Source organism: Phacochoerus africanus, chromosome 4, assembly GCF_016906955.1.
Source record: "Phacochoerus africanus isolate WHEZ1 chromosome 4, ROS_Pafr_v1, whole genome shotgun sequence".
Classification (NCBI taxonomy): Eukaryota; Metazoa; Chordata; class Mammalia; order Artiodactyla; family Suidae; genus Phacochoerus; species Phacochoerus africanus.
In genome coordinates this window covers 2,996,165-3,057,112 of record NC_062547.1, presented here as the reverse complement: position 1 = coordinate 3,057,112, position 60,948 = coordinate 2,996,165, and the positions used below count along the sequence as shown (strand labels likewise).

General features: G+C 60.9%; 2 protein-coding genes across 15 annotated transcripts in view; one reads left to right on the top strand and one right to left on the bottom strand.

The window, feature by feature from the left end:
* The first annotated feature begins 413 nt into the window (after positions 1-413).
* CTTN (cortactin) lies at positions 414-30,435 on the top strand. 8 transcript variants are annotated; one of them, XM_047775014.1, is made up of 18 exons: positions 414-510; positions 5,134-5,224; positions 7,115-7,201; positions 7,325-7,398; positions 10,155-10,284; positions 13,250-13,360; positions 14,157-14,211; positions 16,257-16,367; positions 18,404-18,514; positions 18,989-19,099; positions 19,411-19,521; positions 20,729-20,784; positions 22,145-22,214; positions 24,164-24,312; positions 26,534-26,623; positions 27,213-27,369; positions 28,094-28,165; positions 29,298-30,435. In XM_047775014.1, exons 3-18 carry the CDS (start codon positions 7,115-7,117, stop codon positions 29,432-29,434), a joined length of 1,632 nt encoding a protein of 543 aa, XP_047630970.1. In that variant the 5' UTR covers positions 414-510; positions 5,134-5,224; the 3' UTR covers positions 29,435-30,435. The 8 variants fall into 8 exon arrangements, with proteins under 8 accessions (XP_047630970.1, XP_047630969.1, XP_047630972.1 ...); XM_047775013.1 differs by having other exon boundaries at positions 5,130-5,224; XM_047775015.1 differs by lacking the exon at positions 414-510 and adding an exon at positions 584-696 and having other exon boundaries at positions 5,130-5,224.
* A 13,441-nt stretch (positions 30,436-43,876) lies between these two features.
* SHANK2 (SH3 and multiple ankyrin repeat domains 2) overlaps positions 43,877-60,948 on the bottom strand; it is a 517,908-nt gene continuing 500,836 nt past the window's right edge. For 5 of the 7 annotated variants that reach the window (XM_047775007.1, XM_047775005.1, XM_047775008.1 and 2 more), the window contains 3 exons: positions 60,670-60,781; positions 56,134-58,528; positions 43,877-48,123 (listed from right to left, as the gene is read on the bottom strand). In XM_047775007.1, coding sequence (XP_047630963.1) covers positions 47,553-48,123; positions 56,134-58,528; positions 60,670-60,781 — 3,078 coding nt within the window. In that variant the 3' untranslated portion in view covers positions 43,877-47,552. Of the gene's footprint in view, positions 48,124-49,769; positions 49,852-56,133; positions 58,529-60,669; positions 60,782-60,948 lie in introns of all 7 variants that reach the window. The other 2 variants (XM_047775012.1, XM_047775011.1) reach the window with 2 other exon arrangements.

The window sequence follows — 60,948 nt, the reverse complement described above, 5'->3', positions numbered from 1 at the left end:
GGAGGAGGAGGAGGCTGGTCCTTCAGGCGACTGGCTGTCACAGTTAGCTCCTGAGTCCTCAGAGCTCAGAGTACTTGGCATTGTCCTCCTGCCTGGCTCCTTTTCTCTTTCTCACCTTGGGCAGTGCTATAAATCCAGGAATACCACCCCGGATTGTCTGCCTCTGAGCAGCCTGGTCCGCACACGGTGGGCGCTCCGTGATTTACTCCGCAGAGTCATTTCCCTGTTCGGCACGCTCTGCTGGCTTGAACCCGGGCGGAGCTCGCGCCTGTTCTAGCGCTGGGCGCCGCGGGCGCCACGTGGACCAGGGAGACGCCAGAGAGCGGGGAGGCTGCGGTGAGGGCCGGGCCGGGGCCCCCACCTCGCCTCGGCAGGGCGGGGGCGGGGCCTCGCGGGACCCGGATGCGGCCCCGCCCCCGCGGAACCGGAAGTGGAGCGGGGCGCCTGGGAGCGGCGGGCGCGGCGGAGCCGGGACCGAGCCGGGCTGGATTGGGCCGGCCGCAGGCGGCGGTGAGCGAGCGAGCGAGCGAGGCTTCCGCCGGGCGGGGAGGGCCGGCTCCTCGGTTGAGGTCCCGGGGCGCCTCCAGGTCTCAAAACGGGAAGGAAGCGGTGGCCGCGGCGGTCTCGCCGCACTTCCGCTCGCGGTTTCGGGCGCGGGGGGAGCGCGGACGAGGCTTCCCCGTGCCGGGGACTGAGGTTTGAGAGAAGGGGCTGGGCTGGCTGGGGCCAGCGGGAGGGGGCTGGGTCCCGGAGAAGGGGGCGGGTTGGGGGGAAGGAAGGGGCCGGGCCCGAGGGGGAAGGGCGCGCGGTTCCAAGGGGTCTGCGGGAGGGAGGGGGAGGGGCCCGGGACTGCGGGCGGCAAGCGGGAGGAGAGGGGCCGGCCGCGGAGGGGTCCCGGCTCGAAGCGGAGTGTGCCCGGGCTCCTAGGAGGAAGAAGCCGGAGGGCCGAGGTGGTCTAGGGTAGGAGAGGGGCCCTCTTGGGAGGAGTCCAGGACCCAGGGGGTCGGGGGACGGGGGCGGAGGGCCGAGGGGGAGGGGCCTGGACGCAGGGGTTTAGGGGACGCGGGCAGAGAGGGCTTAGGGTTCGGGGTGGGAAAGGAGCCCTACGGGAGGGGGGTCCAGGACCCAGGGGGTCAGGGGACGAGGACGGAGGGCCGAGGGGCAGGGGCTGGGGTCTCCCCGCAGCCGGGCGGGGCCGTCGCTGCCGGGCTCCTGCGCCCGCACCTACCGGGAGGTGTTGCAATCAGGTCAGTGGAAATGCAGCGACTCGCGCAGCTGCGGAGCCGAGAGGCTCTAAATCGGGAACGATCCCTCCTCTGGGTGTGGTGGCAGTCACCTGGTAGGTGCTTTGGGTAGTATTCCGACTGGAGCCGGATGCCCCGCCGGAGGGTCTGGGGTGTGGAGGGGCATCCCCGCCCCTCACCACCCCCTCTGGAATCTGGCGCGTCGGGCCTCCGGGGGAGGAATTCCACTTTCTGCTGCTCGCAGCTCCCGAGGCGTCCCAAGCAAGTGCTCCTTGCCTGGGCTCCGTCGACCAGGCCTCGCGGGACTTTGTCGGGGCTTAACTCAGCGGGTCGGACCGCGTGATTCAGCCTGGCGGGCCGCAGGCCTGGGCTGGGCAGGGCCTGGGTCGGAGGGCCCTGCCCGCCCCGCCCCCGTCCCCCGTCCAGGGTCTGACTGCTGGGTGAATCACCGGCTGCAAGCCCGAGGCAGGCCCGCTCCTCTCCTGGACAGAAAGTAGGGGCTGGGAGGGGTCCTCAGATGCAGGGTTGTCTTTGATGCCGTGGAAGTTTACCCTCTACTACACTTCACTTTTAGTTGAAGCATTTTGAAGGACTTAGCTGTAAAACACTTTTATTTTTTTTTTTAAGGGCTGCACCAGCGGCGGAGGCATATGGAGGTTCCCAGGCTAGCGGTGGAATTGGAGCTGTAGCTGCCTGCCCACTCCACAGCCACAGGAACGCCAGATCCAGGCCTTCTCTGCAACCTACATCGCAGCTTGTGGCCTCACCGACCGGATCCTTAATCCACTGAGCAAGGCCAGGGATTGAACCTGTGTCCTCATGGATACTAGTTGGTTCCTCACTGCTGAGCCAGGATGATGGGAACTCCTTATCTGTAGAACACTTGTAAATCACATGAACCTCATTGGTGATTCAGAGCTTGGATGCGGGCCCCAGATGGTGCTGTGAGGCACATGGCCGAGTGAGAGTTGTGAGCCCTGGGCACTGCCCCACCTCGGCCCTGGGGCAGCCGGGAGCTGGGGCTGGGCTCCACCAGGGGTCTTGGGTGTCCCTGTGCAGGCAGGTGCTCTGGGTCACCGTGTGGAGACAGACCTGGCATGGGAATCCTGGGAGGGGGCGGGGTCGAGTGGGTCTTATGGTCCCAGCTCTGGCTGCTCAGATGCCTTTTGTTCTCTGGTTTTCTGTCATGCTGGAGAGGGCCGGGTTACTGGAAAGCTAGTTCTGCTTGGGTGGCTTCATCGTTTTTCATCCCGCACAAAGAAAGCTGCCCCCCCCCCCAGGCGACCTGTAGCCTCCTGTTTGTCCCTAGGTTGGCAGATCCGGCCATTGACATAAATAAGTGGGACTGTGTACTATAGGCCTTTTGCAGCTGGCGTCTTTCATCTGGCAGACTGCTTTCAGGAGTCACCCGTGTCGTAGCCTGTGTCAGCTCTTCACTCCTTTTATTGCCAAATAATATTCCGTGGTGCAGATAGAGTACGTGGTGTGTGTATTGGTTACACAACACGGACGTGGGTTATTTTCACCTCGGGGCTCTTGGGAATAGTGCCGCCAGAGTTCCCATTGTTGCTCAGCAGAAATGAATCTGACCAGCATCCATAAGGACGCAGGTTCAATCCCTGGCCTCACTCAGGGGGTTAAGGATCCGGCATTGCCATGAGCTGTGTGGGTCGCAGACTCGGCTCGGATCCCGAGTTGCTGTGGCTGTGGTGTAGCCGGCAGCTACAGCTCCGATTTGAGCCCTAGCCTGGGAACCTCCATGCGTCATGAGTGCGACACTAAAAAGATGAAATAAAATGTGCTGCTGTGAAGCTTCCTGTTCAGGTTTTGTGGGAAGGGTTCCTCTCTCTCGGGTGCACCCCTAGGAGTGCAATTGCTGGGTCACGTGACACCTCTGTATGTAACTTTTTGAGCAACTGCCGGATCTTTTCATTTTCTGTTCCCACCAGCAATATGAGAGGGCTCTGATTTTTCCACACCCACACCAAACTTGTTATTGTCTGTTTTGCTTTTTTTTTTTAGTTGTCGCCACACCCACGGCATGTGGAAGTTCCCCTTCCAGGGATTGACTCCAAGCCGCAGCAGCTGTGACTTAGGCCATAGTTGTTGCAGTGCTGGATGGATCTTAACCCACTGCGCCCCAGGAGGGGCTCCGGTGTGTGGTTTTGACTTGCATTTCCTTGGTGGCTAATGATCCTGTCTCTTGAGGGGCTTATTATCCTTTCGTGTACCTTTGGAGAAATGTTTGTTCAGATCCTTTCCCCATTTAAAAATGTAGTTAATTGTCTTTAGTTATTACATTGTAAGCGCTTCTCTTATATTCTGGGTGTATGATCTGAAACAGTTTCTCTCATTCTGTGAATTATTTTCACTTTTTTTTTGTCTTTTGTCTTTTGTCTTTTGTTGTTGTTGTTGTTGCTATTTCTTGGGCCGCTCCCGCGGCATATGGAGGTTCCCAGGCTAGGGGTTGAATCAGAGCTGTAGCTGCCAGCCTACGCCAGAGCCACAGCAACGCAGGATCCGAGCCGCGTCTGCAACCTACACCACAGCTCAGGGCAACGCCGGATCGTTAACCCACTGAGCAAGGGCAGGGACCGAACCCGCAACCTCATGGTTCCTAGTCAGATTCGTTAACCACTGCGCCACGACGGGAACTCCCTATTTTCACTTTTTTGATGTGTTCTTTGAGGCGCAAAGTTTTATATTTTGTCCAATTTATTTTTTTCTCTTTTCACTTGTGCTTTCGGTGTCGTGGCTAAGAGCATGGCCACATTCAAGGTCACGAAAATCTATGCTCATGATTTTTTCTAACAGTTTAATTTTTGTTGTTGTTGTTGTTGTGCCCACAGCACATGCATGTTCCAGGGACAGGGATCAAACCTATGCCACAGCAACCTGAGCCATAGCAGTGATGACACTGGATCCTTAACCACTAGGCCACCAGGGAACTCCAGAGGCATTATGTTTGGATAACAGCCAGGCTTTTGGTTTTTCAAAGAGTTGTTTTCAAGAGTTTTTAAAAATTGTAAACATTTGAGAGGGTAAGAAATTGTTGTAGCTTCGAGCTCTCACTGCCCTGGGGTGGATTTTTATAGATGCAGGCTGATTACAGTAATAATGCACTCAGCCACCTGCAGAAGTTAGGATTTCCAATGGGGAAGTTGAGGAAGGCCAACAGGGCACCGGCCCCAGGTTCCTAATTCGTCCTGAGCTGCTTGCTGTACGATTGGTTTGTGCTGGTGGCTGGGGAACGAGGGGGTTTTATTCATCTGTAATGTGCAGCAGTGTGGGGTCCAGTCAAAGCTGCTGTCTGGCCTTAGGGAAGAGATGGTGAGCTGGTGGCTTGGGGAACTGGATTCTAGATCCTGTGCAGTAACCGTATCTCTCTACAAATGCACCCTGCTTCCCATATGCTCCCTGAGTCACCCCTCTGCACTTTCCAACAGCAGCCACTGAGCTGGGTTTTATCCCAGCCACGTCGTGATCCCATCAGGAAGTGCCTTTCTTATATTATTTTTTAAAACCAAGAGTAGTAGAACTATATTATTTTTAGCAGCATCAGAAATTAAAATGAATCCAAAGTGGAAACCTATCAGGATTATAGCAAACAGAAAGTGTATGCTAGCAGTTGAGGCAATAACTTCTGTTGGCGTTAGGAAGAAACTTCATACAGTTCTAAATCTCACTGTGGCTGAAAAATGGGCGGAGTTTCCTTGGCTCGTAAAATGCAAATCTTCCACCTTCCTCTCGGATTTCGCTGCAGCATCTTGTTGCGTCGGGAGAATTTCAGAGGCCTCTTCCGCCAGCCTGTCTGCGCCTTCGGATCTGCCCAGAGTGCCTCTCAGCAGCCAGCCTTCTGAGCTTCTTACCCTTAATCTTTTACAGACAGAATCATTCCCAAATGCCGGGGAAGCCTCGTTGGATCACTGTGTTTTAAGCAGAGCTCTGTGAACAGCTTCCACCTTCCCCTGGAAGAGAAGGTGTGTGCGCCGTGAACGCTCTGGCAGTCTCTCCCCTGGGCGGTCGAGGGTAAACCCCTTTGAGGAGACAGGGCGAGACAGGGCGGCATGTCCTCTTGCAGGCTTGGCAGAGATCGGGCCAGTATTTTTCTGGGAGGGAATTCCTTGTTTGGGGAAAAAAGTCACTTTCCAGTATTGCCTGTGGTCCAGAGAGGGGCAGGGGTCCCACCGGATGCTGAGTGGACGGCCTGGGACCTCCTCTCCGGGAGCCTCCACCTGGCCCTTCTGCCGCTTCCCTGGGTGGGAGCAGCCTGGGGGCAAGTTATCCCCCTGGCGAAGCTGGCTTCCAGAACGATGGGGAAGGCTGGGCGCTGTTGGCGTTCTCCCGATGCATCTGGGGGTGCGTCTGGGACGGTCGCAGGCCAAGGCATCTGCTTCCACCTTGGCTTGAGGGGGGACCTGAGCCTCGCTGTCGCCGCCCCCCCCCCGCTGTGCGACTGGTCCCTAAGCAGCTGGAACTACAGGCTGCTGAAGTCCTGCAGGTGGGCAGCCCCTTCCCTGGGGCCGAGAGGGGCCCGGGGCAGACTTGGTTCGGAGAGGCCGAGGCGGGGGCAGAGCATCGACTGTCCGGGCAGCCGCCCTCTGTCTGGAAGCGGCCCTGCCGGGCGAGGGTGTCCAGCCTTCCTGTTGGGGCTGAGCGGTCTGGTGGCTCTGGAAAATCGTGTCGAAAGGGCCCCCATCTGGGAAATTCTTGCCGAGCTTTGGCCAACCAAGTCAGAGGGAACAAGGCTGGAGGTGGCCGTGCCTGGGCGTTGACGTCCTGCCTGGTGGCACACGACTCCCTGCCCAGGTGACGTGACAGGAGTTGTGTCTGGATGTTGGAGAGCCCTGTGCTTGCTTTGAACGGGCCACCCGCCGGGGCTGGGCTGATGCGCCCAGATCGGGGGCTCAGGCTTGTCCCGTCTGGTCTGCACGGAAGGCAGTGTGGTGACACAGGAGGCGAGACCTGGGCGTCCTCAGTGTGGACGTGGCGTGGTCAGTTGAGTGGAGATAAGCTCTCTCTTGAAGTGTTAGGAGTCCCTTTTGCAGGGAATGAGTTGGTTCTCACGGGTAGTTTTCTCTTGAAACCCCTAAAGGCAGCTCCTGCCTTTGGAGTTACGAAAAGGTCGCGCGCGCTCCGATGAAGCCGCGTGAGTGTTCCGACCACAGATAAAACCTGGAGAATTCCAGGCCCTGCCAAGGGAGGGAGGACGAGGCCGACTTCAGGGTTTGCTAGCACAGGAAGCTGGCTTGGCATCCCCTGGGTTCCCCAAGCAGAAGGCAGAGCCACCCTCGCGATAGACGCGTCCGAGGCCGCGTTAAGAGCATCATTGCTGGGTGTCCCGTCACCCGAAGTCGGAACGGGTGCTTTTTAAGGACCCCCAGTTGGGATGGTGCCCTCCGGCAGGATTTTTAAGGACCCCCAGTTGGGATGGCGCCCCTCCAGCAGGATTTTTAAGGACCCCCAGTTGGGTAGCGCCCCTCCAGCAGGATTTACCGTCGGTGCTATTGAGCACATTCATGGCCGGGCAGCGCTGTCCTCGAGTCCCCAGGGGACGGAAGGTCTAACGGAGGGAGGACGTGCACGCGTGGCTTTTTAATCTCGGTTCATCTTCTGGGCACTTGCTCCCCTGCGAGGAGGCCAGGAGGGCGTCTCGGGGCTTCCGGTGCCGTTTGACGGCAGTGTCAGGGCGTCCCCACGTCTCTTTGCTCCTTGTGCTGTCACGCAGGCATGGGGGGACGCGGGGCGGCCGGACCATGTGGCTCCCCCCGCCCCTGTGCCGTCTGGGGCTCTGGGGCCTCCGCGGCGTGGGCCACTGGCCTCCGAGGACGGCTGCCCCGGGCCTCTGTGACGCCGAGCTGCCCTTTCAGATGTGGAAGGCTTCGGCGGGCCACACCGTGTCCATCGCCCAGGACGACGGGGGAGCTGACGACTGGGAGACCGACCCCGACTTCGTGGTACGAGGCTCCAGCCAGCCGGCCTGCGCCTCTCCCCGAGCTGCCTTTCCCAGGCTTCTGTTGGGGCGGGGGGCTGGTGGCTGGTCGGTTTTACAGGGCGAGCTGGTTTGTTGTTCTTTTCAGAATGACGTGAGTGAGAAAGAGCAGAGATGGGGGGCCAAGACCGTGCAAGGGTCCGGGCACCAGGAGCACATCAAGTAAGAGACTTTGGTTTGTTTGTTTTTTGTCTTTTTAGGGCCACACCCGTGGCATATGGAGGTTCCCAGGCTAGGGGTCTCATCGGAGCTGTAGCCGCCGGCCTACACCACAGCCACAGCAAGGAGGGATCCGAGCCGCGTCTGCAACCTGCACCACAGCTCATGGCAACGCCGGATCCGTGACCCCCTGAGCGAGGCCAGGGATCAAACCTGCGTCCTCATGGATGCTAGTCGGGTTTGTTAACCACTGCGCCACAGCGGGAACTCCACACAAGAGAGTTTGTGTGAAATGACGTCCTGACCGACGGCGCGAGGCCGCAGGGAGCGGCCTCTTCCCTGATTCTCACATTGGGCGCCGCGAGCGTGACGATGAGCGTGAGGCGTGGCGTGTGTCTGGATGGAAGTGTGCGTGTGCACGGGCGTGCTCCGTGCCTTAAGACCTCGTGTGCAAATGACCTCTCTGCGGGTCGTTCTAGAGCCTCTTCTCAGCGTGTGAGTTTCATCAGGAACACGGGTCCCAGCCCCACTTTGTGCTGACGGGACGTTTGCTAAAACAGGCCTCTCTCCGTGTCTCTGAACACCTTAGACCCCAGCCACCCCCCTGGATTTTTATTACTTTGTCTCTTTCTATTAGTTTCTCCCTGTCTGTTGAATTCTCAGCAGTGTATTCTCATAAAGCCCAAGACAGGAGGCCGAGTGAAGCCTGTCATTGTTCCTGCCTTGGCACCATCTCAACGTGCCACCTCGGGCAGCTTGTCTTCTCGTCAGGAAGTGTAGCTAAAGGGACTTCCAGAATGTGCCCAGATTTGTTTCAGGCTGTGCTGGCCGTGAGGCTGTCAGCACGGACCAGTGACCTACTTCGGTCATTTGCAAAAGTTTGTCTTCCTTGGTCCTCGTAGCTTCTTTTTTGTGGCTGTACCTGTGGCATGTGGGCGTTCCGGGGCCGGGGAACAGATCCGAGCCGTAGCTGCCCCTGTGCTGCAGCTGCAGCATCACTGGATCCTTTAACCCACTGCTGTGGGCCGGGGGTCTAACCTACGCTTCTTCCGCCACCCGCACTGCCGTGCTTGGATCCTTAACCCACTGTGCCACAGCGGGAACTCCACCGGCCCTTGTATCTTTGCCATAAATTGGAGGTGTTCTCGGCTGATAAAGGTTCTGTAAATTGTCCGGAAGGGAGGTGAGTCTGCAGCGCGGGCGTTTTGGACATAGGTTTTCCTCCCGCCCTGACTGGCCACACCCACGCCCTCCACGCAGACCCCTTAAGAAGGGCCTGGGGGGTTCCCGTTGTGGTTCAGTGGATTAGGAACCTGACTAGTGTCTGTGACGATGCAGGTTCGATCCCTGGCCTTGCTCAGTGGGTTAAGGATCTGGTGGTGTTGCAAGCTGTGGCATAGATTGCAGAGGTGGCGCCCATCCTCAGCGGCTGCGCCTGTGCTGTAGGCTGGCAGCTACAGCTCTGATTGAACCCCCTACCCTGGGAACCTCCTTAGGCCACGGGTGCAGCCCTAAAAAGACAAAAAAAAAAAGAAGGGCCTGGACAGAGAGGCTTGTCGGGAGCTGCCTCGGGTTGTCTGTGAGAGTTGGGCCGCCTTCTTCCTGGTTTGTCACTCGTGCCCCTCTCTTCTGTCCAGATGTGTTGGGGAGGGCAGGTTGGAGCAGACCCCCCCTGGGCAGGTGGCCTCCGGGTTGGGTAGGGTTCCGAGAGGACATGGGGACAGGGCTATCGTTGGTGCCCTGTGGGCCTTCCAGGTTCCGGCCGTGCTGGGCCTCCTTCCCCTGTTCGTCAGGCGCCTGGCTGGGTCTTTTTAGGGCCGAAGGTGCAGCATATGGAAGTTTCCAGGCTAGGTAGGGGTCAAATTGGACTGCAGCTGCCGGCCTGCGCCACAGCCACAGCATTGTGGGATCCAAGCCACATCTGCGACCTACACCGCAGCTCACGGCAACGCTGGATCCTTAATCCACTGCGCGAGGCCAGGGATTGAACCATATCCTCATGGGTACTAGGTGGGTTCTTAACCCACTGAGCCACAACGGGAACTCCCCCGGCTTCCATGAGGTGTGGACGTGGGTGTCTCCCAGGCAGAGAGGCACCACGTGAGGTGGCCTTCACGCTGCTCCGGCTTCCTGACCGTGACAGCTGCAGCGGCCCCTGGCCTGCCTGGTGTTGGCACATCACGTAGTCTGTTCCACTGTCCCAGTGTTCAGGGTACAGATGGCTTTTACGTTGTAAATTCCGGGAGTGTTTCACTTCACCTTTGCATAGAAAGTGGAGTCCTTCAAGTAAAGAGACTCCGTCTAACTGTTGGGCATCTCTGGCCTCTGTCCAGGGGCGTCTGGACAGAACATGCGGGACTGTGGCTGTGTTTGCCCCTCAGCTTCGGCTGGCATTTGTAGAACCAGCTGTCCTGGCTCAGGCTTCTGCTGAATGCCGAGCGGCTTTGTCCATGCGGGAGAGAGGCCACGCTTCGGCGTGGCTGCCTGCGTGCGTGCATGTGTTTGTGTGTGTGTTGGGGGGACCCACCGTGTGTGTTCAGATGAGGTTCTTTTTTCCATTCCCTTGCTCGTGACTCCGCGAGCCCCGGGTCGGGCTGGCCGGCAGAAGCGTCACGCCAGCGCGGGGGAGGCGGGATCTGGACCGTGAGTGAGGACGCGGTGCGGGTGTGCAGGGAGAACGTCCCGTCCCCGTTCTTGCCCTGCGGCGCCGGCACGCCGGGCTCTGAGCGGATGGCGCCGCTCCGCCTCTTCCCTTCCAGCATACACAAGCTGAGAGAGAATGTGTTTCAAGAACACCAGACCCTCAAGGAGAAGGAGCTCGAGACGGGACCCAGAGCCTCGCACGGCTACGGAGGGAAGTTCGGCGTCGAGCAGGACAGGATGGACAAGGTGAGTGCGCGGCCGCGTCGTGGGCAGACCTTTTCCTGGGCCGGGGAGCTGGGAGTCCGCTCTGGGAACGAGATGGGCCAGGGGCCGTCCTCAGCTGGTTGACCTCACCTGTGACGTGCGCCTCCTTTTTAGAAGCTTCTTTAGGGTTCTGAGCTGCTGGGGAGCGGGGGTGTGCAGGGGGCCTGGGGCAGGAGAACAGGCCTCCCAGGGGGCAGCCCGGCCACCAGGCAGAAGCCCGGAGCAGCCTGGCTGCAGGGGCGGGTCCCCCCTGGGGGTGTGCCGGGTACCCAGTGGGGGTGTGCGAGGTCCCCACCAGATGTGCCAGGTCCCCAGCATGTGTGCGAGGTCCCTGGTCGGGGGTGTGCAGGTGCCAGTCTGCAGCCGAGGCTGCGGGTCTTGTTTCACGTTGTGGGAGAGAATTCAGCCCACAGGCCCGCTGTTGTCCTTCGTCAGCCTCTGGTGACCTTCAGAGAAGAGCCTGGGCCCCAGCATCAAGCTGCTGCCTGGCGGGCTAGGGGCAGCCACGTCCTCGTAGGTGAGATAAGTTTTAACGGATGCCACGGCCAGCACGCGAGGTCTCCTCTGCCCTCCAAGGAGGGCGCATGTCCGCTCGGGGCTGGTTCCGCCCGGCAGAGAGGACGGCAGAGTCGTGTGCGCGTCTGCGGTGAGGCCGGTCGCTGTTGCGCAGGTGGCCCTGGAGCCGATCGCTCACCCGGGCTGGGAACCCGAGATGCCAGCCTTTATTCCGTGTGGCGGCGTCCGCTGGGGTCGGGTTCCCGACTGTAATTCCACACTTGCCCCTTGTGCGAATGGGACTGGCGTCTGAGCTGGCACCACCGGGCCGTGGCACAGGGTGCTGCCCACCCCCGGTCACCAGGGAGCAGCCCCGCAGGGCTGAGATGAGAGGGGGCTGCAGGGGGCGGGTGCTCCTCAGTGACTGTCAGCCCAGGGGAGGGCTGGACAGCAGACAGGGCGCCGAGCCGCCCTGCGTCTCACAACGTCTGGAGGCTTCTAAGAGCACGCGGGCCACCCCGGGTGTGTCCGCAGCAAAAGCATCGAGTGGGTAGAAGCCCTTCAGACCCCAGTGCTCGCAGGGTACCAGGGACTTGAAGCCGGCGGGAATTGCGGGTACATTTGGTTCTCAGCTCTGGGTTGGAAAAACAACACGTCAGGGAAGGTGTTGCAAATCTCCGGGAAGCGCTGGGCGAGGCCCACGGGACTGCTGTCACTTTGGCTTCTCTGCTGCCGAGGGTGCTGCCCTGTGCCGGCCAAGTCTCAGCCTCTAGGCCGTCTGCCCAGGCCTCTGGTCCTGCAGGCCTCCCTCCGGCAGGTGGCTGCCTCTCGCGGGCTTTCCAGAATGAAACACACGTGGAGCCAGCACGCACGTGGCAGGGGGCGAGGACAGGATCTGGTCTGCATGGTGGTCGGAGCATCTTACACCCCTCTTTCAGGCTCTAGGGGGGCTGTGGTCCCCAAGCCAGGCCTCTTCCTCGACAGCCACAGCGGGGACCAGTGTGTACCTTCGTGCTGCTGGCAGCGCTCTGCCCAGTGCCCACTGTCTGGTAGTAGTCCGTGTTAGAGCGAGGGCACTTTGGGGGACAAAGCCGCTTTGACCAAAGAGCTGGAGAAATTGCTGAGCCGTCACTCTGGCCGTGTCTTCAGAACGGCGCTGTGGCCTTCTCGTGGTGAAGGACTGCGCCGGGAACCCTCCGGTGCGCTGCCGCTTCCATGTCCGTCTGCCAGTGTTTGGGGGGTGCGACCCTGGCAGCTGCGGTGGCTGGTCTCTGCCATCGGGATCTGCGGGGGCTCCGTCTCTGGGGCTGGGCACCCAGCGACGGGCATCGGAGCGACCCCTGGAGGAAAGCAGCAGTTCCACACCCACTTGGCCCCTGGCCTGTGGCAGGCGTGGACAGCTGGCGCTGCTCTTGTAGGCCCTGAGCAGCGTGTGAAGTGCTGCGTGGCCGGGCAGCGCCCCCTGTAGGAGGTGGCGGGGGGCCCTCCCGGGTTGGGGCTGACTCGCCGGAGGAAGAATTAAGGTTCGGTCGTGCCGCCTCCTCGCCTGGCACTGGGTCACGTGTTGGTGACGTGTCATCCTGTGTCCTCGATGTCTGGGGGGGGGGGGTTCCATGGCCACTGGCCATCCTGCTGAGGCAGCAGGTCTGGCTCCTGGTGCCCAGCTCCAGGGGTGCGGAGCCTGTGAGGCTGGAGCAGGCGGGGGCCGCGCAGAGTCAGGGGGAGTCCGTTCGTTCTGCCAGCTTTGCCGCAGCCGTGGGGCCCCAGGCAGCTCCTGAACTTGCTGTGTGGCTGCAGCACCGAAGCGGCCTTAGAGCGAGCGGGAGGGGACAGCGTGGCTGTGTCCCAAGAAGCTTTCTTCCCCAGACGCTGGGGTGCCGGGTGTGCCCCGCGCCGCCGTTTGCTGACCGCGTAGCAGACGCTGTGGAGAGCCGGGGCCGGCTGCTTGGACAGTAGGTGGCCTTGAGCAGAACGCCACCAGGCTCACCCCCTTCTCTGTCAGCAGTGCTGCCACTGCGGTGACAGGCCCTGCTCCCCGCTGGACGCTCGAGTGGTCGTTGTCAGCAGCCTTCCTGTGAGGGACCCTAGGCGAGCTGTAGGCTCCGTGGTTTCTGGGTGGGGACCGGCCCCCTTCTTCACTCCCAGTCACGTCAGGAGCCCCCACTTGGGCCGGGGCTCCTGGGCAGCTTCTGGGGAGCCTGGGAGGGAGAGAGTACGGTGAACGCTGGACCGGGCGCCCGGAGTCAGCCCCGCGCGCCTGCCCAGGGCTGTGACGTTGCGATGCCCTGGGCGTCAGCCCCCTGGGCCAGCTTCCTTGTGGAGTGGTTTCAGCCAGGGTCGCCCACACTGACCCGAAGCGGGGGCTGCCCCCGAGACCTTGTCTGGGGAGGGAGGGGTCCAAGGTGGGGACACTGGCGACCGCCTAATTCTTGATTTCCGCGACTTGTTCCAGTCGGCCGTGGGCCACGAGTACCAGTCGAAGCTTTCCAAGCACTGCTCACAGGTCGACTCCGTCCGGGGCTTTGGAGGCAAGTTTGGTGTCCAGGTGGACCGCGTTGACCAGGTGAGCGAGGCCTGTGGGCCCCTGGGGCCCCTCCTTGTAGGTGGGAGCTCTCTGCCAACACCGACGTGCAGCCAGGCGTGTCCCCTGGACCTGCAGGGGTGTCGCAGAGGTGCCTCGACTGGGTCAGCAGGGCTCAAGGGGCCCCTTCCCAGATGCTTTGGGACGAATGGTCCTTAGGAGGCGAGAACAGGGAAGGGCCAGGGCTTTTTGCACTGGTTGCTGTAGCAACCCCGAGTTGATGTCTCTCATCGGATGGCCCCGGGAGCCTCACGTTTGCCCGAGAATGCCAGTGGGGATGTCGAGGATGCAGACATGGCAGAGCGCCCCCACGCCTACTCCCAGGGCTGTGCTCAGCGCCCACATGCCGTTTGGGCAGCTTGGGCCCCAGCCTGTTCTCCGAGTCTCCCGAGTCCCTGGCCCGGGGCTGTCAGCCCCTTTTCTGGGTTTTCGCAGTTGAGAGCCTGGATCAGGGAGCTCGGCTTGGCCATGGTAGGCCCGGGTCCACACCTGCCAGTCCCCTAGGCTATGTGCCGTGCCTGCCATGGTGCCGGCTCGCTGCCGTTAATGTCCCTCTCCTGGAGCCCGTTTGAGGAGCCAGCTGGGCTGGGCAGCCCCCAGGCTTTGGTGAATGTTTCACGGGGCGCAGGTGCAGAGCCCCTGGGCCTGGGCGTCAGCGGCTCAGGAAATCAGGGATCAGAAAGAAGATGCTCCAGGTTTTCTGCAGCATCCTGTGCACCGTGGCCGCCGAGTAACTCAGAGGCATCGAAAGTGCGTTTCCTGTTTTCTGTCCCTGCAGTCGGCCGTGGGCTTTGAGTACCAGGGGAAAACTGAGAAGCACGCCTCACAGAAAGGTACGAGGTGGGGGCGCAGGTGACATCCGGAAGGCAGCCCCACCCGGCCGCCAGCAGGAGGACGCGGTCACTGGAGGCCTCGCCCTGGAGCAGGGGTCACCATGGGGGGGGACATGGCTCTTTTTTCCAGGCTCTGGGTCAGCTGGGTATCGTGTGACGGCGAGGTCCCCACATCTTGTGTCCCCGAGCAGCAGCCACGTTGCAGCAGATGCTCCCTCCCTCTGTCTGAGCAGCCTGGTCCCCTGAGAAGCTGGCTCTTTACTTGGCAAAACTACCTTCCCTCCAGGGATGGGTCCCGGAGCCTTAGAGGACTGAGGGTTTTGCGGCGCACCTGCGGTCCTTGACGTGCCGTCGGCTGACCCTCACGGAGTCGTGCTGGCCTCGGGGAGCCTCGTTTACACCAAAGCCTGGCCCTTCCTCAGAGCCCGTGAGGCCTGCTGTGCAGGCTTGTTTACTCCTGCCTCTTGCAGGTCCTCAGATACCCCGGGGAAGTAGCTGGGCCTGTGAGCACGCTCGGCCCGGCCTGCCCGGTCCCCTGGCCTGCCCTGTTGTGTCCAGTCTTTTCTAGAAAGGGTTTCAGGCTGTGCAGCTTTCGTTGTGCCCTGACCTCCGCTTGAACGGTTCCTTCCACGGTGGGATGCCGCTCCTTTCTGCCCTCCAGCAGTCAGAAGGGGCCAGGCTGCAGGGCACAGGCGGCGGCATCCAGTGTCGCTCATGTGAGACAGTGGGTGACTCGTGCGTTTTAAAATGTGTGCTCGTCTGTGTGAGTAGATAACCCACAGAGACCTACCGCGGGGCGCAGGGAAGGCTGCACGATGCTTTGTGATATCCTGTAACGGGAAAGAGCCTGAAAAAACACTTATGTCCGTGCGTTTCTCTAACCGCGTCGTCACGCCCTGTCCCAAACTCAGCTCCACGTTGTAGATTGACTGCGCCCCAATAAAATGCAAGCAAAAGAACTAAAACAAGTCACACGTAAACTGTTTTGCCCGTAGAAAGGGCTCATCTAATGACTTGATAAAGGTGCTTTCATAGTTGGAAAGAAAAATAAGATAAAAGCTGTGCTTAATCTCTTGGCGAGTTGTCACTTGAGACCATGTCTTGCTTAGTTTCAGTTTTTTGTTTTTTTTTTTCCCCACACCTAAGGCATGTGGAGGTTCCTGGGCCAGGGATCAAACCTGCTTGAGAGCAGTGACCCAAGCCACTGCAGGCACGAGGCTACATCCTTAACCCTCTGAGCCACAAGAAGATCCCGTTTTTATTTATTTTTGTTTTTTGGTCTTTTTGCCATTTCTTGGGCCGCTCCTGTGGCATATGGAGGTTCCCAGGCTAGGGGTCCAATTGGAGCTGTAGCCGCCAGCCTGCGCCAGAGCCACAGCAACATGGGATCCGAGCCGCATCTGCGACCTACACCACAGCTCACGGCAACACCGGATCCTTAACCTACGGAGCAAGGCCAGGGACTGAATCCGCAACCTCATGGTTCCTAGTCGGATTCGTTAACCACCGTGCCACGACGGGAACTCCCCGTTTTTATTTTTAAAAAAATTTTTGGCAGTTCCTGTTGTGGCTCAGTGGTAACAAGCCTGACTAGTAGCCTTGAGGACATGAGTTCAATCCCTCGCCTTGCTCAGAGGGTTAGGGATCCACGGTTGCCATCAGCTGGGGTGTAGGTTGTAGACGCCGGTGTAGCTGCAGCTGATTTGACCCCTAGCCTGGGAACTTCCGGGTGCCGTGGGGGTTGCCCTAAAACCAAATAAGCTTCGATTGGAGTAGAGGTGTTGGGCAGCGGTGTAGTCCTCTTGGCTGTGCCACAGGGGCTCGGGCACACGCACGGGCACACGTGTGCTCCTTCTCTGGGTCTCCTCCCGCGTGGGTCGTCACAGTATAGCGGGGGGAGCCCCCTGTGTTGCACAGCAGTATGTGAGGCCGCCACTCCTGTCCAGGAGCGCGCCCGCGCCGCCCCCCCAGGCTGCGTGTTGGACCAGAGGGACCCTCCAGGGTCAGGCCCCTTTGCTCGACCCCCTGCTGCCTTGTCTCTGCAGATTACGCGAGTGGTTTTGGCGGCAAGTACGGCGTGCAGTCCGACCGTGTGGACAAGAGCGCGGTGGGCTTCGACTACCAGGGCAAGACGGAGAAGCACGAGTCGCAGAAAGGTGGGCCCTGCGGACGGCCGGCCGGCACCCCAGCCCAGCGCGGGCTGTCCCGGCACAGGCGCCTCCTCCTCCCCGTTGTCAGTTGGTGTCTGTTATAGTTACACGCCTTTCTCCTCCTTCCTCTGCCTTTCTCTCTCTCTCACCACACTCGCAGCATGGGGAAGTTCACGGACTAGGGACTGAACTCAGGCCACGGCAGAGACAGCCCTGAGTCCTTAACCCGCTGCACCGCGGCGGGAACTCCTGACTTTACGTTTTTGATCCGTGCTGCCACCTTGTCCCTAGAAGCCATCCTGCCTCTCCGTGCACTAGGCCATGCTGGTGACTGGTACGGCCTTTTGTCCCCCGAGGTGGTGCTCGTGGAGGTTGACTTAGAAGACTCAGCCCCCACTGCCGAGGTCCCGCTTTGTCGGCGCTTTGGTGTTGTTTGCTTTGTTTGGCCTGCACGTTTAAATTTGAGAGTAGTTGCCAACGTATAAACCGAGGGCTCACATGTTTTCAAAACCCCACATTTTAAGAAACAGGAGTAAAAGGCACCACCGGACCCACCCCGGGCTTGGCCTTTCCCGGGGAGCCGCCGTGGGCCTGAGGGGCCCCGGGGGGGGAGGCCCGCTTGCCCCGAGCGCTTGGCCGGCCGCGGGGTTGCGGTAAACTCGGCCCTCTCTCTGCTTGAAAACAGCCTCTGCTCCTTTGCCCTGTGGGCCCCCCGCTAATCAGGCCCTGCTGTGGATCCTGTCCGTTTTTGCCAGATTTTCTCCCCGAGATGCCCTCGAGGAAGAATAAGTACGCCTCCGGGAAGTCGAGGAGCAGAGGCCGAAGTGCCTGGAGCAGCATGGCTCCTGGGCAGCCCCAGGCCTTCCCGGGAGGGCTTTGACCGTGGCTTTGGTTCATTCTACGCCGTTAGGGAGTCCAAGGCGGAGCCCTGCCTTAGCAGAAAAGGACCCGCGTGGAAGAACGGAGGTTCCCGGAGGACCGTTCCACGTTGAGCCTGCGTCGCTGACTTTAGCTTAGGACGCAGAGGCCTTCGCACAGCTTGCTTCCCTAGCTCACCCTGCCCTCAGCCACCCTGTGTAGACTGTTAGTTCTCACTCCCTTTTGGAATGAAGGGCAGATGCCATAGCAGTTAGTCCGTCCTGTTCACTTCTCCTCGTAGACCTGTTACTACATACAGATAACGCTGGAAAAACTTTCCACTTTCGTGATCTCTCAGTGACCCGCAAAGGCTTTTGGTTTGTTGCTGTTGCTGTTTTCCTCTGGCCACCCCATAGCATACAAAGCCCCTGGGCCAGGGATCAGATCTGAGCCGCAGTTGTGACCTATACCACAGCTGCGGCAACACTAGATCCTTTAACCCTGGAGTTCCCGTTGTGCCTTAGCAGTAACGAACCTGACTGGTATCCACGAGGACTCAGGTTCGATCCCTGGCCTCGCTCAGTGGGTTAAGGATCTGGCGTTGGCTGTGAGCTGTGGTGTAGGTTGCAGACGCAGCTTGGATCCCATGTTGCTGTGTCTGTGGTGTAGGCTGGCAGCCGCAACTCCGACTGGATCCCTAGCCTGGGAACCTCCATATGCCGTGGGTGCGACCATAAAAAGGATCCTTTAACCCACTCCACGGGGCCAGGGGTCGAACTTGCATCCCAGCAAAGCAGAGGTGCCTGCCACCAGTCCCACTGAGCCACGTCGGAAACTTGGTTTGTTTTTTAAGATTGAGTGATAGGAGTTCCTGTTGTACTCAGCAGATTAAGGACCTAACTAGTATCCATGAGGATGCAGGTTCGATCCCTGGCCTGCCTCAGTGGGTTGAAGGATCTGGCGTTGCTGTGAGCTGCAGTGTAGGTCACAGACCCGGCTCGGATCCTGCATTGCTGGGGCTGTGGTGTCGGCCGGCAGCCGCAGCCCCGAGTGGACCCCTAGCCTGGGAAGCTCCACGTGCTGAGGGTGTGGCCCTAAAAGGACGAAATAAGGAAATAAGATTGAGTGCTGAAAGCACGCTCTCGGCCTTGCTGGTGTCTGAACGGCCCCTTCCTTGTTTCCAGACTACTCCAAAGGCTTCGGCGGCAAGTACGGGATTGACAAGGATAAAGTGGACAGGAGTGCCGTGGGCTTTGAGTATCAAGGCAAAACGGAGAAGCACGAGTCCCAGAAAGGTGTCTTCCGTTGTCCCTCATTCCCCACCACCTGGCGCGGCAGGTGTAGGCCAGAGCCAAGTGGAAAAACCCAACAGAAGCAGCAGCCTTCAGAGGCGAGGGCTCGCTCTCTTAAGCGGTGAACTTGAGAACCGCAGATCCGAAAACAGCAGTTGCGTTAGAAATCCGGTCTTTACACTTGCTTTGGCTCTGCCGCGGCGGCCGTGTCGCACGTCTGTGTTGGTGAATGGTGAGAGCGGGAGGGCTCGTCAGCCGGGTCAGGCTGCCTGCCCCGCGGCTGCTCCCGCGGGCACCCGTCCGTGTTCATCCGAGGTGCTGAGGTCGTGGGCGGGGTGGTTTTCCCGACCCGCCCTGGGCGGCCCTCCTCTGGGAGGTCCCCGGCCTCGTCCCGAAGGGCTGGGCGTAGCGGGTCGAGCGCGCGCTCCCTGTGCCGCAGGCCCCGTTGACACCAGACTGGCCTCTCTTGTCCCGTAGACTACGTGAAGGGCTTCGGAGGGAAGTTTGGCGTGCAGACAGACCGACAGGACAAGTGTGCCCTCGGCTGGGACCACCAGGAGAAGCTGCAGCTGCACGAGTCCCAGAAAGGTACGTCCCCCGACGGCCTCCGAGGAGCTCGTTTGCGTTTACAGGTCCGCTCGCACCCGGGAGGCCGCCCTCCCTGTTGGAGGGGGGCCTCTGCCTCCCGCGGTTTGGAAGGAAGCCCCTCCTCGCGGGGAGCCTGTGTCGGGAGCCCCTCTGAGCGGCCTGGCCCTGCCCGCGGGCCGGCCCGCGCCGCGCGCTCCCGCTGCCGCTGCCGCTGAGGACGCGTCTGACTCCCGCACGCGCTTGGACGACGCTGACCAGACCTGTGTTTCCTCTCTCGGTTGTCTTCCCCACTGTGGCTCGTGGATTCTCAGATTATAAGACTGGTTTCGGAGGCAGATTTGGTGTTCAGTCCGAGAGGCAGGACTCCTGTGCTGTGGGGTTTGATTACAAGGAGAAACTGGCCAAGCACGAGTCCCAGCAAGGCACAGTTGTCCCCCCCCCGCCCCGCTCCCCTTCCCCCCGGGCTGCCGCTTCTAGCACAGACCCCAGGGCTCAGCCCCCGAGTCACCCCGTCCCCAGCGGGCCCCTCGGGCACCTCCCCGCCCCGGGCTGCAGACTCGTGCCCCTCTCCCTGCTCGTTTTTTTCTCTCCCGTGACCTGTGGGGTTTGCGTTTGGCGGAAGCAGGCGTGAGGTGGCAGGTCAGGTCGGCCTCACCCGGGACGTGACGGGTTTCTGGAGTGGGGCTCGGGCTGCAGCTCCCGCTGCTGACCGGACTTCTCGAGCGTTGAGGGAGCCGCCTTCCTGCCTCCGAGACCAGGAGAGACGCCCCTGGTTCAACCTGATCGCTGGCCGAGGACCAGAGGGCGGCGGGCGTGTCCGCGTGGCTCTGTGTCTCCCCTGTGGTGGCATCTCTTGGCCTTCGTGTTGTTTTCCTGACGACACCACCTGGGTCTGACTCTGGCACAGAACCAAACAGTTCAGACATGCAGCTGAAAATCGACGGCCAGGCTCCAGGCGGACGCTGGGCGTCCAGGTGGCTGGCACGCTTGTGCCCAGAGCAGTTACCCTGTGGCGGCCACACTCACACTGGGTCCTCGTCCTCATGTCCCAGGGTCGAGTTCCGGCTCTTGGTCCTGGTGTCCGGGGGGGTGGGGAGAGTTCCCTGGGGAGTGCCCGGCAGACCGCGTGGCTGTGGTCTTGGCTCTGTGTGGCACTGGTTCACCACACGACCATGTGACTGTCCCGTCTGTCGTGACATGAGCCTTGGGCTGGTAGAAGTCCCTGGGGATTTTTTTTTTCTTTTAAAAAGCCAAAAAAAAAAAAAAAGGGCAAGTCTGCATTGGCGCCTCCTTTTACGCGCTTGGTAGAGCAGGACAGGGAGGCTGGGGGGCCCGCTGCTGGGCCAACTGTGCTAGGAGCTGGCACCCTGCCCGCCAGCCGCCCCCGCACGTCCACCGCACCCCCCTATGCCCACCCCCTCACCCCCGGCCCCTAGCGCGCGAGCATGCCACACCCCTGCCCCGCCCCACTTGCTTGGCCAGGGCGCCTGGTCCGGTGCTGTGGTTTCTGCTGTGGTTTGTGTCGTCCCGGTGCCTTCGCGGCTGTTTCTGGATCTGTCCGCATGCTTCTGCTGGCGGCGGCCCCTGGCCCCCAGCCCCGGGGTAAGCGCCGGCCGTGTCACGTTTCAGATTATTCCAGAGGATTCGGCGGCAAGTATGGGGTGCAGAAAGACCGGATGGATAAGGTGAGTGGTTCACGTCTGGGGGGGTCCGTGGTGGGCGCCGGGCGCAGGTTCTCAGAAGCACGGATGTCTCAGGAAGGCCCATGGGTCACTAACATGGGGGCCGGTCTTTGTCTGCTGTGCTGTGGGTCCCTGTCACGTTTTGCGGGGAGGTAGCCCCCAGCCATGCAGGTGCAGAGCCGGGCCACCGTTCCAGCCCAGGGCCGAGGCGAACACCGCCAGACCTGGGGCTGTTTGCGCCGAGAGTACTTAGTGGTAAACCACGGTGGACCTGGCTCCGTGTTCACGCTGGCCACGTGGCAGTGGCTGCGAACCCGCAGCATCTCTGTTGCTGCAGGAGGTCCCAGCAGCGTCTGCCCAGAGACAGATGGCTGGGTCCTGCCCCAGGGACCCCTCGTCACTCGGTTTCCGCGTCCCAGTGAGCCGGTCTGCAGCGCAGCGGAGGGCCGGTTTCCTAGTCCAAACTCTGGGCGTGTCGGGGCAGTAGACTTAGGGTCACCTTCGCTGTCCTGGAGCTGCCTGTCCCTGCACTTGGGGGAGGTGCGCATCCCAGAGCCGCCCGCAGGCAGCTGCAGCCATGGCCTGGATGCCCTCGAGTCCCGGGCTCCTCTGTGCTCTGGGTGTCGGGAGAACCGGGCCTGCACTGAGCCCCACGGTTTCCTGGGGACTCCTGTGCTCACCGCGCAGCAGGACGGCCGGTGCTCCCCGGAACGGCAGCCCCTCCAAGCTCACAGAGTCAGGTCCTCCCCCAAACCAAGCCAAGAGTGGGCTTCTGGGGGAGAGTGGAGGCGGGGGCACTTCCCCGGGGAGCAGGCGCTCCCGCGCGCCCTCCTCAACACCAGGCCTCTGGGTGGCCAGAGCCTGCGAGGGACGCGGACTTGGCTGTGGCTATGCAGGTGGAGGTGCACGGTGGGGTCCTTCTTAATGTGGTTCTGCTGCCTTCTCGAGGCGCTTTCTCGGGTTGGACGGCAGCATGCTGGCGTTTCCCCCACGCCCTCCTCCACTCGCGCCCCCATCCGTCCGCGCGTCTGTGAGCCCATGCTGAGCTGCACCCTGATGCCGGAAGCCGAGGCCCACTCGGGGCTCACTCCCGGGTGGGGCCTTGCATCCGCCGCCCCAGGGCCCTGGCCCTGCTGCCTCACCCGCCGCGAGTGTTTCTTCTCTGATGCCGCCCCTTGTGGCCGCCCGTGTGCTTCGGCACCTGCTCACGCCTGTTCGCTGGTGGAGCGGGCGGACCTTTGTGCTCCCGGCGGGTGGTTGCAGGCACTCGCGGGCAGGCGCCGCGTTGGTGAAGGTGAGGCCCTCAGGGGCCGCGGAGTCGGGCGAGAGCTCGGTCCCGACCTCCCCTGTCCTGTCTCGGTAGAACGCCTCCACTTTTGAGGACGTGGCCCAGGTGGCCCCCGCCTATCAGAAGACTGTCCCCGTGGAAGCAGGTAAGTCCCTGCCCCCAGCGCACCGCAGGTCCCTCGGAGCGGCTCCGCGCCGTGGGGGGTGTCCAGGACAGCGCCGCGGGGGAGCGACAGTTGACGGCGTGTGGGCTGGGAGCGGACGGAGGGTTCCAGGGTGAGGTTCTGTGCGTTTGCCAGACAGCAGTGTGAGGGCGCCTTTGCTGGAAGCGGTTTCCGCAGTGGCGCAGAGGCACCTTCCGACACGGCTCCTCGCAGCTCTCTGGCCTGGCAGGGGCTCTGTTCAGGGTGGCGGGGATGCTTTAGCAGAGCAGGGCTGGACCGCGGGTCCTCCAGGGCCCTCTCACGGCCCGCCTGGGCTCTGGGTGGTCCCTGCCCAACCTGCAGCTCAGGTGCACCCCCTACGCCCCCAGCCCTGGCCACCTGAGCTCCTCCCTGCGCCTGTGGTGTCTGAGCAGCGAGTGCCCACGTCTGCCTGAGCCACAGGCTGCCCGCGCCCTGCCCTCCGGGCACCTGCTGGCACACCGTTGGATCACGGGCCAGGCGCAGAGGAAATACGGTTTGGCTGAGGGGGCATTTACACGGGATAGAAGGGCTCAGTCACACCCGGGAAGCAGAGGCCACTCTTCCCCGTGGGTCTGCAGCCTGCAGACTCTGGTCTCGGGACGCAGGTAGAAACTGCCGAGGCCCCAGAAAGCTTTGTTTATGTGGGTTATGTCTCTTGAGCTTTACTGTGTTAGAATTAAAATGGAAGAATTGAGCGTTTTAGTAACTCGTGTGACGTAATGAAACTCACGTGTTGACGGAACAGTGCTGTCCATGAAAGACAACCACACGCTCAAAGTCGAGGGCAAGAGGAGTAGCGTGCTTTGAATCGACTTTTGTGGAGTTGGTTTGCAATGTCATGTTAGCGCAGGTGTGCAGCACGTGGTGATTCAAAGTTCGTGCCACTTACACCCCCTTCTGGTCGCCAGTCTGGCTGCGGTCCACGCTGGTGTACGTCGCTGTGTCTCCCCCGCGTCGGACGGCTCAGCTGGCAGCTGCTTCTCCGTCCCGTCGGTCTCTTGGGACAGATTCGGTGGATGAAGAAAACCTGGCCTTGGCAAATTCCAGTTAGAAAAGGGAAGGGGTCTTCATGGCCTTTGCCAGCCCCTGGGGGAGTCTTCGTACCCCTTTCCGGCACGTGGCCAGTCAATGGTTTTCTTAAAGGCCAGACCCCCTTGTACAACCAGCCTTTGCGGCGTCACGTCGGGGTCATGGGAAGGTCGCGATGCCCGAACTGTGGCGATTTCCGCACCCAGACGCGCTTTCGTCACTCAGCCCTCATCATCGAGCTTGGCACAGAGGCGCTGAGTGGAACTGGGAGTGGGCACAGGCGCCCGAAACCTCTCATTTTGCTCGAAAGCTTGAATTTTCCCACCGACAGCAAACACTGTAGTTGTTTTTGGCACAAGAGGCTCCGCTTGCTCCTTTTGGACAACAGGTCTGCGCTCACCCGGATGACCCAGCCCTGGTGCTTCCGTCGTCGTCTCAGGGAGGAGAGAGTCCACGAAGAACGGGCTCAGCTGCATCTCAGAGAGACACACGCGTTTCTGGGGGGCGCCACCGCACTTGCGAGGCAGCAGTCGTGGTGTCGCCGCCCGCCCTCTTAGGCGCAGAGTGTGAGAGGCTGGAGGTGTTCTAAACGTCTGGGCTTGTTCCTGTTTTGCCAAGGGCGTCCTCGGGGTTCTCCTCGTGAGGCTCTGGTGGGAAAGGGCACAGCGATGGCTGGCCCCCCCCGGCGTTCCCCACGCAGGGCTGTGCTGCGAGTCCTGCCACGAGTCCTCACCTGCTGTGTGGCAAACGCACAGAACCTCACCCCTTGAACCCTCCATCCGCTCCCAGCCCACCCGCTGCCAACTGTCGCTCCCCCGCGGCGCTGACCTGGACACCCCACACTGCAGGCGGTGCTGAGGGCACCTCTCCTTCCTCTGTAGTGAACAGCAAAACGAGCAACATCAGAGCCAACTTTGAAAACCTGGCCAAGGAGAAGGAGCAGGAGGACCGGCGGAAGGCGGAGGCGGAGCGGGCGCAGAGGATGGCGAAGGAGAGGCAGGAGCAGGAAGAAGCCCGGCGGCAGCAGGAGGTGAGTCAGCGTGGCCAGAGGGCCCAGGACCTCGGGCCGCGGGCCTGCCTCGCTCCCTGTCTGCGATCCAGAGAGGTTTCGGGGATGGCACTGGGCTCGCCGCGAACGCTCTGCTCTCAGGGACCTAACTTGTCCCCAGACGCTTGTCCACTGACCTGCCCCAGTCCTGCCCCTGCCGACCCAGTGCTGCGGCGCCCACCAGCCTGTCCTCAGCCCCGCAGCCTCTGCGCTCGTCGCACCCCAGGAACCCACTCTCTGGGGGGCGGCTGGGCTCACAGGGGTTCCCCATGAACGCAGTGCGCCTGCCCGCGTGGCACCTGCTCCTGGAGCCTGGGGCTGTGGGGCGGCCTGGGACCTTCATCCTGTTTTCCCACGAGGGAAGGTGGAAACGGGAGCCGTGACGAGTGAACAGGAGGGTGTGGACTCGCCTTCCCCAGCTTTTCTGGAGGGACTGAGACCTAATGGCTCCGGTCCCACCTTGTCACCTGCTCTGGGCGACCTGGGCTCAGCTCTGAGCTGCTTGTGGAAGCCCCTCGACACTGGGGGCTTAGGTAGAAGCTGAAGCGACATGTGTGATGTGTCATAGACCGCGAGGCTTTCCTTCCACCTGTGGACACCCCCTCCTGGGTTGCAGTGAGGGCCCTGGGAACCCGGTCCAGTGAGAACAGTGGTTGAGGAAAGAAACACGCGTGGGCAGGAAACGGCCGGGCTCTGGGGACCGGGTTAAATGAGCCGATCCGTGTGCTGGCATGTGCGTGAGCTCGTAGTGACAGAGGCCTGCGTGATGACCACGTGCCGTTCCTGAATTGCTGGGACGTTGTGGTTTCCCTTCGTCGTAATCACACTGTGAGGCGTCTTTTCCGGTAACTCGGTCTGTTTCTCGTTTTGTGACTTGGAGTTTAACCCCTGAGATCTGAACGATGCAGAAGGAGTGGAAGGCTTGGGAAGAAAGCGGCTTTGGGTCGCTGTATCCAGCCTCTTGGCTTCACAGGTTCCCTTGCAGTCCCTTTGGCCGGGTTGCCCTCTCCCTGCCCACCTGTGCCCTGAGCGACCCCCTTGGGCACAGCTCCACCCACACCGGAGCCCTGCAGTGTGGGGGGGCGCTGCCGTCTGAGTACTTACTCCCCTGGGCAGGCGGGGTTCACGATGCTCGGCTCTCAACTCTTGAGAGCTCGAGAGCCCACGGGTGTCTCTGTTCCCAGCCGGGTCGGGAGTGGCTCTCACAGATCCTTGTGCCACTGCAGTGTGGCCACAGGCCTGGGACTCCGGGAGCCCATGCTTAGCCCAGCCCAAGCGTGGCCCCTTCAAGGAGACATGGGTACTTAGCGCTGTTGCAGGCGCTGTGGGGCCTTGTGGCCGCCCTCTGCAGGTCACGCAGAGCTGCTCTGGTGTCGAGAGCTGTGCGGGTCTCAGGACACACGACAGTGGTGCCGTCCCCTGTAGGAGAGGCAGGCTGGCAGAGCAGGTGTAGCTCCTGCCCCCCCACCCCCACCCCCAAGAGCCGCCCACCTCCCTGGAGCCTCAGGTCCTTACCTGTGACGGGGAGGAAATCCAGCCTTTCGGTCGTAGCACTGGCTTCCCGGGGCTGCTGCGCCGTGTCCCCACCATGCAGGGGCTGGGCCCCGTTTTGTCACCATACCGTCTGGACGTCAGCAGTCCTAGGTGGCACGGCGCTGGCTCCTGCTGGCGGCTCCCGAGGAGGAGCGTGTCCCTGCCTCTGCCTGCTTCCTAACCCCCACGACCTCTGCTTTCCCTCTGCCCTCCTCTTGTAAGGACACGCCAAGGCCACCCCGCAGCTCAGGTCCTTGCCTGGCCACCGGTGCAGCCTCGTGCCCGGAAGGCTACATATTCGCAGGCCTGGGGGTCAGGACCTCAGCGTCTCCTCCACGGCCCATTCTGTGTCTGGAGGTCGCGTCCATGTGACGTGCAGAGACCACTCCCTGTGTTTCCGCGTCCGAGGCAGACGTGGGTCCCTGGGGCACGTGTGGGTGACCGGCCGCCTGCTGCCTCTGGCTTGGGTCCCAGCAGCCCCGGGGTCGTGAGGGGTGGCGGGGGGGGCGCGGGCCCGGGGATCTGTTGGGAGGACGCACAGGGACCCTTGCTGCAGAGCAGACCCGCCCCGACGTCTGCAGAGTCCCCTCTCTGCGGCCTCCCAAGGTGCTGCTGCCGGTGACGTGGTGCGGCCGGCTCCCTGCTGACCGCCCCCGTCTTTGAACCGTAGGAGCAGGCCCGGGCCCAGAAGCCCACGCCGCCCGCGTCCCCCACGCCTCAGCCCGCTCCGGAGAGGCCGCCGTCGAGCCCCGTCTACGAGGTGGGTGCTTCTGCTCAGTTTGCCGGTGAGTCTGACTGCCCGGGTCAGCGCCCCGTGGACACGGAGACCCTCAAACCGCGGCTGTTGTCAGGGCTCGGGGAGTTTGGTTGCAGCTCGGGGGTGTCAGCAGAGCACTGTTGGTGTCCTCCTGCGTGTGACTCGGTGGCCACTCCCTCGCCTCCCCTCCACAGAGGGCCTGGCGCGAACGGCCCCGCCCCCCCCCCCCCCCCCCCGGGCTTGGCTGCTCTGGCCGTGGGATGGGGAGACGCTGTAGAGGTGCCCTGGAGGATTGGGTGGCCTTGGAGGGCTGGGGCCTGGCAAGGCAACAGGGCAAACCCGCCCCTGGAAAGAGCAGCCCTGATGGCTGGTGGTGCCGGCAGGTGGGTCTCCGGTGGCAGTAGGACAGGGGTGTCCAGGTGCGAGAACAGGACTGTGGGGGAGGGGCTGGGCCCTGGTCCTCTCGCCGCTGCCGCTGTACCGTGGTCGGGACCCAGGCGTCCTCAGTTCGTCTCAGCTGGGGCTGCAGAGTGGCTGTGGGGCTCAGGGACCCTGTCCAGGCTGCGAGAACTGTCTCCCTGACCCTTCACAGGACGCGGCTCCCCTCCAGGCCGAGCCGAGCTACAGGGCCCCCGAGAGCTCACACGAGCCTGAGCCGGCGTACAGCATGGAGGCTGCCGGCTACCGAGAGGCCTGCGCGCCGGAGGCCGTCTACGAGAGCACGGAGGCCCCGGGCCACTACCCAGCAGGTGCGGCCCCTGCCTTGTCCCCTCTGCCCCCGTTCTCTGAAAGTTGCCTCTTTCCCTGCTGCCCCCCCCCCCCCCCCCCGCCAGCCGTGCCCTCAGGCCTCCTCTCCTTCTGGCCGGGCCCAGCCTCGGGAGTCGGGGGTTCCAGGAAGACCCCTGAGTGTGTGGGGACCTCTGAGCAGGGTGGGCCTGAGGGAGGGGGTTTCTGCTGCCCTTTGGTCCCAGTAGGTCTCTGGACGCTGGCAGGAGCCAGAGCAGCCTGAGGCCTCGGCCGTCTTCCCAGGGGGCTGAACGCCGAGGTCGAGCTCTTCCTTGTAAAGATGAGGCGTCTGGAAATGTCCCCGCCTGGGAGGGACAGGCGCCTCGTCCCAGAGTCGACACAGGGCAGAGCTCTTGCCTCCCCCAGCGCGCTGTGAGGCGGGCTCGGCCGTCTCCCACTTGCCATTCCCCGAACTCGGATGTGACCATTCTTAAAATTAGTGCTAAGTATTTAAAACGTAAAAAATTACCTTCTGAAAGTGTCCTGGGCCCTGTCAGAGTCATTACCCCTTGCCAGGTGGGCTGGAGCCGGGAGCCGGGCCCTTGGAGCCAGTCGTCCTGGCGGGTGAGGCCTGGCCACCCCAGGAAAGCGCCCTCCCGCCTGGGCCTCCGCTGCAGCCTCGCAGCCTCGGGAAGGTGGTCAGCGGAGGGGGGCCCGGGCCCTCACGGGGGTCCTGGTGTGTTGCAGAGGAAGGTGCCTATGACGAGTACGAGAACGACCTTGGAATCACGGCCATCGCCCTGTACGACTACCAGGCTGGTGAGAAAGGGGCCCGGGCCCCACGCGGGAGGGCCGCCGCCGTCCCTCCAAGCCTATCTTACCATTTTAAAAATGGGAGTTTCGCTGTATTTTCCAAGTTACTTGAAAGAGTAAATGCAGTGCAGAGAGTTCCTGGCTTTCCCTCCCTGGATCGCCTGAGAGCTGCAGGGGTGCCCCGTCCCCCTAAAAAGCCCAAACTGGGACACTGCCACCAGAAGCGGTTTCCTCCAAGAGTGCAAAGTCACTCTTGAGACCACCACACCTGCAGAGGCCCTCACATTGACCCGCTGTCCCCAGAACTCTCTGGTCCTGGGCCTGGTCCTGGGCCTGTCTGGGCCTGGCCCCCGTGCCCTCCCATCCCACCCGCAGCAGCCCCCCAGCAGCCCCCTGCTCTTCAGGCCCTTGGCGCGCGCTTTTCCTTCTGGGGTGACCCTTGGCGGCCCGGCCAAGGCCCTGCATCCTGGCAGCGTCCGTGGCTGTCTGTCCTCCGCCGTGGTGGTCACCACTGTCACCTGGCCCACTGGTGCCAACCACGTTCTCCACTGCCAGGGCCCCACGTCTCCCCTCGCAGCTGCTGAGGATTTTGTGGGCCCCCCAAGGTCCCGTTCATCCTCTTCAAACTTCCAGCCCCTGTGGCAGTGGTTCCTGGTCCAGGCGTCCAGCCCCTCCGGGGAGCGTCCTCTGCCCTGGGAAGAGCCTCCCCCCTGGGGGGGTCTAGCCCGCCCCCGGCCCCGCCCCTTCCGGCCCGGCCCCTCCCGTTCAGCTGGGGCTCCCTCCGGGCTTCCCTGTTCCGGAGCAGCAGCCTGGCTTTCGGAGCCTCAGCGAACGCGTTCTTGTCCTCGTTACAAGGGCTGCTTGGCTGCCTCCGCCCCCTCGTGTGCTTAGGGGCCGCCTGCCACCTGTCTGTCCTCCCCCAGCAAGGGCGCCGCCTCCCCTGGGGAGGGGGGTGGGGGCGGTGGGAAGGAAGCAGGTCGCAGCCGCGGCCCCCGCTTCCCGAGGGCCCCGCTTCCCGAGGGCCCCGCTTCCCGAGGGCGCGTGCAGTCCGGGCGAGAGGGCCCCGTGCCTGGCGGGTTTCCCCGGCGGCGGCCCCGGCATCGCCGGGTTCACCGCTGCCCTGTGACCTGCTCCGCAGCGGGCGACGACGAGATCTCCTTCGACCCCGACGACATCATCACCAACATCGAGATGATCGACGACGGCTGGTGGCGCGGGCTCTGCAAGGGCAGGTACGGGCTCTTCCCCGCCAACTACGTGGAGCTGCGGCAGTAGGACGGCCGCGCCGGCCCGCGCCCGCCTCCTGCTGGTTCCGCGGGGCGCCGACCCCAACGGCTTTTACATTTAATACTTTTGCTGATGCTTTTGGAAATGTTTACGCCACAGAATTTGCTAATATATTGTAATCATGCTCCTCGGAGGGTCGGTAATTGTTTTTATGCATTTAAGGTATTTTCTTTCTTTGCCAAATCGACTGTCGCGGGGAGTCCTTGGGGGACCTTGGGGACCGGGTCGTCCCTGCCCATTGTCGCTGGGGCAGGGGGCACGTCTGGGGAGTCTCTCCTGCCCCTGTGGCTGGGAACGGGGAGGGGCCTGTGGAAATGACCACAGGGACAGCAGCTCCGAGGTGGGGACCGGCCTCCACGCCCCGGAACCTCTCGGGCTCCCACGGTCTCTGTCATTCTCTCCGCCTGACCCCCGGCCCCTCGCTGCAGTGTCACCCGGGCCCTTGACGACTGCCCCCCCTGCAGTCTCCCGCCCCCTGGGTCCGAAGGCCTGGCCGGCACTCGCTGATGGCCCTGTCACCCGGCCGGTGCCGGCCCTGGGAGGACAGCCTCTCCGCTGCGGGAAGGCGGGTCCCTTCCCTGTGGTGACCGCCAGAAACGCTTCCCATCGAGGGAGCTGTGCTCTCCTGCCAAAATTCCAAGTTAAGAGACAGCCAGATTTGCTCGATTGACCTAAGAACTGGGAGCGAACAAGGGGGAACGCTCTGGCCCGGAGGCTCCGTGGCCCCTCTGGGTGGTCGCTGCGGGAGCCCGTCCCCGAGGGACCAGGAGGCCCGCGGGCAGCGCCCTTCCCGGATCCCGGATCCCGGATCCCGTGGGCGGTCTAGGGGGTTGGGTGGCAGTGACTGAGGGACGGCTTTTCTTCCCTGAAGTGCATTTTCACAGATAGGTCGGGTTTTATATGCAATTATTGTATCTAAATTTCTGTAGCACACCTCATAGGTATGGTTTTTTTAAATTAAATGTTCCAAATAAACTTTTTTTGATCCACCTGCTGCTGGTTCGCTTCGTGCTTGGTGCCTCATCCTGCAGCGAAGGCCGCCGGGCCCCTCGCACACAGGCTCGCCGTGCAGGAGCGGGACGCGGCCGGCTGGCTGCTGGGCTGTTGTGGTCCTGCCTGGCCGGCTGGTCACGCTCCCGTTTCTCCCTCGGAGGAGGGAGCGGCCCCTCCCGCTGCCTCGCCCTGTCTGACCCAGGCCCCAGGAGCGGTCCTCGAGCTTGAGCTGAGAGCATCTTGCAGGGAGCGATGGAGTGAATGGGACGCGTCTTAACCGGGAGATGTAACGACTGTGTTAGGAACTCGGTTTTCCTGAAACAGTGATGTACCTTAATCTCAGTCCATGTTTTGAATCCTGGGTGGTTTTTTTTTTTTTTTTCATTTCCCCTTTGGCTGTTTCTGCCTGGGGCAGACAGAGGCTGCACTTGACTGACCGTGACGATGACACACGGAAGGGAAGGCAGGCGGATGCGAATAGGTCAGTGGGGTGGCCTGTTGTTTTCCTGCCACTGGCAGACTTAGGGCTGCTCTTCCTCACCCACGTTTAAAGCCAGCTGGCGGGTTCGGCCGTCCTCAGGGATCGCCTGCTGACCTGCACCGTCTAAGTTTGACGGCAAGATTTTCTCTGTTGATTTGACCTCGTGGTAGACCTGGAGACGCCACCTCCAGCGCGAGCAGGGCGAGGAGGTGGGGGCGAGTGTCTGAAGACCCTCATGTGGGCCGAAGTCCGCCCTCCCAAAGGTGACCGTGGGCGACCCCGGGACCTGTGGCTGTGTCACCTGCAGGGCAAAGGGTCATCCTGATCCCTTCTCTCCCTCCGTCTGCTCTGCCAGCGCATTCGACCGCACGTCCCATGTGCGACTAGTCTGTGACCTGCCTCCCCGCCAGCCCCGTCCACGCACCTGACTTCTCATGGGTTGTTGAAGCGCCTCCCCCCTTGGGGCTGCTCCCACCTCCGGTGACCCCTAAAGTTATCTCAACAACTCGGGCTGTGACCTTCACGGTGGCCCCAGGGCCTCCTGAGGCCCCCTGCCTTTCCTCCCACTGTCCCTTCCTGCCTCAGCTCCAGCCACACTGCCCAGAGCCCAGTGGCCTCTCCCACCTGCCAGCATATTGCCGCCTCAGGGCCTTTGCACTGATTCCCCCTCTGCCGGGACCCAGGTGCCTGCAGCTTTACTCTTCCTCCTCCAGCCTGTCTGTGCTCTAGGCCCACTTTGACCCCCTCCTGAAAACTGCAGGTCTCTCCAGACCCACCCTTTCACTGTGTGTGTTGGGGGGGGGGGTCCCCCCAATCCACAGCCTGCAGCATCTTGATGTGGGATCTGAGTTCCTGGACCAGGGATGGAATCTGGGCCTCGGGGTGAAAGCTCCGAGTCCTAACCACTAGACCACCAGGGAGCTCATGTGTTTTTTCTTTTGTAGGGGTATCACTTAATATCACATTACATGATTTTTTAAAACAGCTTTGTTGAGATGTAATTCATAAATTGTATGTCGCCTATTTAAAGCATACAGTTGGGTGGTTTTTAGTATATTCAGAGTTGTGCAGCTGTCACCACAATCAATTTTAGTCCATGTTTATCACTCCAAAAAGAAACCCCATGCCCATTAGCAGCCAGTTCCCATTCCCCTGTTTCTCCTTCCTATAGTCTGGGATATGGGTGTGAGGGCTGGAGCTCTGCCAGCTCTTTTGGACTATGAGGCACATTGAAGTTCCCTGCTGAGGATGGTGGAGTGAAAAATAGAAAGAGCCTGGTTCATGGTGACATCATGGAGCTGCCGCACTCGTCTTGCCTGCTTCATTTTTTTTTTTTTTAATGAGTCAGAGAAATAAACTTAAAGAATGCTGCCCTCCATCCAGTTCTACAAGGATCAAGTCACTGGTCACCGCAGTTGCTAACGGACTGCACCTCGAGAGGAATTCAGGATGGAGAACAGGGTGAGGATTTCTGAGCTTTGGAAAAGCACAGAGATTTTAGATGGTTAGATGTCTCAGGAAGAATTTTAATGAGCCCAGACTCTCGCATCTTCCCGTACAGAAGTGGGGGGGGGCACTAAAATCATTCACGGAGAAACCTGTTCCTCGTGACTCGCAGTAACCTTTTATTGAGTTGTGTGCTTGCCCACGCATAGCTCCAGCCCAAATCGTGTCTGTAATTGTGGCCACTTCTCCTGCCTCTTTGGAGCCATTCTTCAGAGCTACCGGAGAGGCCACCTCCAGGCTGTCGTTCACTAAGAGCCTGAATAAAACTTAATTTTCAGCTTGTGTGTGTGTGTGTGTGTGTGTGTGTGTGTTTAAATCAATAAGACTTTCGTTCTAGAACTTCCCTTCATGGAGTTCCCGTCGTGGCGCAGTGGTTAACGAATCTGACTAGGAGCCATGAGGTTGCAAGTTCGATCCCTGGCCTTGCTCCGTGGGTTAAGGATCTGGCATTGGCATGAGCTGTGGCGTAGGTCCCAGATGCGGCTCAGATGTGGCTCAGATGTGGCTCGGATCCCGCGTTGCTGTGGCTATGGTGTAAGCCAGCGGCTACAGCTCTGATTAGACCCTAACCTGGGGACCTCCACATGCCACGGGAGCAGCCCTAGAAAAGGCAAAAAATAAAATAGAAGTTCCCTTCATGGTTCAGTATTTAATGAACCTGACTAGGATCCATGAGGATGCAGGTTTGATCCTTGGCCTCGCTCAGTGGGTTAAGGATCTGGCGTTGCTGTGAGCTGTGGTGCAGGGCACAGAAATGACTTGGATCCCACATGGCTGTGGCTGTGGCTGTGGCTGTGGCTGGCAGCCTGAGGCTCCGATTCGACCCCTAGCCTGGGAACCTCCATATGCCGCAGATTCAGCCCTAAAAAAACAAAAAAGCAACCCCCCCCCAACAGAAAACTTTCATTATATTGAAACATTGTTATTTCCAGTATGTGCTATGACTGCAAACACAATTCCCAACTGATTTGCCGGGTAAACCAATATGAAATTTCACGTTCTTCAAAGGTCTGCCCCAGCTTACAGGCCAGAGCATGTTACTGCCTACTTTTGCCAAACACAAGCATCGTAAACACTGTAAATCGTTGACAATCTAATCATTGAAAATGCATATTAATTTTGTTGCTTATGTCTCATTTTAATGAATGCCCCCTTCTTTCTTCTCTCCTTTTTTATAGTCTGCATGTTTGCTTTCTTCCTTTTTTTTTGCGTCCTCATGGAGACTAGCATAATAGTATTTTATTTTTTAATTTTTTTTTTTTTCCTTTTCCAGGGCCGCTCTCACGGCATATGGAGGTTCCCGGTTTAGGGGTCTAATCAGAGCTGTAGCCACCGGCCTACGCCAGAACCACAGCAACACGGGATCTGAGCCACGTCTGCGACCTACATCACAGCTCAAGGCAACGCCGGATCCTTAACCCCCTGAGCAAGGCTAGGGATTGAGCCCGAAACCGCATGGTTCCTAGTTGGATTCATTAACCACTGAGCCACGATGGGAACTCCTCCTTCCTTTTTTTTTTCTTTTCTTTTTCTGTTTCCCTTTTTACGGCTGCACCTGCAGCATATGGGAGTTCCCAGGCTAAGGGTGGAGTCAGAGCTGCAGCTGCTGGTCTACACCACAGCCACAGCCATGCAGGATGTTTGTTTTGCTTTCTTAAAAATACAAAAGTGATTCTCTACAAATTGTGATAAAATTCAAACAAGGATTTTGAGTTCTGGAACTACTGGGGATTAGACATGAAAACCCCCTCGCTGCAAAACACCAGGCGTTTTAGGTAAATTTAACAAACATCTTTTACATGGAGAGGTGGGCTTACAAGAAGGCAACGTCTTTGGGGCTGAAACAGGAGAGGAAGCAGGAACACAGCGCTTGGAAAGCCAACCCCACATCCTGACGTCTATGAGGTTATCATTTTGTCAATATCTGGACCTAGAGCCTAGGGGCTTGCCGGCACCTGGGGCGGGAGGTAAGGCTTTAGGTCCAGCAAGCTGTGCAGCTGGAACCGAGGGCCTTGGGTCCCTAAGGGGACATTGCCTTCAGGAAAGGGTGGCCAGGGTGAGAACCTGCCCACTGGCACACAGAGATGCTGACCTAACTTGTCTACTCCTCAGATCTGGGGCGCGGGGAAAAGACGTGGTGTGATATTTGGTCGGAGGTTTTGCCAAAAGTAGACTAAAGACGGATGAAAAGAGGTGGAAAGGTCACGCGTGGGCAGGACCCGCTAAGGGGCGCGAATGGAATGGAGCCGCGAGGAGGTTACGCGAGACGTTTCCCCAGACTGGCCACTAGATGGTGCTGATAACTCAGCACAGCTGGGTTGCCCTCTGAGCAAAGCGGGCATTTCCTCTTCCAGCGTCGCAGGGGTGACGTCGTCCTCAGGACCTCCGCGGACACCCAAACCCATGGATGTTCCAGTCCCGTATGTAAAATGGCCTAGAATTTGCACATAAGCTATGCGCATCCGCCCATAGCCTGAAGTCATCTCTACGTTACGCATAACACCTAACACACTGTGAAGGCTCCGTGGACCCTTGCTGGGTGCAGGGGTGCCACACCCACGAAAACGGAAAGCTGACCAATGCATGTCCTCGCCTCTTTGCATAAGAATTGGTGCTGTAGAAATAAGAGAGACAGCCTCAGATAATCCATAGAAAGACTAGAGGCTGGCAGGGGCCGGGGACGAGGTGGGGGGGGGCAGTGGCTGCCGACCGGCTTGGGTGTCCTTTCCTGGTGATGAAGACGTTCTGATCTGGGTGGTTGACCTGCCCCCTGAAACGGTGTAAAGTGATCTGGGGACAGATTTCAGCTCTTTCAGGCGTATACCAAGGAGAGGACCTGCTGGGTCATACAGTCACTCGGGCTCGGACCTGATGAGCCGCGGGACCGGTTTCTGCCACCGCTGCACTATTTTACATTCCCACCAGCCCTGGAGGACAGCGCCGCCCTGGAGACTTTTAGGGAAACTCTACTCAAATATTTGCACACCCATGTTCACAGCAGCACTATTCACAACAGCCAGAAGGTGGACATAACCCAAGCGTCCATCATTCGTATCCAGATGAATAAACAAGATGCGGCCCATCCAGTTAACGGAATCTTACTCAGCCATAGAGGGAGCTGCAGTGACACAGGCTACCCCAGATACGAACCTTGAAAATATGCGGAGTTCCCATCGTGGCTCAGTGGTTAACAAGCCCAACGAGCACCCATGAGGCCGTGGGTTCGATCCCTGGCCTCGCCCAGTGGGTTAAGGCTCTGGCATTGCCGTGAGCTGTGGTGTAGGTTGAAGACACGGCTCTGATCCAGTGTTGCTGTGGCTGCGGTGTAGGCTGGTGGCTACAGCTCCGATTCAAACTCTAGCCCCGGAACCTCCATATGCGGTGGGTGTGACCCTAACAAAAAAAGAAAAGAAAGCGTTATGTTAAGTGGAAAAAAGCCAGGCACAAAAGGCTGCCTCGTGTACGATTACATTCATATGGCAAATCTGCAGAGACAGACCGTAGATTCGTGGTTTCTGGGGGCTGAGGACAGTGGGAGGAATGCAGCGTGACTGCTAACCAGGGTCAAGGTTTCGGTCTGGGGCAGTGGAACTAGGTAGTGGTGATGGCTTGTACAGCATGGTGAAGGGACTTCATACTTTAAAAAAAAGGCTTAGGGAGGACACTACCCAGTCACTCTTGTGACAACATCTGTCGCTGACCCAGCCACTCTCCAGTCATCTTCTGTCTTTTCACGCAGCCCCACCTAGTGAGGGGGAGGGGGAGGGGCAAGCTAAGTGAAGGGGGTTAAGAGGCCCAAAGTACTAGGTATAAAATCAATTCCAAGGATGTTATGTGCGGCACAGGGGATATAGCCAATATTTTATAGCAGCTTTTTATGGAGTATAATCCATAAAAATATTGAATCATTATGTTGTACACTTGGCACGAGTATAATGTTGTAGGTTGACTAGATTGAAGAAGAATGCTTAGTGAGGACACTCTCCCCAGTCACTCTTGTCACAGCATCTGTCACTTGCCCACTCTCCGCTCATCTTCTGTTTTTTTCATGCAGCCCCATTTTTGTTCCTAGCAGAACCGTGCCAAGCTAAGTGCTCTCTTCCCTGGCCTTCCCTATAGGACTGTTGTGGCTGCTGGCATGTTGGCAGACACTCCTGGGGAAGCACTGGCTTCCCTGTTCAAGGGGGATAGATGCAGCTGTCACAGTCTCCTCTTCTTCCTGCCTTGGAAGAGTGTGATGTGTGGAGCAGCAGCAGCCTTTTGTTGCTGTGAGGCTGAGAAGTTTGAGGTAAGGGCTGAGAGAGTCTCAGCCTTGACATTGCTGAGCTGTCAGACCAAAGCCAGGGACCACCTGCTACCAAACCAAACTTGGGTTTGTTTGCCCTGGAGCAGTAAAGCCAAGCTACTGACCCCAGTTATGGGGAAGGAAATTGCAGGGTTTATTGCAGGCACCAAGCGAGGAGTCCAGGCAGCTGGTGCTTAAAAGGCTGGAACTCCGAGAAGGCTTTCAGGGAAAGGGTTTTAAAGACAGGGTGGGGGGAGGGGTTGGGGGTGTATGATCGGCTCACGGACATTCTTCTGATTGGTTGGTGGTGAGGTCACTGGGCGTGAGCATCATCACCCCTCTGGTTCCAACAGCCTAGGGTCTACCTGCTGGTGGGTAGCCTGCAGTTAACTTCTTCCACCTGGTGGGGTTTCAGTATCTGCAACACATCTCTAAGGACATGGCTTAAAATATCATCTCTAGCCCTTGAGGAGGAACTTGGGCTTTGTTTAATGGTTAAATTACGATTATTTTGTCTGGTTGGATTGCTTTTCTTTGCTTCAACATTTCCTCACTTCTCTGATTACGTTCATTCTTTGACTAAAGTTTTTCTACAGACAAAAGGCAGGCAGAGGACCTGGTGGTGGTGGGGTCCCATTCTGGGAAGGCTCCCTAGGCTCCTGCTCTGTTACGCACCCATCTAGCGCCCTGTCATTTATGCACTCCTCCAACATTCCTACCTGAGAACTTTCTGTTCTGGGTGGGGGGTAATGAACAAGACAGAATCCCTGCCCTCCTGGAGCTTACATTTTTGTGTCATGTGGAAAGAATAACACACTCTTTGCTGAAGCCGCTTTCAAACAGGGTTTCTATTACTGGCAGCCAAACATGGTCTCACCCGACACAAGGATTACTTAAATTGATCTGCTTCCAGGGATAAGAGTAAAGGTGTCCCCAGCTGTGTGGAGCTGCCCTAGTTGTGACGCTAACAACCCGCCGTGCATGAGTTTCTTGAGCCTGGACCCCAAACTCTTTCTCACAGGGCTCACTTATATCTGCCCCACCGGTCTGCACAGAACCTGCCCAGCTTGTGTCCCCGGGGGCTGAGGCATGTGTGGCAGTGATCCTGAGCCCACGCCTCAAGAGATCGGGATATAAGATGATGCTGCAATGGAGAAAAGTGGAAATTACCTTTAGAGTCCAACTAAAAGAGGTTGTCAGAGAAATTACAGTGTACCTGCCCAGTGGGATACCGGGCCACCATCACTATGAAGAGGAGGGGACACTGTGAAGGCTGGGGGTGGAGGAAGGTGAAATCATGCATCATGGCTGGAAAGCAGGTAAGGGGTGTGAGGGAGGAAGGTGACGTCTGCCTGATGCTAAAACTGTATGGCGGCAGGACAGCGGTAATTCTGTTTCTCCGTGTGCGTGTGCCGCCGTGGTTGCGAGGCCTTGAGACGCAAAACAACAAAGCTACTGGGACAATGACCTAATGTGCTCCCATAGAAAAGCGGGGCTTGTGCCTGGCTCCCTGGGCCCCACGACAGAGGCGCCTTCCCGGCCGACAGCTAGACGTGGACGTGGGGGCAGGTTGGGGCGCACAGGGGCCTCGCTTGGAAAGGGAAGCCGGGTGGCGCTCTTGGCCCCCGCAGCTCCCACGGCTTCTCACTCGCCACCCTCCCTCCCCCGGAACACCTGCAACTCCGCCCCCTTCAAGCCGCAGTTCCCGGTGGGCGGGGTCGCCTAGTCCACCGCCCGCCTCCTGGCTCGCGGATTGGTCAGAAGCTGCCCTGCCTACTTCAGTTGGGCTAAAGGTGGAGCCCCGCTCCTTTGCCAGTTGTGATTGGTCCCCATGGGGCACGTGGCCAGCAATGGGCTCACATAGGGCACGTGACCATCGGTCCCTTTGTCTTCATTGGTCCACGTGGGGCACGTGGCCTGTGGTCCCTTTGCCAGTCTTCATTGGCTCACAAGGGGCACGTGGCCAACGGGACCAGCATCCTCCGCGCCCTGTTCCAGAGCCTGCTCCCGGCGGGAGCGCACGGCCGCGAGGCCGGGGCCCGGTTCTGCTGGGTCCTCTGGGGCCCTGGGGCAGGCAGGCCCTGGGGCCTGTGGGCGCACTGGTGCAGGCGTCCCGGCCTGGAGGCGCTTCCTTCGCCGGCTGTGCCCGGGGCGAGCAGGGACGGGGGCCGCAACCAAGATGGCGCGCGAGGCCCCTCGACGCCCGGCGGGTCCTTGTGACCTCTGTGAGCCCCGTTTTCCGTCACTTTTCCACCCAGAGCCTGGCAGGAAAGGCTGGCGGCCTCAGCCCCCGCGGGCGTTCTTGTGGTCCGTGGAGCGGCTCTCGGGAGCGGAGGGCAGAAGGGAAGCCGGGAGTGGAGGTAAGTCATCCCAGACACCTGTTTCTGGGGGTCTTTGCGCACCCAGCCTGGACGGCTCCGTCCTCCCAGCAACACCTCTCCGTGGTGCTGGCGCTTTCCGCTTACTGGAGCGGCCCAGCCCGGGGGAGGTGTCCATCCCTGGTGCGTTGCATCCGAATGGCAGGCCTGGCAGGCAAGGGAGAGGCCCCGAGGCTATTGAGCCCAGGCATCTGCCCAGCGTAGCTAGCCTCGCTGCCGGTGAGGGATTTGAGAAATGCTCCTCTCCCCACCTAGTGGCCCACATCCTCCCCCTGGGCATGGCTCTGATTTCTGCTCTGTCAGCCTCTCCTGGGGCAGGACCGGAGAGGCCTATAGCTCTGGACAGAGAAGGTGCTGTTTCATGGGGGTGGTGGGAGGGGGTGGCATGTTAGACCCAGAGGAGCAGATAAATGGCTGGGCCAAGGGGAGAATTCCCAGTAATTTTCCGGGCCAGGGGACAGGAACGGTCAGTACAGGGGCAGGCCGTTCTCCGGAGAAGTCCCTGGAGGCACTAGGGAGGCCTCTGTCCTTACCAGGTCTCGGAGGATCAGATGGAAGCTTCTGGAGCTGCAGTGGGACTGAGGCTCGAGGGCCAACCAGGGGCCTCTGGAAGGAGCAGCAGCTGCCTGTGCAGACATTGCCCGGGCCAGGGGAACAGCAGTGCCTGAGGTAGGCAGAGCTCTCGTCTTCACAGGGCTTGTCTTCCACCAGTGTGGGGGGATAGGGTGGGGGCGGTGGTGGCAGATGGTCGGTAAGCAAATTAGTAAGCCAATCGGAGGTAGCACTAAGTGCCATGAACAGCGTTCCCGTCATGGCTCAGCAGTAACCAACCCGACTAGTATCCATGAGGACCCGGCTTCGATCCCTGGGCCTCGCTCCATGGGTTAAGGATCTAGCGTGGCTGTGGCTGGCAGGTGTAGCTCTGATTTGACCCCTAGTCGAGGAACTTCCATGTGCAGCACCTGCGGCCCTAAAAAGCCAAAAACAACAAAACCATGAAAAAAGAAAACGGAGAGAGATGAGCGTGTGATTGGGGTGATTCTACCCTAAACTTGGTGGTCCAGGCCCTGCGAAGATCAGGGAAGAACATTCTGGGTTCAGCGGGCCCAGAGGAGTCCCCGAGGTGGGAACATGGCTAAAGCAAAGGAGGAAGAGCGAGGAGAGGTCGGCGGGGGGTCAGATGACTCAGGACGAGGTGGGCGTGGGGCCTGATGGCAGAGCTGGGGTCCACGCCGTCTCTGTGCTGTGGCTGGGGACACACTGTGGCCTGTACTTGGTGACGTGTCCAGGCTTTTCTCTTCGTGATCTCTCTCCTGCCGCCGTAAGGGCCGCCGTGCTCCCCGCTTCGTTCTCCTGGCTGCTGCCAGAAAAAGCTGGTTGTTGGTGTCTGTGTGGGAGGGGCAGAGCCGGGCTTTCCTGACGAGCCCGTGGGGTGCTAAAGGTTTCAGGCCATGCGGTTTGCCCTGGAGCCTTGATGTCTTCATCAGGGCCTTTGTAGTCACATTTATAAACTCCGGCTTGGAAAAGGAGGCTTTATTTTTAGCGTGCCCAGCTGGCAGGCTCCAGGGCCAGGGGAGGAGGCTGCTGCTCCATACTTTGGCCTGACGGGGAGCTTTGAAGCCGTGTGGGCCTCTTAGGCTCATTGTCAGACTCTGTGCCTCCTTATCTTGCCCTCAGTCCGCCTTTGTCTCTGCCACAGCGGGGAGTCGGGAAGGGGGGTGGGCTGCCCCAGTTGGAACTGCAGAGGGAGGCTCCTGGTGTGGGTGAGATGCGAGGCGTCGGGTCAGGTGCTGTATCAGCCGGAACCTGCAGCTGTGAGCAACAGAAATGGGCTCGGCTGGGCTGGGCCACGAGGATTGCACTGGACGGACCGGGGCAGCTCCAGGCCTGGGGTGGACTCAGCCTGCAGGGTGGCTGTTCAGCCACGGACACTGGGGGAGGTGGTGCCTGGTTTCTCTGAGCCTCCGTCTCCTCCGCCAGTAAGAGAGATGATCAGCTTGGCGCTACTTACCCCGGGGGGGGGGGCGTTGGGCGTTAAAGCTGAAGGCACACGTCATGCATCTCGGAGCCGTGGGTCCTCTACAGACCTCACGTCTGCTGGTGAAAACCCGGAACCCTGGGGTCCAGGACCCCTGACTCTAGTCGAGGGAAGTGAGGTAACCAGGTTACCTCTGAAGTCAGCCTCCCCTTTGCACAACCCTGAGGGGCCTCAGTGGGGGCAGCCCCCTCCTCGCCCAGCCGCCTGGGCCCCTGCTCTGTGCCGATGACTTTGGAGGGAGCAGAGCGAGGTGTCCCTGTCATCAGTGGTGGGCCTGACGCCAGCAGCACTTCTCAGGTTCTTTGCTACCCGCAGACGTAGCTGCGGAAGCTCCCTGCACGTCCAGGCTCTGCCCTTCCTGTGGGCCTTGGCCAGACTGCGTCTCCTCACCGGGAGAACGGGGTTATTCGTTCCCGCCTCACAGCGCCCCAGGTGCCTCGTGGGTGTGCCGGGCCAGCACGGAGCCTGCTGTGGGGAGGGGTTACGGTTCTGCCCAGCCTGTGCTACCTCCCGGGACCATCCCCGGGAGGGATGACTTCCGCCTCATGCTGTGGTCACTCCCCTGGGGCGGTGAGGGCTGGGTCCTCCTGCTCTCTGGGTTCTGGGGTTTCAAGAGCCCAGCGCATTCCCCCTACATCTTTGCATGGACTCAGGGTGGCTCGAGGCGCAGGAGCCTCAGGTGTGCAGGCCGCCAGCTGCAGGTGAGCCGTCACCATCTGTTCACCTGCTGATCCGGTCCCCATCTCACATGGGGCCCAGGCTTGGCTGCCCGGCGGCTGTGCTCAGGGCCCTGGCTCACCCCCTGCAACTCTCGGACACACGTATTTCCAGCAGAGGCAGCAGCATGTGGACTGGGGCCCCCAAGGGCCCAGCCATCTCTCCGCAGCCCCCCCCCCCCCCCGCCCCCAGTTCAGGTTCTCAGATATTGGCTCCATTTGTTGCTTGAAATGAAGAGTCTGGGTATCTGATTGGCTTTGGCCCCAAAGAGCAGCACTGCTGATGGCCCTGGGAAGCAAGCAGGCACTGGCTCACTTAGCAGACAAGCCTAGGGTGTCTGCCCAGGGGCCCCCAGAAGGTGGGGCGGCTGCTGCTCCCACCTGGCCGAGCTGCCCAGCAGACTTTCGCAGTGGCTGGGATTAATCCAGTCCCAGGCTGAGGGGCAGCTCCTAACACACTTCATACACCCCAGACCCATCTTCCAAGATGACAGGCTGCTGGGGGCGGGAGGGAGAGGACAGCGCGGAGATGACAGTTGGACTCATGTTCTTCTCAACCTCGTCCTTCTTGCAAGAGCCACCCAGACTGTTGCTGCGCCTGCAGCTTGGAAAGGTGTTGGTAGTTCTGTGGTGATGAATGGCCCGGATTGCTAGAGGACAGGCAGGGTGGGGGTAGGTGATGGATCACAACGGCTGACTTGGAGAAGCACTACCAGGAAGGACCACTGGGAGGCGACACAGCACTCGGGAAAAGAGGCCTCAGAGCCCCCGGCTCCTGGTCGGAATGTCATGCCTTTTCCTTGGAAATTCTCAAACTTGTTCTGTGTTTTAACTAAATGAAAATACTGGGAGTGGGGTAGCAGAGAGCACTTTTAATGGAAAATTAAGTGATAACACAATCTTATTTCAATTCTCTTTTTATTTTTTAACTTAAATGACTGTGTAAAGTCCACAGTCTTGCGATGAGAAAGGCTCCAGAATCAGGTCTAGGTCTTCTCAACATTTCATTTCTCGAGTCATTTTTTCACTTTTCGTTGTGCATTGATAGGGGCTTCTCAGATCAGAAACCAAGGCACTATAACTATTTTATCAGCTACATTAATACATTGAAGGTAGAGTTACCCTTTCGTTAAATATACAGCATTTGAATACAGTATGGTTTTATGCAGATCAGGTTCAAAACACCCAAGGCACACACTTCATTTTTTCTTTTTTGTCTTGTTTCTGTATTTATTTGAAGGCTCATATGAAAGTTTCAGAATTGCTATAAACAAAGAGTTCCAGAGTAGAAGCAGTGCACGATGATTGTTGTAATTTTAAACATAAAAAACACGGTAAAGACTGTGAAAGGCAGAACCAGGTCCCAGGAACAGCAAACGAGATCACGGATACAGCATGGGTTCGACACGGAAGGGATCCGATCTGCTGAAGTCTGAGAAACAAGTCTGGAAAGTCCCCGACTCCCCACAAAGCATGCAGCTGCTGGGCTGCCCCAGCCACTTGCATGTTGACCCGCTTGGCATTGGACGTCTGCAAACCCCGCGGGACCGGCCAGTTCACTGGCTGCTGAAATGCCTCCGGGTACAAACAGGAGAAAGCCTTCCCCTGTCCATGTCTTAACCAGACGGATGCATTTCTCTGGAGGCGGCGGCGGCGGCGGTCTGGAAGGAACCACAAGACAGGGAGGATGGGGGTGCTTAAGGTCTGGGAGGAACCACGGGCGGCGGAGGCGGGAGGCCCGAAGGGGGGGGGTACCCCGCTGCAGAAGAGGCGGGCGGGGCTGGTCCCGGCCGAGCCCCTGAGCGGCTGCCGCCCAGACGGAAGATGCGCCCGCACGGGCGGAGCCGCGGAGGAACGGAGGCCGGCGGCGAGGTCCATCGTTTAAGTTTCAGACACGCTTCCGGCAGCGGGAGGGAGGGAGGGCCCGCGCCGTCCTGGCTCCGTTTTTCTTCGCGGCCCAGGCCCAGCTCCCCTGCTCGGGGTCCGCGGCGCTGCGGGCCGACGGCGGGCGGGCGGGCGGGACGGCAGCCGCCGCCGTGGCAGCGGGGAGCCTCTGCCCTGAGGAGGGGGCTGGGGGCCGGAGGCTGGCTCGTTCCCCTCGGCGCCTCCGCTTCCATCCCGGGCGGGGGAGGGGGGCCCAGGCCTCGGCTCCCCTCGCCCCGCAGGGTCCGCCGGCGTCCGCGGTGAGGGTTCACAGGGCTCTGACGTGACACACGGTTCCATCTGCGCACGGAGGGGACGTCGGTGGAAGCAGGGCAGGTCCGCTCTCGGCAAGGAGCACTTTGCCTCTTCCAGGGAGGACGGGGCCTGGTGGGTTTCACAGCGGTCCGGTGGCTGCGATGTTCGGCTAACCTACACTCGGTTGTAAGCTTGCAGCTCTGTCTCACTCAGACAGTTTTCACTGTTTGCAATCAGAACCACAACCTTAGTGCAATCGTATATTTATTTTTTTAATAGTAATTTTGGTTGCCATACAAGAGATTTAAGGATTGGGAGAAAGTGCAATTACAGGAGCTCGTTTTGTTTGTTTGTTTGTTTTTAATAAGGTCTGAAAAGAATAAAAGCACAAAAGTAACAGAAACATAATGTGAACAGTGTTACACAAACTATAGTGTGAAGACATATTAGTTTCGAAAAAAACAGAAAATTTGTTCATGGGAAAAAAAAATCAGTATTTGTGGCCCACACACACAAAAGGTCATTTGCCAGATCACCCTGGGTAATGCCTGCTTGTTCAGTAACTCAGAAAAAAATCACCATTTTATTAACTAAAGTACCACAGACAATTCACTTTGTGAAGTTCAGCAAATCAACAGTCACACGGAGGCATTTTTGTATTGTACGGATGAACCTAAAATGCGCCCCGACGCCCTGGAGAAGGTGTCGTGTCTCGGCAGGTGTTCATAGTTGATATCCGGAGCAGTTTTCGCTTTGTATACACAATGTTACAGAAAGTAGGCATGTAAATGCAGTTTATTTAAACCACAGCATATAACAAAAGGTGATCTTCTTAAAACCTGGGAGAGTACTAACAGAATCTTTATGTGAGCAGTTGAACATCGGTTTCAGGGGTGAAGAGGGGTGTGGAGTAGGTGGGGCCTGGTCCTGACCCGTCCCAAGGGGCTGGGGGGGAGGGGCAGTGGGCGGCAATTTCAAAGAGGAACTATTGCTTTCTGTGGCAAAACCGTCGACTAGAGCTAGAGCCTGAGGCGTCTTGGCAACGTGTTTATGCTCGCGTCAGTGCAGGTTCTGGGAGGTCCTGTGACTTCTGTAGTAAGACAGAAAATAAACGGTGCCACCAGCTCTCTCGCCTGGGTCAGGTGCACAGGACTCGAAGTCTCTATTTAAGAAAGGGAAGAAGGGCCAGCTCTCGCCTTCTGACTACCAGCGTTCAGGGACCCTGACGCCCCTAAGTTGCCGTTGGTGCCAGGCTCCCCACGCTTCCTTTCCTCTCGTTCTGTCTAGCCTTCTGCCTGGCCCCTGGCAGAGGGGTAACCCTAACAGTAGGCAGGGGAGAAAAAAACCGCGGCCAAGTGGAGGACTCACTGGATTTGGCAAAAATCACCAAATGGAAGACGGATAGTGGCCACACGACCAGTTTTAACTTTTCGGAAATACTGGGCTGCTCAGCAGGCTGCCCTGCAGTATCCTGGCTAGAAATTCCTCTAGGGTGATGCTTGTTCAGCTCGTGATGGAAAAATTGAAAGTACGTGAGGAAGTAAAGTGCCTTAGTATTCAACTGATTTCAAGTTGGAACGGACTGTTCAAATGGAAAGATTGACCTGCGGAGGGTTTTGGAACACAGGGTCCAAAACGCCGTTTCCAGTTGAGGGGCTGGAAAAACCATGTGGCGTGTGCGTGTGTGTTTGGAGAAACTGCTGCATTGTGAGTTACAACCACTTTTGAAGAAATAATTGTCCTTCAATGACGAAGTTCTAGCAAAGATAGAAAATATAACACAGCTCTGCTGGTTCCGATGCATCCAAATAAGTTTGATTTAAAAAGGTCATACTTTCATAATTATTCCACAGAAATAGTATCATTAAATCACAAAAGTTTTTTTTTTCTTTAACTTTCTAGCACTGAAGTGGCACAAAGGCTGCCTAGTAGACCAGCCACTTTTTTTTTCTTAAAATATTGTGCTTATAAACTATCTGTACAACTATTTAAACTTGCAGTAAAGAAAGATTTTCAATTGCTAAATTTTATGCGTTCATTCTAGAGCTGTTCCAGACCTAATCAGACACTTGATTTTGAGCATAAAGAAAAGGAAAAAAAAAATCACGTTTTTATAATTAGAGATGGGCTAGGCTAGTTCTGAAATCATAATAAAAGCCAAAAACCTGACGTTTGTGTCTCTTCCACACGCCTGTGCCTGCCTGGCTGGCTGTTCTGCACGCAGTCGTCCACCTCCCTGGGGAACTAGAGGTATTGTTACAGGGGAGGGGGCTCCGGGGGAGAGAGCGGGGCAGAGGCCCAAGGGAGCCTCGCCGCCGCCGCCACCGGAGAGGCGAGCCTGGCAGTCCCGGGTCCCCCTGCCCTTTCCTGTCGTGGTTCATCTGTGTCACACCCTGGCCCCACAGCCCACCTCCTGTGCTTGACCCTGGGACCTGTCTACCTGCACCCACCGGGTTCCCCGCAAGCCCTGTGCTGTTAAGACAAGCTGGTGGGATTCCTGACACTCAGAGGGGGAGGGAAGAAGCCCTCGGTCCCGGCTCCCCTGGCCTCCGAGGACAAAAGGGCTTTCTTGGCACAGCTGCTTCCCCTTGGCTGGGCTCAGAGCTGAGACCCCCCCCCCCCCGCTCCCCCAGCTCCCACCAGAGAGAGCGGGTCCTGTCCCACCTGGTGGCACATGCCCACCTCGTGTCTCGTCCTGCATGCCAAAGTGGGTGCCTGCCTGCTCTGATGGTTGCAGAATTTAACACACGTTGTGCGAGGAAATTCCGCACGGCAGGGAACCCCTCCTCTCCGTCCTGGACGGAGGCTCCCGGCAGACGGCCGCTCTGCCCCTTGAGCGCCGGGCCAGCTCTCCCTCCCCTGGGAAGCGTGACTTTGTGCTTCGACTCACTCCATGTGGCATCTGTGCGGCCACTTTGGAGTTATGCTAATAGATTTGCAGAAAGAAAGAAAGCCAAGCCAAGCTGGGCACGATCCCATTCAGGACACCCCCCAACTGCCAAGAACCTCGTGGCCAGGGGACCGTGGGAGGCCGAGGGGCGGAGGGTCCGAGGAAGAAAGTCTGTCTGCCTTTCCGAAGGGGCGCCGCGTACACACGCACACACGTCTGCAGGCATCTAGCCACGAGCCAAGTACGGGAAAGAGAGCCCGCGAGCGCTGCGTGCCCTCGAGAGGCCCGGGTGCGAGGGCTGCCGGCCCGCAGAGGGGCCGAGGGAGGTGTGGAGGGCGCAGTGGTGTCTGCCGGCGGGGTGAGGGCCCCTCGCTGCAGCCACGGGACCTCGGGGAGGCCGGCCGCGCGGCTCCTTCCTGATCCAACAGCCCCCCCCCCCCCGCAGCAACAGCCCCAGAGGGGCCCCCCCCACAGGGAGCCGGGGGCCAGGGCCTTGGCGCAGCCACGTCAGGGACACACCGCGTTCCTCTGGGACCGGAGACAAGCCCGCGGGCTGGGGTTGGTGCGCGCCCTCCGGACCTTTCAGCGTAAGCCCATCTCTATTTATAACAAGAAGTCTGGGACGTGAAGGGCAGCCACCCTTATCTGTCCAGCAGCTGCTTCAGAGCCCTTTCTATGTTCATCCTGTGCCCGACTCGCGTCACGCCCAGGTCGATGAGGTCCTCCTTCTGAAGGTTGGGCAGGTGGCTGCCGTCGATCTCGTTGTCCATGAAGGCCTCTTTGTGCTCTCCCAGGTTGAGGCTTTCCAGCCAGTCCGCCACGTCTGGCTTGGTCCACAGGTGGACGGGCTTAGTTGTGAAAGGCTTATTGGAGACTGGCTGTTGCAGTATCGAGGGGGACGGCGACCTGCTGCGTCCCGCTGGGTTCAAGCCAAACAGGTCCCCGGCGGGGGGCTGGCTGGGGAGGCCGAAGACGTCCGAGAGCGTGGGAGAGGGCGAGGCGGCGGCCGCGGACAGAGGGGCGGGCAGCATCTCTTTGCTCAGCTCTGTTGGCGAGACCACGGGGCTGGGGGCGCGTCTCGTTCCTGAGGTCCTGCTCTCATAGTCTGGGGGCCGGCTCTGCAGGGTGATGGGCTGGGAGGTCCCAGGGCGCACGGTGAAGGTGACGGTCGTGCTCCGCGAACCTGAGACGCTGCTCACGACCTCTGGGCCTCTGCAACGGCAGAAACAGAGAAGAGCATCACAAGCCTGGTCACCGAGCAGACGGGCGCAGGGAGGGGGGGGCACCTGGACCACGCCAGGGCCTGAGGGCAGGTGCGCCGGCAGTGGGCGGAGAGGGGCCAGGGAGACCCCGGGGCAGGCCAGAGGCACCTCATCTCCCGCTCCCCCTGCTGTCGCTGTCGCCAGAACCACTTGAGGAAGTGACCGCTCTGCCCCCGTTTCAGCCAGCAGAGGGAAGGAGCCCCCAGGAGAGACCCTCCCTTGGCCTGCCCCCCGCCGCCCCCACCCAGACTTTCCATGGTCCGCCTGGCAGGGGCAGGGGCAGGGGAGGGCGCCTCGCAGCTGGCCCTGCTGGAGCAGGTGGAGGCCGGGCCCCTGGGGGTGCTGGCGGGCGGCTGCAGTGTCTGCGAGCGTGTTGGGGGGGGGGCGGGAGGGGCTGGGGCGGGGCTGGTCTGCGCCTGGACTGTCCCTTTGCGCTGTTTATCTCCCTGGATCCACATTTGGGTAGAGCTCCAGTCGGCTGCCAAGGTGCCACTGAGCCTTGGGGTCTCCTCCACCTGGTGGTGGTCACTGCTGCATCAAGGGCCAGCCTCCCACTGGGGAGCAGCAGCAGAGCCGAAGGGGGATGGTGCCGGGCCCCAGCTTCGATCTTGTCCTGAAGCACTTCCGGGGCAGGGGATGCCCTCAGCTGAGACACCCACCCACCCACTGTCACTCCCATGCCATTTCCTGGAGGGCCAGGGGCTCAGGGCGGGCCTGGTTACAGGGAGGAGACCCCGTGAAGCACCTCACTGGGGGCCTTGGTTTACGGGTTGTACTGGGTGTATCCCAGGTGAAGGCAGGCAGCCCCAGGCAAGACTTGTCCACCTGCCAGGCTCACTACTCAAAGGCGAGAAACGGAGCAACCCCCCTGGCCCCCCAGGACCTGGACCAGGTTCTGGAGGGAGGCGGGTTGGGGACACAGCAAGGCCTTGAGGAACCTGCACATTTCAGTGCTCAAGCAGGACCAAAAGATGCGCTCTGGTTCCAACTCAGGACGGCCTGTCTCCCCTCTGGCCTGGCCCACAGCTGTCCACACATCTGTTTGGGGCAGGCTCACGTGAACCACTCAGACACCACAGTCCAGCCAAGATGGTTGAAGGGAAGTCATGAGTCGGTGTGAAGCAGGTCCGCCCAGAGGGGCTTGGGGTGTTCCTTAGGGCCTCCAGGGAACAGAGGGGTTTTCTGGACGTGGGTCAGCACAGCAGCAGAACACATGGCTCAGGCGAGTCACGGCCTTCCTTGAAGGCGGCTCTGCGGGTGCTGTGCCCGTGACCCTGACGGTCGACCCGCTGTGGCAATGCAGCTGGGAAGTGACCTGACCGTGTCGTCGTGGGTCTTTGTAAGGCAGAGGCTAGTTACGCTCCCAGCATGAGAGCAACGGCTTTAAACCCAGGCAGCACACAGTGGGGGCCCCTCTGAGCCCTGGAGAGGAACTCCCCGAGCCCTTGCCACGGGGCTAGCTGGGTTTTTGAACAGGCGGGCCCTGTAGGCAGCCGTGGGCGTAGGGAGAAGCAGCCCTGTGTTGGCGGCGGCAGGCAGGGCGGAGGAGGGACAGTGCAGCACACCAGAGAGAAGAGACTTCTGCAGGCCACTTACTTCCGTTCAGCACGACCCTCTTCTGTTAACACCCGCCATGGGAGCAAATGAAAATGACAAAATGGCCTGGGTTGAGACAACACTGCAAAATGAATTACAATTAGCAACAGAAGCTTCCTTCCGTGGGTGAAATGAAAGCAGAGTGGCACAGAACCTAGCCATGCTGGTGCCTTCCTGGCCTCGGAGGCAGGTAGGGTGGGCAGGCCACAGAACCGCCCAGAACAGGGTCCAAAGGGGCCTTGCTCTGGCAGGTGGGACAGTCACAACTCTGCCCTCTTTGGCTTGGGACAGTGTGAGCCTAAGGACAGGTGCCCAGGAAGAAAGAGAACACGGCGGCATGGGAGTGAGCTGAGCCTCTGCCCGAGGTCCCTCCGACCCAGCTCGTTGCTGACACTGCAGTGAGGGTTTCTGAGCCGCCCTCTGTCCCGGCAGCTTGGGAAGGATAAATGGTTGTTCCTGGTGGGGGGAAGGCCTCCCGCCGACGCGGGCCTGGCTTGAGTCCGCGCCAGGAGATGAGAGCCGGCGGCCGGGAAACAGGGCGTCAGGCCCGGCCACAGTCCCGCTGGATGCCGCTGTGGGCAAGGGTGAGCGGAGCATCTGAGGAGCAGAGCAGAGGCCTGCTCGGGGCCGGCCCATGCTGCGCTCCTTCCGGGGAGCTTGGCTCCGTCTCCCTTAAGCCCTCCGATGTGATTCCCTGGCCCTCCAGGCTGCGGAGATCGTTATGCTGCTAGGCAACCACTAGGTCCGGGCGGAACCCACAGGAATCGGCTGCCCTGATTTAGAGCAGACGCAGACACACGCTCACGCCCTCTCCTGGAATAGTACTCGCTCTCCTGCCGTTTACATCAGATCCACATGGAAACACGAGAAGCGAAACAAAAGTTGGGACTTGACGCACTCAGAGATGCGTTGGTATTTTATCAGGCGGCGCAGGCCACCGGGCGGAGGAAGTGAGTATTCAAGTCGCTCCTTCGTGGACTTTACAAATTCACTTTGGCGCTTGAACCACAGCTGGCCGCGGGCCAGAGGCCGTCCAGTGTCGCCGCCGCGAGGCGTGGTCGGCTGCCCCTCCCGAGCCGGGGGTGGGCTCGGAACCCGCAGCGCAGGCCCCTCCAGGGCGCCTGCCCCTCTGTGCTTCGTCCCTGGAGGGCTTTGGTGACGCGCCCTGCTCTTGCAGAACTGCTCGGAGGAAGCTGTTCTGTCTTTAGAGCGGCTCAAAGACGGGCACGAGAGAGAGGAGAGGGGGAGGCGCCACGGTGTGCACAGATCGGCCCCGGCCCGAGCGCACTGGCCCGGAGTGTCCCCTGCCTGGCCGGGCCCACGCTGGGTGCTGGGTCCGTGATGGCTGAAGGCCAGTGATGGCCGTGAGGGAGCTCGTTTCCCAGGTGGGAAGTGACGTGTCGGGGCCAGGCCGGCCGGCCAGAACTGGGAGGGCAGGGGCCGCCGGGGGTTCCCCGGCCCCCGGCAGGAACCCAGGCTTTCTGCTGGGACGCTCACCCCTAAGCGGGCCGAGAAGCCGCCTGCTTCCAGGGGAGAAGTTCATCCCGCGAGCCGGGGCGCAAGGGCTGGTGGGGAGGGAGGCCGTGGGGCCGGACCTGAGGGGTGAAGGGCTGCAGGCCGCCCAGTGCCATCGGCGGGGAGATCCCCCCCCCCCCCCCCCCGCATTCACCTCGTTCCGGGCCATTCCCGTCACTGACATGACCGCACCTTGTCACCTGCGGCTGTGACGCGACACAGCTCTGCAATGGCGCCGAGGCCGCCAGCACGCCACGAGCGGCTTCTCTCATCAAGTCATTTTGAAGTCTGTGCCCTGGGACCAGCCGGGCAGAGATGATTTTTTAACAACCCCAAATGATTTATTTTAAAACGAAGAAGTTCTCAGGGTAATACTGCTGAGAGCTGGTGCTGCGCTCAGCAGGTGCAGCACCTGTGGGGGCAGCTGGGGGCCCGAGGGTGGCTCCTGAGAACTGGCCATGCCCCGCCTTGGGGAGCCTGGAGCTCTGGTGGTGCCTCCGAGAGGTGCAGGCTGGTCCCAGAGTCCCCTGCTCCTCTGAGACGGGTGAGGGGGTTTGGAGGGGTTCCTGGGGGAGGGGGCCGATGCCGCACCCTGGTCTCAGTCCTCTGCACCCGGAAACAGGGCAGGGGTCCTGGGGGAGGGCACCGGTGGGGCCCCCAGCCGTCCAGTCACTGCTCTGACTCTCCCAACAGCGAGTGTGAAAGCCAAACCCCAGCTCCGCTTCCACTTCAGTGAATGTGGACCAAGAACAGATTTCTCTTGATTTAAAAACCATCCTCGGGTATCTTAGGCCAGGCTCCTTTGTTTCGGGTCAAGGTGCATGTGTCAGTCCAGCCGCTGTTCCCGGCTCCCCGGGGCACGCTTCCTCCTCCTGTCTCCAGAGCAGAGGCTCCCTGGGCCCTGGGGCAGCCTGCTCCTGGGCCTCCCTGTGTCACCCTGACCCGCCGGAGCACAGAGCTGCTGGGTCAGTCTTGTGACACAGGAGTCAGGTCCTGCCAAACCTCTGCTTAAGCCCCTGATGGCTGCCACCACTCAGGGCAACCTGCCCTCCTTGTCCGGCGGTTTCTTGGCCATGGAGGACTGGGCTGCTTTGCTCCGGGGTTTCTGCATAGCTGGCTCCTTCTTGTATTTCTGGTCATTCAAATGTCACTTCCTTAAGTAGGGTCCCCTCTTTCCCGCCCAGTCACCGAGCTGTTGGCACGCCGTCATCCCTCGGCAGTGCGGGCCCTTGCGTCTGTGCGTTTATCGTTTATTATCCACTCCCCCTCGAGCTACTGCAGCTTCACAGGAGGCGAGATGTCGCGTGTTTTCTTGTTCAGGGATAAACCCCGGGGCCCAGCGCGGTGCCTGGCACCCAGGGAATCAGATTGGGCCAGTGACCTGCTGCCCAGCTTCTGAGGGCCCGGGCCTCCTGGTGTGTGGCCCGCCTGTGGCCGGCCGGCTGCCCTCAGGCCTGACACCGGCTCCGACAAGGAGCCCCTCGGGGCCTCCTTGCCTCGGACCGCGAGAGGCCCCCAGGGCCGGGAGGAGGGTCCCTTCCCAGCTCTGGCCCGGGCAGCCTGCACGGGCCCTGTGGCTTTCGGGGAAACACACGCTCTGACGAGGGCATCGCTGCTCATGCCCGCACCGCCGATGCCGAAAAGCCTGTGGAACTGGCTAGGTCACCAAGGGGCTCGGGACAGCCAGCCACGTGGAGAGGGGCGGGACCTCTCGTGGCCCTTGATGCTCCTGCACCGGTTGCAACAGCAGAGCTGCAGCGCACACTGTCCCCACGGTCACCCTCCTGAGCTTCACCGGGAAGGAGGCCGAGGCCTGCAGCGCGCTCAGCTTGGGGTGCTGCCCAGCAGGAGAGCCCACCGCCTCGCTGCAGGGGCTCACAAGCGCCCCCCCACCGCCGGCTTCCCTTGAGGACCACTTTAAAGATGAGGCGCTTCCTGGGAAGATCAGGCCCGGCCAGAGGAGCACCTGCGAGCACTGCCTGACGGCCTGTCCTCAGGGTGTTCGTGGATCAGGCCCGAGGAGATGCGTCTCACATTCCCTACCGAAGGGACCGACGCGACCCCTGCTCGTCGCCAGCCCTCCGTAATCACGGTGAAGCCAGAGCCCCTGTCGTCCCGATTTCGGGGCACACACACTAGCAGCGGAAGTGCACTCACGGCTCAGGTCCCGTGAGCAAGGATCGAGTGGCTCAGTTTTCTCTTCTCCCCAATCCCACCCTGGCCTCTAGCACCTCTGAGTTGTGAAGAAGACCCGAGGCTGACGGTAACTTCCAGAGCTGCAGGTGCGCCTGTGCTTCCTGCCTTCTCAGTGAACCAGCGACTGCCCCTGTCTGTGGAACTGAGGTTTCCGCACTGCTGCTTGTCTGTCGCTTCAAAGAGCTCAGCAGGTCCTCCGTTTTCTCAGGGAAAACTCAGTTCTCGTCCCTCACTAGGAAGCCCCTTCCTCCCGTTTCGTGCCTCATTTTGCCCAGAGCCATTCACAGCTCTGAATTTTGAGATGCGTTTAAAAGCAGCGCTGAGACACCCATGCGGGTGCGCCCTGGTGGAGAGGACAGCCCGGGACTTGTCTGATGCCTGAATGGCCAAACATCCGGGCCTCTCAGTGAAGGTGCCACCCTGGCAAAGGGAGGCCTGTCCCGGGGCCGCGGCTGGGGGGTCCGCGTGAGGGAAGAGAAGTGAAGCTGGGGCCTGCCTGTGCAGACGAAGGCGCTGGCGCCCAGGGCTCAGTACCCCACTTACCCCGGTCAGCGTGCTCGTGGCTAAGTGCACGTCCACTTTCCCTTTAACGGGTGAGGTCAGAGAGGTCAGAGGCGGCAGCCGAGTGCCCAGCTTAGTGCCTTAAGTCAGCGCTGCCCTTCCTCCTTGTCCTTGGCCCTTAGGGCTGACCTCTTCTTGGTCCAACTCAGTGTGACCCTTGGCAGTGAGAACAGCGGCCCCCCACCCCGGCCTTGGTGGGCTGAGCCCTGCCGAGCTGATGTCCAGTCAGGCAGCTGCCCTTCCTTGCAGGGGGAGGAGCCGACCCGCAAGGCCGCTCTTGGGCCGCTTCTCTGCTTCCGTGCCTTCCAGCTGAGCCCAGGGCCCAGCGCTCCAGCTCTCTGACCACGGGAACGGGCTCAGGCCCCGCCACTGGCGCCCCTGGCGCCCGAGGCGAGTGTGCAGTGCACGTCAGCTGACGTTCGTACTGTGCCTGGCCTGGGTTGAAGATAACTGAATGGACAGGAGGTGCCTGTCCTGGGCACTGAGCACGGGCCGGTCAGAGGCCCAACAGGATTCTGCTCTGAGGCCCCTCCCACCCAGGGAAATGCAGGGCAGGAAACCCTAGGGACCCCTGCAGCTCGGAGACCCTTCTCCCGTGAGCCCAGGGGAGCTGGCCAACAATCCAGATGCTGTTCAGAGAGGCCCCTGGACTCCTGGGCGGGAGGGCCCCGGGGAGCATGGCGCCATGCAGGCTGCCCTGAGTTCACTCCCCTCTGCCTCCCAGATAGCAGATGGTGGTGACGATGGGACGTGCCAGTCAGAAAGCCTCGGCCTGGCCCGGGCTCTGTCTCCTGCTGCTGTGCCCGTGGATGGGCCGTTCCGCCTCTCTGAGTCTCCATTTCTCCTTCTGGAAAGTGGGTGTAATTAATGCCTGCTCGCCAGCAGCCGCTGGAAAGAGGAATCGCCCACGTCCAGTGGTTTTGTAAAGCGTGAAGCTCTGAGGTGAAGCATCGCGATTGTGCTTCCCGCGACCCAGCAGCTGGAGACCTGTGCTGCCAGGTAACGAGAAGGGCAAAGCGAGCTCTCTGCAAGGGGCCCTGAGACCTGCGCGCGCTGGCCCCCCAGAAATGGGAAGTCTGTGAGGCACTGCTCCTCAGCCGCAGTGCTTCCGAGCGGCACGGGCAATGGGGGCCGCCCATTAAAAGACCGCGGCATCAGCACGCTTCTTTCTCCCGGGCCTGGCCCGTCCGTGTTCCCCTGAGGGGCCGTGGGCCGTCCACGCTGAAGGGAAACGGGGAGAACGGTGGCTCTCAGCACGCATCCCCGTGTGATTCTGCCCAGGAGCGGACTTGACCGTGACTTGAACGCCTGCCCAGCAGGACTGTGAAGAAGGACTTCGACAGCTGACATGAGGAAAGCTGAACGCCGAATGCTGTCGCCTGGGGCCCCGGGAAAGGGTGTGTCTCGGGCGAAGAACCCTGGCCCGTGAGTGGTGGCCAGAGGCCCGGGCTCCGGTGGGAACCGCAGCAGCAGCAGCAGGCAGACGGCCGGGTCTGTTAGAGCGTGCCCCGCCTGGACAGCCCTTGGGGTGGCTAGGACGCCCCGGTTCCTAGGCAGCAGCTTACACTGCCTGACCCCGGGAGCGGCCCACGCGGGGTGCATTTTGCTCTGAGCTCAAGGTGGATCCACAGCCTGGTTCCACCCTGACCACTTAGTGACAGAGAAGGGGAAGAGCCCCGCACACGCACGCGACCCCGCACACGCACGGCTTGGCGCGGCCCCTCCCCTGCAGCCTGCTGGGCGGGGCTGGGTTTTGGCTCCAGAGTGGCCTTTGGGGGTCCTGGCAAAGGTCTGGAGGACACAGGAAGAAGGAGAGCGAGGGGTTCCTCTGGGAGCCCCCGCGGGGATGGCCCTGTGGCTGTGTCTCGTTCCGCGTCTCCATGTGGGGGCCAGATGCACTTGGCTGGGCTGCGCGCAATCCAGGGACCAAGAGAGGAGCACGAGCCTGCAGGACAGAGGCGGCCGCCACAAGAGGCTCTAGGAGCGTCCCCTTCGTGTCCACTCTGGTCGCTCGTCAGCGCAGTGCCCGGTCAGCGCTGGACGGGGCAGAGGAAGCCCGGCCTGGTGGCACCAGGTCCATCTTGGCACTTACCTCGGAGCGAGGCTGGCAGGCTTGGTTCCCGTCGGCAGGTCCAGTCCTGCCCCCGGCTTTGCTGACTTCTCTCGGTTCATTTGCTGCAGGATTGAGTTCAACTCGCTAATCACGTTCGCCTTTGGGCCTGAGAGAATGGGGCTTTTGATCTCTGAGACGTCCCCCCACAGCTTGGAGGTCCTTGGCTGGATGACCTTGGTCGTCCCAGGCTGGACAGCGCCCGGCGGTGGGGGGGGTGCGGGCGGGGGGATCACAAAGCTGCCCACGTCCTCCTCCAGCAGCGCGTCCTGGAAAAGGGCGTTGCCTTTGTGGACTATGGGCTTCATTTTTGGCTTCGGAGGTACTGGGGGCTTGTCGACCATAAAAGCCTGCCCGTCTGCATAGACCGTGCAGGTGTCCGCGTTCTCCCCGCCCTCCGAGGACAGGGTGGAGATGCTGGACACCGTGGAGATGGTGCTGGTCGTCTCGAGGTGGTGGTCGCTGCTGCTCCGGCTGTCCACCTCCTCGATCCCGGAGTCCGTGACGGCGTCAAAGCTCTCGGGCGGTGGCAGGAACAAGGCGGGCAGACAGTTCGAGAGACCAGCTGGCTTCTTGGCGTCTGCGGAGTTGGCTGGCTGGCTGGAGGGTAACGAAGGGGACTGGGAGGCGTCGTTTTTCTCCTGCTTGGCCAGGTCTGTGGGGACGGGGACAGGAGCGGCGCGGTCATCGGGGATCTCAAAACTATTTGCAAATTCCAGGGGAGGAGGCAGCGGCTCCGTAAAGATAAAATCCTCGTCCAGGTCCACGGACGCCAGGGGCGGGGGGGGGATCCGGAACGGCAGGATGGCCGCCTCCTCCACGGAGCCCGCCGCCGTGACGGTCCTGCTGGGCGCGGTGGCCACGGGCTCGGGGCCGGCGGGCATCGGTAAAGCACCTTCGGTTTCGGGGACGCCTTCCGGCACCTCGGACGGCAAGTGGTCTGGCTCTGTTTCCTCGTCAGCCTTCTCGTCCTCTTCCTCCAGGAAGTCGTCCGGCCTGGCCGCGTCCACGGTGTGGACCATCAGCAGCCCGGCCGACTTCTGCTGGGACGCGTCCACGATGCTGATGAGCGTGCCCTTCTTGTCGTCCTTCCGGTCGGTCTCGTACTTGTTCTCCGTCTCCTGCCGCCTCAGGGGCCCCCGCGTGTTCTGCCTGGTGACCGGAGGGAAGCCTGCTTCCGTGCAGGGCCGCATTTTGGTATCGATGTAGAGAGGCTTGTTGAGGTCGGCCTTGGGGGCCTCCCCCCTGGGGCCCTGCTGGGCCTCCTTCATGGCTCTGTCCCTCGCGGAGAGCGCCAGGGCCAGCGGGGAGCTGGGGTCCAGCAGCCTCCCTGTGAGCGGGTGCACGTAGTTCTCGGGCCCGGCCGCGCTGCTGCTCTTGGGGGGCACCGCAGGGCTGCCCTCGGGCCCCTTGGCTTTGGATGTGGGGTTCAGGGGCCTGCCGGCCTCACCCTGAGCCCCGGCCTCGCCACCGCCCGCAAAGTGGTTCTCGGCCTCCCTGGGCGCCGCCGCTGGCGTGGGGGACGCGAGCGGCTCGGCGCCGTCCTCCTCGCCGAACTCGGCCTCCTCGGGGAAGGCGGAGGGCCGCGCCCGGGGGACGGGCGGCCCCAGGCCCACGTCCTCGTCGCCCAGGTCTGTGGACAGGAAGGCCGGCGAGTTCCTCCTGGCTTCCAGCCGCTTCTCCCGGTCGCGGACGGCGCCGGCGATGGCGGCGGCGAAGGGGCTGCTGACCGTCAGGCTGTCGTCGGGCCGCAGCTGGCCCGGCTGCTCCGAGGCCTGGGGGTCGATCTCCATGCTGCTGGCCTGGCTGCTCTTGCCGCTGCTGCTGGTGGAGGGCTCCTTGACGATGATGGTGGGGATGGCGATGGCGCACGTCTTCTCGGGGCTGTCCTCCACGTTGGACTGCTTCACCAGCATGCCCTTGCGCCTGGCGGGCTTGGCGGGCACGTACACGGCCTTGCTGGCGATCTTGCCCACCTCGGAGTAGGGGTTTTCGGGCATCTGGCCCCTCTTGCCGCGGAAGGTGCCCTGGGCGGCGGCGGCGCGGCTGTAGAGGTCCTCGGAGTCCAGGGAGTAGCGGTCCAGCTCCCTGCGGTAGTACAGCCCCTTCTCCCTCACCATGGTGGCCACCGTGTCCGAGCGAGGCGCGGGGGACACCTTGGCGGCGGCGTTCTGGTTGAACGCGGGCTTGATGGTCCCGTAGACTCGCGGAGTCGGGGACTTGGGGCAGTTGTAGGCGGTGGGGGAGGGCGGGGGCGGAGACGGGGGCACCGCCTGCGGAGGGGGCGGGATGTCCTCCGAGGTGTCCGGCATGGACAGGCTCCTGGTGAACTTCAGCATCGGGGGGGCCAGAAACTGTCGCTCTTCCTCCGTTATTCCTACGAGCAGAGACAGGGTTAGGTTTACACCGCGGCCGTGACCCACGCCCCCGAGCTCCGGAATGGCGTGCCGCCCTGTGTCTCCGCACACGCGCGGAGAGTCACGATGCACACTCGTTGACGAGCCCAGCACAGCCCAAGCCACAACGCCAAGAGGTCACGCGGCCCATTCCGACCTCCCCCACATCAAGGGAAGGAGAAGCAAGGCGGAGGCGCTGGAAGGTGCTGAGTGCGTGCTGCTGAGACGTTCCGCCTGGTGCCCCGAGCGGCAGGCGTGAGGGGCGCGACCCAGGCCAAAGGGCACCTGACTCCTCGGGGATGCGGGTGCATGCAGGGTGGGGGCGGGCTGGATCCAGAGGCACCCCTGCATCGGGCTTGGCCAGGGGCCCCCGGGGGGGAGATTTGGGACCCCGGACGAAGGCTGTCACGCTGCCCTCTGGAAAAGGGCAACGTGCACGCAGGGGGCGGCTTCGCCGGCCAATGGGACGCGGACGGTGCCGCCGTGGAGGGGCACAAGCGCCAACGTCCTGCAGGTGTGAGGGGAGGCCTGGCACCCTGGAGCACAGGGACCTGGGATGGCCTCGCCCACGTGGCAGCAGGGACCCTGGGGTACGTGGTGGGAACCTGTCTTGTTGCCCAACTTCTCTGGGCTCCCTCATGCCTCAGGAGGACCCCCAGCGGCAGGGAAGGCCCGTGATGGGAGGGTCCGGCCCTCTCACCCGAGACCCCCGCCGAAGCCAGGAGCAGCGCCTGGGCAGAGGCGTGGCTGCGGCCCCAGCCAGCCCCTCTGGGTCCCGCCTGAGACGCCCCGCGCTGAGAGGCCTGGTGGGTCACCACAGTCCCAGCGGGGCCCAGGAAGCCGTGGTGCTGCGTGAGGCAGGGTGCCCGTGTGTCGCCTGGGTGGGCTCTCCGACTCTTCTGACCGCCCAGGGCATACACCTCAACAGCACGCACTCAGTGCGGGAAGCCAGACGCAGACACAGACGCTGACAGACGTTGAGTGCCAGGGCCTCGCGTGGGGCATGCGGGTGTTTCAGGGAGCTGAGGGGAGGAACTGCTTCAAAGGAAGAGAAGCTCCCAGGACAAACTACACTAACGGATCCCAAGGAGAACTTGGGTTCGATAAGGGTATTCCAAATTCCACACACTCCTTGGGGGGACGCTTCGGCGTCGCCAAGAGGGCTGCTAAAAGATCCTCCTCGTCGCGCGTTTGCGTGTGCTGGGGCCTGACAGTCACGTGCCCGAGGAGTAATGGTTTAAGAATACGCCTTATAGAGCAAACTGGGTTGCATTCACAGGACAGACTGCAAACTGTAAGGTCCACTAACCTGATAGAAAGATTCTGCTGTCTGACAGGAGGAAAGCAATTGTTATTAAGCAGTCACAGAGCCGGGGGCAGGACGCGGTGTGTGGCTGGTCTGCGTGGCCCTGAGCTCCTGGGAGGGGCTCTGAGTGCCAGCAGGTGCCACCTCCCCTCATTGTTTAGCTCCTGCCTGCTGCAGTCCCCTCGGACTAGTGACACAGACGCCAGGCCTCAGACCACGGTGCTGGACACACAGAGCTGGGTCCCCAGGGGCTGTCTGGGTGGCTGCCAACGTCCCCCCATGTCTGGCAGTGGCCTCAGTGTCTCTGAGGATTTACACGGTAAAGCCCATGCTGGGTCACCTCACCAGGGGACTGTCTGAAGGGGTCCCCTTTCCCTGGCCTGGAACAGTCAGTAGGAGTCACCGTGACGGGGACCAGGAGGCACACAGTATGTCACAGTCTCAGGATGCGAGAGCCCGACCCAGCCACCCTTAGAAGCGTGTCCCCTGAGCTGCTCCACGAGGCATGGCAGTGGTGGCCGCGGAGATGAGGGGTGCGCGGGGAGGAGCCCCACGTGCCAGGGCCCACTCTGACGGCGCAGGGGCGGGGGCTTCCTGGACCTGGGCCACCACCTCCTCCTCCCGACGTGGCCCTCAGGGTTGGGGTTGGTACCCAGAGGGTGGAGAAGGGCCGGCCGCTTGGAGGGTCAGAGTGCTCCCTGGGGGAGAGAGAGACCAGGTGCCCACCCTCCAGGAGTGGGCTGGGGGTCGCTAGGGGCGCTGCCAAGGGTGCTGAGAGCCAAGGGGCGCCTTGGCGGGTGCGGCCACGCTGCTTACCTATTGACTTTTGCCTTCGCATCGTACCTCGAGGGAGGCCCAGAAACGGGCCTTTCGGGCTCCCAGGAACGGTGGGCGTCATCACGGCGATCCCCTGGCGCTCGTACACAGACTGCGAACCAGAGGCCGGGTGAGCCCGCCGGCCCCGGCCCCGCGGCCCCCGCCGCGGTCCCTGCTTCCCTCGCTGCTCCTGGGAGCGGCTGCGTCTTCCGGCAGGACGCACCAGCAGCCAGGGCCCCCGAAGGGCCCCCTCCACCCTCCAGACACTGGCGAGCCCTG

Bases quoted from the DNA above. Each gene is read 5' to 3' on its own strand.
- CTTN (XM_047775016.1), top strand. From the start codon at position 7,115: ATGTGGAAGGCTTCGGCGGGCCACACCGTGTCCATCGCCCAGGACGAC. The intron at 7,202-7,324 runs GTACGAGGCTCC...TGTTCTTTTCAG, and splicing joins AGACCGACCCCGACTTCGTG to AATGACGTGAGTGAGAAAGA. The intron at 26,624-27,212 runs GTGGGTGCTTCT...GACCCTTCACAG, and splicing joins CGTCGAGCCCCGTCTACGAG to GACGCGGCTCCCCTCCAGGC.